Here is a 72,089-nt window from a genome sequence, read left to right on the forward strand (position 1 = left end):
GTAAACTAATTTGATTAATTTAATTTAAAAACACAAGATGTTTTGAGAAAACACATATTCTAAAATAGTGAGTGGGAGAATGGGTAGTAATAATAACTCCTATGGTCTCCATTATTAGTTAACATCGATGTTTCATGGAATGGGTATCGAGGTGCCTTTGTTTGCGTCCCCCTAAGGTTTTTTATTGTGTTATTATTCAAGGTTAACTTCTATATAGAATAGGATTGATGATGTATTTCAAGTTTGACTGGCCCTAAGGCACACTCTTAGTAAAGTCATTAATCTAAAATAGGGGGTTACACTCACAAAATTTAACTAGGCTTTTGAGCTGACTTATTAATCTTGACCAAACTAATTGTTGTTCATAATTCAAAAGAGAAAATAGTTGATTTTAAGTATTCACTTATGAATTTGAGAAGTGTCTCAAAATTAATTTAAGATTAGTCTGACCTACCCTAAGGCCGGTCCATTCATTTTTAAATTAATTTATCGTGGAATTAGTAATAATTGTTTTGATGTATTATTTAAATTAGTTGCATTCATGCATCATATTTACTATTCTAAAAACTTGTTGATATTCATAATATATGCTAAACTCATTTTGTGATATTATTTATTTATTTTCAGCAATCATGTCATCTCCCAAATATACCCTTGATATCTTCCTCAAAACTCTCACATTTGATCTAAATGACATGCATTGTTTGTTTTCAGAAATGATGATCATTCTCAAAACTAAAATGTTAAAGAATGCAGTTATTGAGAAGCCCCCCATCAGTTCCATCTTTTTTCACATGGCTATGAAGAGCACAAAAAATATAGTGATTGGAGTAAGTCCAATCATTTGGCTCGTTATTGCTTGCTTTATAGCTTGCCTAATGAAATGATAGGAAAATATATACATATTGAGAACGCCTATGACATATGACACTCGATTATAGACGAAGCTGAAGAAGGAGAAGAAACTTCTATGTCTAATCGTTTGAAAGAAACATAGGTAAATATGATTTAAATATATTTTTTCTAGTGATTATTGTACTCACACATGCCACTGACTATATTTTTGTTCTTCATTGCAGGTTAAGAATCTATCCACAAAGAGGTTAACCGTGCGCCAAATGCTAGATAGAGATGGAGCATGATTTTAGTTTTATTTTGAATTTTAATTTTGTTATGAAAATTTTAAAATTTTAGTCTGTTCTTATTTTAGAAATTTTAGATTTCTATTTAGAATAAGAAAACTAATGTCTTAGAATTTTTTTTATGAATGATTACTAATGCGATTATTAATTGGGAACTTTATTATTTCTATGTTGCATGAACAAGGTTTCAATATTTCTTTCAATAATAATTCAATTGTTATCTCAAGATCTAGTATTGAATATGTCATGCAAAATCCAATGATAGGTTGTATAAATATAAGGCAAGAGAGCGATCTTTATACAACTCTGAAATGTTTAAAGTTTCAAACCCAAGATCTATTAAACGTCTAAAAAACAGATTCAGGCAGTGAAACATATCTATGTCATTTGAGATTGGGGCATATTGGTTTGGATAGAATTAATATACTTGCAAAGAAGGGACCTTTAATAGAATTAATTGTTGGTTCTCTTCCATTCCGTTAATCTTGTCTGGAAATCTGAAACTTTTGGAAAGTTAAAAGAATTCCAAGCTGAAGTTGAAAAGCAATTAGGTAAATGACTGAATGTTCTTCGATCTAATCGTGGAGGAGAGTACATGGATTTTGAATTCAATTACCACCTGAATGAGCATGGAATTCAATCCCAACTCACTGCACCAGGAACGCCACAGCAGAATGGTGTTTCTAAAAGAAGGAACAGGACATTATTAGACATGGTTAGTTCAATGATGAGTTACTCATCATTGCCATTGTCATTCTGGGGTTGTGCTATTCAATGTGCAACATAGATATTGAATATCGTTCCTTCCAAGTCTATCAAGAAGACACCATTGGAATTATGGAATGGTACTAAACCTAGTTTACACCATTTTTGTATTTGGGGGTGTCCAGTACACGTGCTGAAAGGAAAGATTGGAAAAGTGGAATCTCGCGTCGTACTGTGCATGTTTGTGGGATATTCGAAAGAGACTAGAGGTGGTATAGTTTATAGTCCTAAAGAAAACAAAACATTTGTATCAACAAATGCTACTTTTCTTGAATACGACCATATTAACAATCACAAATCTCGCAGTAAGGTTGTACTGGAGCAGATAGTATCAAATCAAGTAATAAGATCACCAAATGTTTCCAATTAACAACAATAAGAGGAAACCACAAGTTATAGTCAGAATGATGGAGGGCTTCCTCGTAGTGGGAGGGTTGTTAGGTAGCCAACTCACTATGAACATGAAGTTTAGATGCTTGTCTCTAACACAAACAAAGATGATCCATTGACATACAAAAATGCAATGGAAGATTCTGACAAAGAAAAATGGCAAGATGCCATGAACTTGGAATTGAATCGATGTATTCCAATTGTGTCTGGACTCTTGAAGATCTTCCTGAAAATGTTAAACCTATTGGTTGCAAATAGATATTCAAGAGAAAAAGAAGAGCAGATGGGAAAGTGGAAACTTTCAAAGCTAGGCATGTAGCCAAGACTTACACTAAGAGAGAAGGAGTAGATTATGAAGAAAGTTTTTCTCCTGTAGCCATGCTTAAATCCATTTGCATACTTTTGTCCATAGCTACTTTTATGGATTATGAGAGATGGCAAATGGATGTTAAGACAGCTTTTCTGAATGGCTATATTGATAAAACAATTTATAAGAAGGGTTCATAGTAAAAGGTCCAGAGTAAAAAGTTTGCAAGTTTCATAGGTCCATTTATGGACTCAAACAAGCTTCGAGATCTTGGAATCTAAGATTTGATGACACAATCAAAACGTATGGTTTTGAACAAAACATTGACGAGTCTTGTGTCTACAAGAAAATCAAAGATGGCATCGTAGTATTCCTGCTTCTTTATGTTGATGACATCCTACTGATTGGGAATGGCATGGGAACATTAACAAAAGTAAAGAAATGGCTAGCCGAGCAATTCCAAATGAAAGATTTGGGAGATGCAAACTTTGTTCGAGGCATAAAGATCTTTCAAGATTGTCAGAACAAAGTTTTAGCTCTATCTCAAACTACTTGTATAAATGAGGTACTGGAGAGATAGGGTGATACACCAACTTGTCATGGAATTATCCTTTCTAAAGAGTAGTGTCCTAAAACACCTCAAGAAGAAGAGCATATGAGATAGTATCCCTACGCCTCTATGGTAGGCAGTCTCATGTACTCCATACTATGTACAAGACCTTACATTTGTTATGCAGTAGGGATAGTCATTCATTATCATCCCAATCCTTGATTGAGTCATTGGATTGAAGTAGAGAAAACTAGATAATATATGCTTGTATATCAAGTGGTGACCTGAACCCCACTGGGTACATTGATTTTTATTTTCAATCAGATAGAGATAGTAAGAACTCAACTTCTGGATCAATGTTCACACTTGGTGAAGGAGCTATGGTCTGGCGTAGTATTAAAAAAACTGGTATCGCAAATTCTACCATGGAAGTCGAGTACATAGCGGAATGTGAAGCAACTAAGGAGGCTGTGTAGCTAAAGAAGTTCTATTTCGATCTGGAAATTGTTCCAAATATGAATAAGTCACTTGTCCTATACTGTGAAAACAGTGGGGCAGTAGCTAACTCATGTGAACTGAGAAGTCACAAGAGGGGAAAGCATATTGAAAGGAAATATCACTTGATCAGGGATATTTCAAGTGATATTTTTCAGAGAGGTAATGTAGCAGTTATGATGATAGCTTCGCAACATAACCTTGCTGATCCTTTTACTAAGACTTTTTCTACCAAGTCTTTTAAACATCATGTTACCAATATGGGTTTGAGAGAGATACCTCATTTTCTTTAGGAAAAGTGGGAGATTGTTGAGATTAGTGCCCTTTAAAGCATATTTTTTTAACAATGTTTTATGAAATAAATAATTGAAATGAATTTTACATATATTGTTTGTTTATTATTGTTATTAGAATAATATTATACAAATATCATAAAATTATCAAATTTGTTATTGTGACTACAATCTTATATTGGTACGAGAGAATCAAGATTGTAGGGAACAAATTTAAATAGTTCGCAGTAAAACAAAATTATGTGCAATCTTTCAATTAAATACTATAAGTACGGTTCACTAGTATTATGAATATATGTAATCTAGATCTGGATTATTGATGTAGTAGGACATCTTAGAGGAGGTACTTTGTATAAAGTGGTTATACCTAAACAGGACCCGATATGTTATTAAAACTTAATAATATCGTTTACTTTATAAGTATTGTTGACCCTGATTTTGGTCAACTGACACGGAGTCATAAATGCTTGATGTGGACAGATATGTTGAAATGAGAATGATGACGAAAACAACAAAACACACAGGAAATTATAGTGGTTTGGCCCCAAAATCTGGTAATAACCTACGTCCGCTTAAGCTGTTATTGATATAAGATTCAAAGGAGTGATCAAAGAACTAAGGTTCAATGAGTTTTACAAACCTCTGAAGAACGAAAGAATATATCGAATGTGATAGCTCTAATACACTTGTCAAACTCTAATCTCAAATAATTAGAAAGCAAAAAGTCCCCTTCCTTGAGCTATCTTTCTCTATTTATAGGCTCAAGGAAGATTACATTAATTTGTTACAGATATTATTTCCTAAATAATCGGATACTCAAGAAATCATGGGAGATAATTTCGGGTATGATTATAACTGCCTAAGATTTTCTCCAGATATAGCGAGTATACGACCAAGTTGGTCGTATATAACCATTGAGCGTTGCACCATAGACATCTTTCTGGTCGATGGTCGAGCAAGACTCCTGCCAGATGTCAGCCACGTGTACTAATCGTTTTCCATGTCATCCATGCCTGTTTTTTGGATAACATTTTCCCCCCAAGTTTGTTTAGTGCGACCAGCAATAAAGAAACTTTAGGGAAACAACCGTTCATATGCCCCACGAATCTTGTCAGAATCCTCGTGCGTTTTTTAAAACCGTGACATAATTATGTCTAATCAAGCCTTTTTGGTTTTCAAGAAATCAATTCGACGGCTTATACACTCCCCCACGTTTCGAAAATGGGAAAGTCATGATTGCCACTTTTTGCCATACTTCAACCTCTATAAGTAACCTTTTTATTTTTCTTACAATTTTTTACTCACCATTCCAGTCAAGAACATCAAGAACTTTGCCCCGGAGCCCAGAATTTCGACACCATTCAAACGTCCTGCCGAAGGCCTTTCTGACTCGAAATTTCTACCTTTTCCGAATCTCCACCCTTTGCCCAGGTAATCACTTCGTCTTTGAAACTCTTCATTATGCCATGCATGCTGTTTACTGTGCTCTGCGATTTCCTGCGTTCTTGAGTAGAAATTATGCGAATTTTTGTATAAACCATCTGATGCTTGATAGGAGACTGTATTTCTGCTTTACATAAGTTAGGAACTAGTTCGATAGAAAGGGTCATAGGTTTACAGCGTAAGATCGACGTAAAAATTCAATCTTTAAGCTAGTTGAAAAAGTTCCTTTTTAGAAAACATTTTATTTCCTTTTTGATCCATTTTTCGAACTGTTAGCACCAAACTTAGTGTATGGGTAGGATGCTGCTGGTCAATAGACGCGAGCAACGTTATCCCAATCTCCCACGTAACTCCGCAAGCTATGTGTCTTATCTCCTCCTTTGTCTGTTTGCAATTCATATGCAAGACCCTTGGGGAGGAGAAAGACCCATCGAAGACGACCTCCTAGCTCAGCTGCTTGAAGGTGAAGAAAACCCCTCTACTCTGATACCAGATATCCCTTTTTCTCGCCCTAGCCCAAACCCTTCTCCAGTCCCAACCCAGAGAATGGCTCGAACAAAAACAAAAGCTCAAAAAAGGAAAACCCCTAACTCCTTAGGCCAGCCTACTGCTGATGCCCCCTCGACCAGTGGTCGAGGTGAAAATGCTCCTGATGCCAATGTACAAAGGCATGCCCGTCCTCGACACGCTGCCCAGCCGGATGTCGAGTGGCATGTTGTTCCCCAGAGTAGAATGACGATACGGATGATCGCCAACTACTTAAATAAGTACAAACTGATAGGGGTGACCCTGGTCAGACCTTCTATCAACCAGAGGGCCAATCTGACAGGTGGGGCCTACAGCGCCTGGTCGCGGTTTCACATTAAGGCAGGGGCCACCTTGCCTCTTCACTCATTCTTTCAGGGGGTGGCAAATTATTTTGGAGTTGCCCCCTTTCAAATCACCCCAAATGGATATAGAATGCTGGCCACACTCTATATCCTTTACAAACTCAAAAAATGGCCAGAGCCCACTCCCCAGGAGGTCAACTTTCTCTTTGACCTTAAGTCCAACCCCAACCAAGAAGGCACGAGGTTTGTCCATCTTTGTCATCAAGAAACCAGGCGCACTTTCTTGTCCGACACTACTCACATCTCCAACGTGGGGAGGTATCATCAGGAATACTTCCTCACTCCTGACTTAGCCGCAGACAACCTGGCGTTCACCCGAGGAGGAAAAAATTCTTATGCCACTAGCTTCTTCGCTTAGTGTTTTTCTGCCACAATGTCTTGACATTCCACTGTGTTCCAGGCCCATGGTTACGTCCAACCCCAAATCCAGGGATGGATTCAAGGGCGGCACTCTTAGCCAGCATGCCGAATGCTGATAAGAGTGTCAAAAATTTAGTTACTGAGGCTAACCTTAGGCTGGTCGGCCTTTGGAATCCTCAACCAGCGACGAGCGAACCATCGGCGGAGAACGCCCAAGCCGAAGTGGAACCCGAGCAGCAACCCCAAGCGTCTCCTCCGCGGAGGAGACCAACTGGGGTTACGATCAGGGAACCTGCCATCCCTCATCGTGCGAAGAAACCCTTGGCCCCTGAGGGCAAAGGAAAACAAAAGCCTGCTGAGCCTACAGATCTTTCTGATGACTCGTCGGATGAAAACGGTACAATAATCTCGCTTTTAGATCATTTACCAATTCCCTCTCATCTATTTGATGGGGATGGCAACTTTAGGAATGTTCCCTCCTTAAATTCAGATTTCTTCTAGGAACTAAGTAGTTCAGTAAATAATGTTACGACCAGTAGTTGTAGTGTGGGTACTTTACTTATAATCCTTTTACTTCTATTCTTTTATTCTACATGACCATTTATTCTTACTGCTTGTGTTGCTTCCTTTTGTGCAGGTATGGACTCCGAGGATGTCTTTGAGCACTATCAGGCTGCCACTGCCTCTTCTGTCCCGAAGAAGGATAGCAAGAGGGCTCGAGGGGAAAGCAGCAAGACCCCCTCGAAGAAGGCTCGAATAGACGATGCTCCAGCCACCGCCCCTTCCAAGGAGAACTCACCACCTCCGCCCCCCTCCGAGCAGACGACTCCTACTCCTGTCAACCCATAGCCTTCTTCTAAGGCTGCTGACAAGGAGGCATTGAACAACTTGCCCGAAGGCTCCCTGCCCAGCTTCGTGGTTGGCTCTGCCAGGGAGAGGATATACAAGCTCTCGAAGCACAAACGCAGTCAGGCTGCCATCACTGAAACTACTTCAATGGAGGCTGATCAGGTCGTCAACAGAGGGTTGAACGAGATAGTTAGCGTAAGTAGTCTCCTGCTACTTTATCAATTGTGTCTAATTTATTTTCCTTATTTTATCTCATTCCTTGTCTTCAAGGGCTGCTAACTTTAACTGCTGGCTGGCACCGTGTCGGGGCGTTGGTTTCTCAGGGAAAGAACTTCGACTCCAGGCTTTCCCAGACTAAGCAAGCATTTGAGGCTGACCACAACAAGCTGCTCGAGGAGAATAAGGAGTTGTCCAAACAAGCCAAACAACTATGCGAGGACCAAGCTACTCTCACCCAGGAGCTTCTTGACGCCCAAGATGCCTTGAAGAAAGCCAACGACTCCCGGGAAAAATTCAGGGAAATTGCCAAGCTCGTCACCCAAGAATGTAAGCAGCTTGAGCTTGATCTGACCGCCATCAGGCGGAAGACGAGGGAGCTTGAGAAGCGAGTGCAGGAGCTCGAGGAGGACGAGGCCAAGAATTTGAAGAAGTATAAGGAGGCCACTCACCTCTGCTTCTACGAATTCTGGAAGCACAACCGGGAGGCCAACTTTAACTACCTGTCTGAGCGGTTGAAGAGGACTCTGATGGCGCAGTGCGCCATCCGGCTGGAAGAAGAAGAGAAGGCCAAAGTGCATGTCATTGATGCTAAAGCTAGTCCCTCGGCTGACCAAGGCACTCCTCCCAATCCTCAGGACCCTCCTGCTCCTCAATAATATTTTTTTTTCTTTTATTTTGTTTTCATGGCCCACGGGTCGTATTGTACAGACAATTTGTTTTTATTGCTGCGAGGGCAGCTTTACTTTTAATTAAACAATTACATCCGAGCAGTATTGCTCGCAATGTAAAAGAATGCTTTTTGATATTATAATATTTTTGTCTATTATAACATCTGTTCGCATGACTGAACTTAGCATAGTACTTTAGCTTGATTTAACAAAATATAGATTTTGAAAAATACTCTTAGTACCGTAGCATGCTTTCACTCATTTTGTTCGTGTGTTTACATACCTCTTGGTATGCTTTGCTATCGATGTACCTTATATGCCCCCCAAGTGATCGAGGAGCTTTAAGTCCTTGGTCACTTGCCTTGACCATGACCTGTGCGAACATTACTGCTCGATAGGAAACATAACACTTATAATATAGCAAAACAACACACGTAATGAACAAATACTTGTAAAACTAAATTTACAAAGGTTGGCAAGAATGACTGGCTGCGCACAGTCCCTTATAATCTCGTATTAAAAATGGACTAAACATGTCTTTACGAGTGATCTTAAAAAGATCTTACACTTATAAGCAATTAGCCATACAACGTGCCTAACCCTTTTTAAAAACTTGTTAAAAGTAAAAATTAATACAAGCCAGTCCTTTAAAAAGGACTGTTTATTGGTAATACTTGCGCAGGGGTTCTCCGTTCCAATAGCGTGGAACGAGATCTCCGTTTAAGCGTGCAAGGTTGTATGTGCCTGGATGAAGGACTTCCTCAATCTGGTAAGGTCCTTCCCAGTTTGGACCGAGTACTCCAGCAGTTGGGTCGCGGGTGTTTAGGAAAACTCATCGTAGTACTAGGTCTCCGACGTTGAATTTTCTATCTTTCACCTTTGAGTTAAAATACCGGGCGACATTTTGCTGGTACGCAGCTACTCGAAGTAGGGCTTTTCCCTTTTCTCTTCAAGTGAGTCTAGGGACTCCATCATCAGTTGGCTATTCTGGTCCTGGTCGTATGTAGTTCGTCAGTGTGAGGGGGGATCTAACTCGACAAGCAACATAGCTTCATACCTGTATGCTAAGGAAAACGGGGTATGATCTATTGTTGTTCGATGGGACGTTCTATACGACCAGAAGACTTCGGGCAACTGTTCTGGCCACGCTCCTTTAGCATCTTCGAGTTTTTCTTCAGGGTGTCCTTAAGCGTTTAATTTACTGCTTCAACTTGCCCATTTTCTTGTGGATGCGCGACTAAAGAAAAGCTTTTGACTATGCCATGTCTTTTGCAGAAGTCTGTGAATAAGTCACTGTCAAATTGGGTGCCATTGTCTGAGACAATTTTTTGAGGCAAACCATATCGGCAAACAATGTTGTTGATGACGAAGTCAAGAACTTTCTTGGTCGTTATGGTAGTGAGCGGCTCAGCTTCGGCCCATTTGGTGAAGTAGTCGACTGCTACGACTACATACTTCACTCCACCCTTTCCCGTTGGCAGGGATCCAATCAAGTCTATTCCCCATACTGCGAAAGGCCAAGGACTCTGCATTTGTTTTAACTCGTTGGGAGCTACGCGTGGGATCTTGGAAAATCTTTGACACTTATTGCATTTTCGCACAAACTCCATTGAGTCTTCGTTCATAGTCGGCCAAAAGTAACCCTGCCTTAGAATCTTTTTTGCCAAACTTTGCCCCCTAGCGTGATCCCCGCAAAAGCCTTCATGTACCTCCTTCATCAGCTCTTTAGCCTTTTCCGGTGTAATACATCTAAGCAGTGGCGTGGAATATCCTCTTCGGTACAGAACACCATCGACCAGTATATACCTAGCAACCTGCCTTTGAAGAGTTCTGGCTTTGTTTCTATCTGTTGGTAGTACTCCATTTTGAAGATACTCCAAGTAAGGTTCCATCCAAGTATCCTCCATCCAGATTTCCATATTAGTCTCATCCGCTCGTATACTCGGCTCGCATATTCTTTCTACTGGCACAATATTCAAAGTGTCAGCGTCTTTCGCGCTCGCGAGTTTGGCTAAGGCATCTGCGTTCGAATTCTGATCCCGAGGTATTTGCTGGAGGGTATACTTCTCGAACTGAGCCAACAGATCTCTAGTTTTGTTTAAGTAGGCCACCATTTTAAGGCCTCATGCTTGATATTCCCCTAGAACCTGATTCACTACCAGCTGTGAATCACTGTAAATATCCAGCACCTTTATACCCATGTCTTTTGCCAATCTTAACCCAGCGAGGAGTGCTTCATATTTCGCTTCATTATTTGACGCAGTGAAGTCGAGCCTAATAGCGCAGTGAAATCGATGCCCTTCTGGCGTTATCAATATCACTCCCGCTCCTGCGTGAGATTCGTTGGATGATCCATCCGTGAATAACTTCCACGAGGGAGCTTTATCCTGGGGCTCAGGAGCACTAGACTTTTCGCACTGTTCGTTGTCTGGGAGCTCAGTGAACTCAGCAATAAGATTAGCCAAGACTTGTCCTTTTACTGCTGCTCGCGGTGAATATGTAATATCGAATTGCCCGAGTTCGACTGCCCATTTTAATAAGTGTCCAGCTGCCTCAGGCTTTTGCAGAACTTGCCGAAGGGGCTAGTCGGTTAAGACTGTAATTGGATGGGCTTGGAAGTAAGGACGTAACTTCCTCGAGGCCAAGATTAACCAATAGGCTAATCTTTCGATGGGAGGATACCTCAACTCTGCTCCGATTAGCCTCTTTCTTACATAGTAAACCGCCTTTTGTACGCCTTCTTCTTACCGCACTAGCAGAAACTTCGGTGATCGCCAGGTAGATGAACAGAGTTTCTCTTTCGATAGGCTTTGATAAAATAGGAGGCTATGCCATATGGGATTTTAGGGCTTGGAAAGCCTACTCGCAGTCTCCTGTCCATTCAAACTTCTTGTTTCCTCTAAGTAGATTAAAGAAAGGGATGCATTTATCCATCGACTTGGAAATGAATCTACTTAGTGCGGCAATTCTTCCAGTTAAACTTTGTACATCCTTGATCTTCTCTGGCGATTTCATGTCGATCAGGGCTTTTATCATGTCGGGGTTGGCCTCGATTCCTCTTGAATTGACAATAAACCCCAAGAATTTCCCTGATCCGACTCTGAAGGAACATTTGAGAGGATTTAATTTCATTTGGTACTTGTTCAATACATCGAAACATTCTTGCAAATCCTTCACATGTCCTTCTTCTTTTTTCAACTTTATCAGCATGTCGTCCACATATACCTCCATGTTTACTCCTATCAACTCCTTAAACATGTGGTTAACCAATAGTTGGTAGGTCACACCTGCGTTTTTCAGTCTAAAGGGCATTACTTTATAACAATATAACCCTGTATCGGTCCGAAAGCTGGTGTGATCCTCGTCAGGGGGATGCATACTAATCTGATTGTACCCTGAGTATGCATCCATGAAGGAGAGGATCTCATGTCCTGCAGTTGCATTGACCAGCTGGTCGATCCTTGGGAGTGGGAAGCAATCCTTTGGGCAGGCTTTATTAAGGTTTGTGAAATCCACACAGGTTCGCCATTTGCCGTTAGGCTTGGGAACCAGTACTGGATTAGAGACCCACGATGGATAAAACGCCACCCGGATGAATCCATTCTCCTTAAGTCTTTCGACTTCTTCTTTTAAGGCTTTCGATCTATCCTTATCGAGCAGTCTTCTTTTTTGTTGCACGGGTGGAAAACTCTTGTCTACGTTTAGGACATGGCTGATAACTGCAGGATCTATCCCAGTCATGTCTTTGTGCGACCAGGCAAAGACTTCCTGGTTCTTCCGCAAAAATTCCACCAGTGCCTTCTTCGTGGTTGCTTCTAAATTTTTCTCGACCTTCACAACTCTGGTCGGGTCTTTTTCGTCATGTTGGACCTCTTCCAGGTCCTCGACGGGTCCAACATTTTCTTCAAAATCCCCAAAGCGAGGATCTAAATCCCTATCCTCACTTTGGGCAACACCCTATTTGGTGACTCCATCATCGAATTGGGCTTGAGTATCAATAGCCATTTGCAACCTATCTGTGGGAGTGCTTTTTGACGTTCCCCTCTTCGCCTTTGTGACTGAGGTGTTGTAGCACTCCCTTGCTTCTCTCTGATTACCCAACACGCGTCCTACCCCTACGTCTGTCGAGAATTTCATGGCCAAGTGCCACACTGAGGTGACGGCCCGAAGATCAACCAGTATGGGCCTTCCAATGACGGCATTGTACGCCGAAGGACAATCGACTACTATAAAAGTAGCGAGTAATGTCCTGGTAGCGGGTGTCGTACCTGCTGTCACTAGAAGTCTGATTGACCCTGCTGGGGTGAATCCATCACCAGAGAAGCCGTAAATTGTTTGGTTGCAGGGCTCCAAGTCCTTAACGGACAACTTCATGCGTTCCAGCGAAGATTTGTACAGGATGTTCACTGAACTTCCTGTATCAACTAGTACGCTTTTCACCATCATGTTGGCGATTTGAACGTCCATAACCAGCGGATTGGAATGTGGGAACCGGACATGCTGGGCGTCGCTATCAGAGAAGGTTATCTCACCATCCTCTGATCGAGCCTTCTTTGATGCCTTGTCCTCCAAAGTCATCATCTCAATGTCCTGGTCGTGACGTAGGGTCCGAGCATATCGTTCCCTCACCTTTCCACTACTTCTCGCGAGGTGTGGGCCTCCACAGATGGTGAGTAAAGTGCCGGCTACGGGGTCAGGCTACAAAGGTGGCGAGCGTTGGCGTGTGGGCGCATGCTCATTTCCACCTGGAGCCTCTCCTTGGGAATTTCCCGAGGCCCGTATATATCTTCTCAAGTGTCTTTGTCTAATAAGGAACTCGATTCCATCCTTCAGCTGGTTGCATTCATTGGTATCATGTCCGTAGTCATTATGATAACGACAGAACTTGGTAGTGTCTCTTCTCGAAATATCCTTTCGAATGGGGGCAAGTTTCTTATAAGGTACACTGGAACTCATGGCATGATACACCTCTCCCCGAGACTCAATAAGGTCATTGTAGTTAGTGAATCGAGGTTCATAACGATTTCCCTTGGCTCGTTTATTGTCAGAGGTGGAAGGCTCATTGTGCGGCTATTTCCCCCTATTCTTTCCATTGCCATTGCCGTTCTCGTTGCCTTTGCCGTTGCTATTGGGTTTGGACCCATTGGCGGGCTCGGCAGTCCCCTTATGTTTTCCTGGGGGCTTTCCTTCATTGGCAATGGCATCCTCAAGCTTGATATATCGATCAGCTCGATCCAAAAATTCCTGGGTAGTCCTGACCCCATGCTTTCTGAGGCTGTCCCAGAGGGGCGTGCGGCGCTTAACCCCTGCTGTTATGGCCATCATCTTGCCTTCGTCCCCCACTGTTTTCGCTCCAGCAGCTGCTCGCATGAAACGCTGGACGTAATCTTTCAGTGATTCTCCATCTTGCTGGCGTATTTTGACCAGCTGATTTGCCTCAGTTGGGTGCACACGACCCGCATAGAATTGTTTGTAAAATTCCTTCACGAACATTTCCCAGGAAACTATACTTGCAGGAGGGAATTTGAAAAACCACTCATGTGCAGCATAAGAAAGTGTTGCAGGGAAGATCCTGCACCGAGCATCTTCGGACACTTTCTGAATGTCCATTTGTATTTCAAATTTGTTGACGTGAGATACCGGGTTACCATACCCGTCAAAGTTCGGAAGCATAGGCATCTTAAACCTGCTAGGAGTTTCCGCCATAGCTATCCTCTGGACAAAAGGAGTGCCCTTTCTCGTGATCGATATAAGATGTTCTTCCCCCGACCAGCTGTTGCACTGCCTGGTTGAGGGCATCTATCTGGGCCTGCACGGCGCTAGGAATCACCAGGGCTTCTGGTGCTGGGGGTACGTACTCGTCGTGTCGTTCCCGGCGATCGTTGAGTACGTCTCTTAAATCTTCGTCTCTTCTCCGCTGCTCACTAGCTCCAAGTCGGTTAAAGATATTATTTTGTCTGGGCTTCCCCCCAGTGTCACGTCTTTCGAGTTGGTCATCCCTAGGTGGTAGGCTTCTGCCCCCACCTCTTTCCTCATTTCTCCGACCGGCATTTCCTCTGCCTGAGTCGACCTCATTATAATCATGTCCATCTTTGAATCTTGATTGGCTTTGATAAGATTGACTGTTCCCTTAGTTGCCTTCCCGGACTGGAACCTCCCGAGCGTTAGAGGGTGGCCTGCGTTGGTCGGTAGGTCCTCGTGCAAAATCATTTCGTGGGGGGCCTCGGACCGCAGAGCCTGTCTCTGAGTTCCTTCTGTTTCCAGAAGGACGCTGTCCTCTGCTCGGAGGGTTTGGCCCGTCGCCCCTATGGCGTCTAGGACTGCGGGGCGGCTGCCCAGCCCTATTCTGCCTTGGTTGCGGGGGATTGCCGCGACCACCCTGGGATGGAGGCTGTGCCTCAGGGTCCCTTAGCGGGACATCGTTCTGAGGCATCGGTGGCTACTCGGGCCTTTGGGGGCTCGAGGGTTGGATAGGCGGGCTAGGATTAGGACACCTTTGGGGCGGCCCATTTGTAGGTTGATCAGGTTGCGATACAGGTACAACCTGATTCCTATCCAACTGTAGGGCTGCTTCGAGGGCTGCCATGGCCTCCCTCTGGTGATGGTCCATCTCTGCCTGCCTTTCACTCAGTTCCAAGAACTGTCGTTCAATCTCTTGTTGCTGCCGTGCCATAATCTCGGCAGCACTTTCTTGGCTGGCCCTCAGACTGGCCAGTTCATCCTGCAATACCCCCAGGGTATTCCTCAGCGCCTCAGAATCTAACTCTTCCTCATCAAATTCCAGATGAGGCTCATCTTCAGTCACACTTGGAGGAGGAGGAGGTGGGTGAGATGGTGCAGCGCTAGCCGCTTGTCCAGTCTTCTTGGTAGTTTTCACCATTGATATTTTAAACAATATTGTATCAAGCTCTCAATGAAAGCACCAGAATGTTGACCCTGATTTTGGTCAACTAACACGGAGTCAAAAATGCTTGATGTGGACAGATATGTTGAAATGAGAATGATGACGAAAACAATAAAACACACAGGAAATTATAGTAGTTCGGCCCTAGAATCTAGTAATAACCTACGTCCACTTGAGCTGTTATTGATATAAGATTCAGAGGAGTGATCAAAGAACTAGGGTTCAATGAGTTTCACAAACCTCTGAAGAACAAAAGAATATATCGAATGTGATAGCTCTAAACACTTGTCAAACTCTAATCTCATATAATTAGAAAGCAAAAAGCCCCCTTCCTTGAGCTATCTTTCTCTATTTATAGGCTCAAGGAAGATTACGTTAATTTGTTACAGATATTATTTCCTAGATAATCGGATACTCAAGAAATCATGGGAGATAATTTCGGGTATGATTTTAACCAAGCTGGTCGTATATAACCATTGAGCGTTGCGCCATAGACATCTTTCTGGTCGATGGTCGAGCAAGACTCCTGCCAGATGTCAGCCACGTGTACTAATCGTATGCCATGTCATCCATGCCTGTTGTTTTGGATAACAAGTATTAATTAAACATATCAATAAGATGATCATATACAAATTGATCTTAATCCTAAATTTATTATGAACTCCTATTTATGTCATATGAGTTCTTTGATTCACTCGTTATGGTTTGTAAGAATGATCAGCCTGAAAACGTTTGCTTTGGGAACTCATTGATGGAAATGGCTGGGGACATAATATATAGATATGGAATCTATACCTTTATGAGAGAAATTAAATAATGGTTCTCTTAAGGGTTGGCTTTTGGAGCTGAAAGGTTATTAAGCTCCAATTCATAAATTAGTTTATGAAATAACCTTCACTAATAAAGTTAATGGTACTTAAGAAAACAAGTTATAATTGAAGAGGTTAAATGGTAATTAATTCCTACTTTAATTATGAATCATTGATAGAGGATTGGCTTGTGTGCAGTGATTAAATCGATTGACACTTTTATGGTTTAAAAATACTCAATAAATAAATGTCTATAATTACAAGAGTGCAAGTCAAATTTTTAGTGGAATAATATTGAGATTAATAAATTAAGGTCATTATATTAAAGATTTTTCATTAATATTGTAAATTTATTGGAGCTTGAAATTATAGGTCCATAGGTCCTCGAGATGGCTCTATCCACATTATTCAAGGTAAGAGTTGAAATTGGGAAAATCAGGAAAGTGACTTATTTGGAAGAAATTTGTTCTTTAGGGTCAAATAAGTAATTGAGACAAATTGATTAATTAATATATTAATTTTTGAAATTAATAAATTATATTTTCAAAAAAAAAAAATTAATTAAATTGCCTTTTTGAAATAATTAATTTTATTTACTTAAATAATGTGAAAAATATATTTATGATAATTCAAATTGGATTTGAATTTGAAATGAAATTTATTCTTTAATTATTCTAATAAATAAGTTATGAAGTTTAGATATTTTTTAATAAATAATAATTAAATGAAAATAATTGGAACACATCCCTGAAATCAGGGATGTGTTACACGACAACTACAATGCTTGCACTGTAGTTGGCGTGTTACACAGTCCAAGAATGGGTCTTAGATATTTCTTTTATTTATTTACTTATTTAATAATTGATTTATAATTTGAATTTTGAATTTTTGAATTTCGAATTTCAAATTTTCAATTAATTCTTTTATTAATTGATCAGATGGAAATAGCTTTTAGAAAAACATAAGAGTTTGACAAAAAAAAAAAAAATAGGTTGTAGTATTTTCCCTATCCATGAAAACTGTCTCACACCTAATATTCCAAGATCTCATCTGTTGAGAATATATTGTGAATCATATATTTTTCCCTGCCATTACTCTACGTGCCCACACACGTCTTAAGGTGTAAAGATACATCTTGGAAGATCTTGGTCTAGTATTTTTGAAGAACTGCTTTGGATTGGATGTCCATTGGAGATACAAAAAGATAGCGAGTATTCTTGATAGTTCTTCAACTGGTAAATCCTCAACTTTTATTTCTCTATGATTAATGTATTGCATGTTAATGGATCAGTTTATTTAAAATTTCTTTAAATAAATTTTTTTGAAATCTCTGGGCTCAACACCCCGTGCTTTCTGCTGAGCACACGATAAACCTGTTTTATCAACATCTATTGTCTCATATGGGTTTATACACAATAGCGCAAACAAGTGCTTATACTCTAAGATCCTGATCACTATGTCATTCTAGTGTGTATATAAGTTGATGATAGGTTGATATTAAGTAATGACATGAAAGGCGTAATAGAAACAAAGAGGTTTTTATCTTCTACTTTCAAGATGGAAAACCTTGGAGAAGTTGATACCATACTAGGTATCAAAGTTAGAAGAAATGAGTATGAATATGCCTTAGGTCAAGCTCACTGTGCTAATAAGATGTTTGACAAATTCGGCCATCTGAATATCAAAGAGGCAAACAAACCTTTTGATTAAAGTCAAAAGTTTGAAAAGAATGAAGGGAGAGTAGTAGCTCTATTAGAGTATGCAATTGAAATAGGGAGTTTAATGTATGTCGCACATTATACAAGAGCGGATATTTCATTTACGGCTAGTAAACAGAGCAGGTTTACTAGTATTCCAAGTATCAAATATTGGAAGGTCGCAGTGTTGGTGTTAATTTGAATAAAATCATGACGCAATAGAAGGGGGTGGTGGTTTAAAAAATTATTAATACTGAGTCATGATCAATACCTATATCCATACATTAAATCAACACACAAAAAGAAAATTAAAATTCCTCTTGTATCCTATAAAAATTCCTTGAGTCTTGTTGTATAATCAAACGATCCTTTTATCCTACGAAGACTCACACTTTAGTCTTCCAAGTCATTCTTCAAACACACAAGGACGTGTGGGCACATAGGATTCACAGGTTTGACTATTTAGGCTCTCTAGATATTCTCAACACATGAGTTCTAAAGAGTTTGGAGAAGAGAGAATATTGTAGAGAGTTCTAGAATTTTTTCAAGCTTAGAAAAAATTCTATCGATTCTTTTGATAGGTCTGAATCAACTGCCTTAAAAAGAATCACATATTTTTAGACTTGTCAAGATAATAAAACAATTTTATTTTATTTTAATTAAATTAATTCTAAGTGATTTGTTATATCTTTTATTTAATTATTTATTTTAATCAGATTAAAATAATAATTAAATAAACAAATAATATTTAAAATTCAAAATTTAAATCACAGGGACACATGGCACTATAAGTGGCGTCACTTAGATGTGTCCTTAATTTTTCTTATTTGATTATTTAATTAACTATAAGAAAGTATATTTATTCCAAATATAATATAAATATTATTTCAAAAAAATATGAGTTAACTCAAAATTAACCTTATCTTAATTGATTAGTTTGAATAATTATCTTATACTAAGATAATATTTTACTCTCTTTAATACTAATCAAAATAGTGATTAATATTCATTTTAATGAATATAAAGTTTTTCAAATAAAAATTAGTTAGTCAAATAATTAATTAATTGCACATAATTATCACTTAGCCCGAGAAAAATAATTCATTTGCTATTTAGTCCTTTTCTCCATTGATCTTGCCTGTGATATATTTACCCTTGACAGTGTAGGACAAATGGGACTCGAGGACCATGGACCTATAATACTAAGATCCAATAAACCAGACTATAAACTTATTTATTAATTCTATTATTACTCCACTATAAATATGAAATTGAACTCTTAGTAATAATATAATTATATTTACAGAGTATTCTCTTATAGTCCATTGATATAATCAACATATGTAGTTTTGTCATCCATTTATTGGTTCGCTAATTAGAGCTGGTCAAGAATTACCATTTTACCCTTCTTATTACCTCTTGTTCCTTAAGTACCTTTAATTCACTATACAAGTTTCTAGAGAATCCAAGAATGAAATAAATATTATTCAAAAAAAGAAAATGGTTCCCAAAATATAAATAGATTGTTCTCAATGCTATAGCTGAAACGAGTGCTCCACTTCCAACTCGCATAGTCACCTCGCCATTAGCAAGTTCCCTTTATGACTAAAGTATCTACATAAAAGAACAAATGTGGTTAGTCGCTCCCGAATCAATGATCCAGGATGACATGTGGTATTCCACTATACAAGCTTCAAGTGCAAGTAAATCACATTTACCTTTCTTTTTCAGATTAATGAGATACTTTTTACAATTTTTCTTCTGGTGACCTTCAACTCCACAATGGAAACATATTCCCTTTTGCTCCTTCCTTTTGGATGTATTGTCATTCTTGTTCTCCCTGGATTTTGGTGGCTTCATGCCTTTCTTGGATATCTTGCCCTTACTCTTGTTCATGTAGTTGTTCTTTGTCCTCTTCTTGGTTTTATCCTCAAAGGATGAAGGTTTCTCTTCAGTGACATTTGCCTCTACCACTTTAGTTATAATTTTGTTAAGAGACTCAAATGTCTGCAGTTCATTCAACAGCTGGGTCATGTTGAACTCCAACTTATTCATAATGTAGTTGGTAGTGCACTACAAGAATAAAAACTATTTATTACGTTTGATTGATAGCACTTAGCCACCTAAGCTACAAATAATTCCCCCCAATAAAAAAATTAGTACAGGCGCAAAATGAAATAAAAGTCGCGGGTCATTTTCAGTTTCCCACTCGCTAACAAATAATACAACACTCCCATTTTCTCTTTTCATCTAGGTTTAGTTATTCTTTTCTCCATCTGACATTGCTCTCTCTCTTTCAAGCTAGGCAGTTGATTCTAACATTGCACCACCCCCTTCTTCTTCTCCACCCCCATCGCTTCTTCTCCTCCTCCTTGGTCTGCACCTCTCTGCCTTTCTTCGTCCTTCTTTTTTTCTTTCGTCCATGAGTCGGAGCTGTGAATGGGTACCCTCAATGACTTTGGCCTCATGGCTGTGACGAGGAGGACTTCATCTAGGTGCTTGGGGTGTCGCGGGGAAGGACAACTCTAGTTTGCTCTTGGGTTCGGTGAGGGGTTCGACTCGTCTTCACAGAAAAGTGCAGCTGGTGTGAGGCAGAGGTTATTTCTTCTACCCTCTCTTTTTGTTTTCTTTGTTTAGAGTCATGCATTTCTATTTTTCTTTGTCCGATGGGAATTATTTTTTTGAATTCATAGTTTATGGGATTTGCAACACAATTTCAGTAAGATTTTTCTACGAGTTTTATTTTTTTGCTTCAGATTTACGATTATATTTCATAGCCATGAGTTTGTTCTATGATAGATTTTATTATATGTTTTGATTTGCAAGTATCATATTTGTGAAGTTGTTTTATCTTTTGTTTAAGATTTGTGTATCAAAACTGGTTTTAGATTTCAATTTCATATCAGATCATCAATGTATATGTATATATATGTGTGTGTATTTGTGTTGTTTGGCCTTGTTATTCTATTTTACTGTTTCAACTCATGACTTGTTGTCTTCTCAGTATTCTTATGAGCTTCTTCTGCAATTTCTGCATAAGTCTCAATCTACCATTGTACTTGGTATTATCAATGAGCATATCAACTTTCAAGGTACACGTTTCTTCTTTTACCGCTATGTAAAAATGCTTCCTTTATTTTTATATGATGTGTAATGTATGCATGTGTACTGGTTTGCAGTTTCTCCTGGACAGCCCAACTCAATTTCTGATGATGCGGAGGCTATTACATTGACTAGAAGCAGCCAGGATGCAGTTAGTCAGATTAATCAGAAGGAAATACATTGGGGGGTGAGTCAACAAAGTTATCTTGTTTCAATCGGGTTTGCTTTTTTCTGTTACCCCCTCTTTGTGCTCTGAGTATTACACTTATGATCCATTGATTCATGTTGGTATGTTGAAGTTAAAATGGAATCTAAATGTCTTTTATTCATTCCTTTTTCATTTGTCTTCTGATCTCAGTATTTATCACATGTTTTTCCCTTTTTCATTTTCATTCAAAATTATTTAGGAATGATAAGCATCATTCTTCTTTTCTAAATTAATTATTTAAAACTTGGTCAACCTACAGAGAGTTATTTAGTAGCCTAAAAGAGGTTTTTTTTTTCTTTCTATACAACAGTTTCCCATATATGTTTGTTATTAATAGGAAATTTAAGTAGTTGCCATATTTTTATAGTTGCTGGAAGACTCTTTGGAAGAACGCTTGGAAAAGACTAGGGGTTTGCTTTCTGATTCTGAAAAGGCAGAAGGAGAAACTAAAGAGTCGGAGTGGGAGGAAAATAAGGTACAAAAATGTTTGGTTATTTCTTTTACTATCCATATCTGTGTAACCTCTGTTTAGACTATGTTTGTGACTGTCTAGTTATAGGATATTTATCTGGCATCAGCTCTTGTGATGCTTAATATTAACTCGTGTGTTCAGAAAAGATCAGCAGAAGGAGGAAAGCAGGGCTCATCAGTTAAAAAGCTGAAAAAAAGACAAGGCAACAGGAGCAACAGGGAAAGCCACTCATCCTGAGACAAACATTGTAACTATGGCACCAAGAGTCAAACCAGAGCTTCCTTTTCCTACAATGTATTGTCTCACTTTCTCCCTCTTTCTCTTATGTAATTTATACATCTTTCGATCTATGTATTTTTGACCTAGGATGTGCCTATTATTCGAAATTCCACATATTTAATTGGGGGTAATGTAGCATAGAATCCATGCAGGGATTCAAATTATTTTGATGAGTAAATGTTTGGAGAAACTGAGATAAATTAAACATGTGATGTTGACATAATGATGTGGACACTAAATTACTTTTTGGTACAACAGGATTCTGATGTTTGAGTGTAATTTTTTCAACCTGTAAGATATGAGGACGCATATTTTTAGTTTTTGTATAGCTTGAGGAACATAGTTTATGTATATTGGTCTTGTGTGGATGTGACTATTCTCGATAGTTTAAATAGATCTTTTTATGATGGAATATGTTGTTTCCAATTTTAATTCTCTCTGTCAATCGAAGTCTTTCAGAGGGATTTAGTCTTAGTGTTTGCATACCTATGATGTTTATTCTAGCAAAAAAAGGGAAATCTACCACTGTTTTTGTAATGTTAACTTTAGATATAGGTTATTTGATTAATCTTTTATTTTGTTGCTTCAATTCAGTCGAGGTTGAGCAGTCTATACTTGATGACTTGAGAAACCATGTACAGCTAAGTAGTGTTGCTCTGCCATCCGTTAGTTTTTAAACATTTATCAATGCACATAGTGGGTATTGTCTTCGATTTTTTTTCGGTTCAACATTATCTTTCTGTTTTAGCAAAAAAAAAATTCTCAATTTCTTATCTTCCGGTTTTTCTTTTTCTAGTTTAAACTGTTCAACTATATCCCCTGACGGGTCATTGGTTGTTGCTAGATTTTCATATTCATCGCTGAAGGTTTGTTCTTGATTACATTTTCGTTGCATGTGACATGTCAATTGTTTGTGTTTTCTACTAAATTTGGTACACATTGTGCAGATTTGCGATATGGCAAAGCTTGGGCAACAGGCTATTGGTTGTAAGTCAATCCTCTGTTTCTACTGTGTTGAGATATTCTTGTACATAAATCAAAGTTAAAAAAAAGATATGCACGTGTTTTACAGTGTATAAATTAGTCTAGGATATATAGGCACACAATTTATGCCTTCATAAATTTCGCTTTCTGAAAAAGCACTGAGGCCACTGAGAGGTTCATTTTACACAGATATTTTGGATTCATATGTAGAATACTTTGAAAAAGAAGGTGCCTCAAAGAGTGGACTTGAATTTGAACAAGAGAAAGAAGTGTTTCGTGTATGCGTAAGTCTTTGCTCAGCATAAACTTATGAATCGAAGGCTTCAACAAAAATATACTAGTTTTGTATCAGCAGAGCTATATGTATGTTGTTTGTGCGTGTTTAGTTTATTTGGTTTGTGGGATCCTTCAAAAGTACTTATCAAATTTCTAACATGTTTCCATTTTTTTAGTTTCCTGATGCATCACAACCAAATGTAAATATGTGGTGCAAATGCAGGGTATTAGAAGATGGAAAGTTTGATATATACAAGGTAAGTAGAATTTTAGTTATATAGCGACATTCATGACAGTAGATTTTGTAACAAGAAAACAGGTTGATGATATTTAACTTTCATCATCAAGTTCTGAGGTTTGTGTTTTTCTCCAATTAATTATTCTTTTAGATTGAACATGTCTATACTCGTCACATGCTCAGAGACATATCTTGCCATGAATAGAATCTGGGCTTGAGGCTGGATCTGTGCACCAATAGAACTGTAACTACTTTTACTGTAAGTTTTCTTTGTTTAATTACAGATGCACCTATATCTATAGAATTTATAACATTTAAATTCTTTTCTTTCTTTGTTTAAGATATATTTATTGTTAAATCTTATTTGTGTATATCCTAAAACTAAAAAGTAAACAAAGGAACAAAATAGATCTAAACTTGTCTAGAAATATCTGGTTTATCACTTCATAATGATGCTGATTTTGGCTAAATTCTTCATGCTATTACAGGATGATGACTTGGAAAGCCTCAAATTTTTGATAAATTCTGCTGTTACAAAAGTTAAGGGTGAACTAATATGCTCCTGGGGAAGTTCATTTTTGGAGAAAAAATTCATGTGGTTGCAGCATGGCTAATAAGTAGTAAAACATACAAAAATCAAACACTATGGCTTAAAATCAAAGATGTTGACCAGTCTCCGAGCGGGGAAGCTACAAGGGAAGTTGTTGTAATGCTGAAAGGAGTAGCTACAAAATTAGTGGTATATTTTCTGTTTCAACTCTTTTGTGAAACATAGTTCAAAGCCTCTAGAACATGTTATTCATGCTTCAAAAAACAGAACATAGAACATAGAACATGTTATTCATACATTAATATGCATGTATTAATGTATTGTTGATTATGTATATAACTGCATGCTTTGGAGGCCTTTGTCTACACTTATAGTTCCATTTTCTTTATGTTACTTGTTCTAATATACATGACTAAGCCTGGTTTTTATATTCTCTTTTGTATTATTTATATTCACACACACATGTATATATATTTCTAAAAACACTAGTTACTTTTTCTTTCTCTTCCCCCGCCCCTCTTATATTCCCCTGTAATTTAATAAATGCTCCAGGGTTTAAACTATTTTCAAAAGCATATGCTTAGTTATTCAATATTTTATGTCTTTTTAGTTTTATAGTAATTGTTGCTGTCTAGTTGGAATGTTGGATAATGTTAGATGGTACAATGTAAGGTTCTTGTTTACACTTTATTTTAAGACTGGTGAAGACAATTATAGTCTCTTTCTACATTCCATATTTAAATGGAATGTTTCCATGTTTTGAAAAAACTTTATAATTAATAATATAAACATAGGGTATATGCATAATAGGCAGTTTTTGTTAGTTGAATCATTCTTAATTTCTTGTTGCTGAAGAGAGGAATCCTCTAAGTGTAAAGCCTTGTCTTAGGGTTCATAATTTTTTTATTAACTTAAGAATATATGGATTTTGCATTATTTACCACAATTTGCTACTTAGTAATTGGTTGTAATTTTTAGCTAGATGTTAGGCACCCAATAAAAGGTAAAAAAAATGAATAAATGAAGTTGTGGGTAGTGTAAAAGATTTTCTTGAAGGTGAGTTATATTTTGTGGTTAAAGAGTGTCAGTGGTCTCTTGAATACACCTTTAATCTGTTCGTGGGTCTTTTTATTGCTGATGCACACTAGTATGTTGAATAACTAGAATGAATCTTTATTGATACCAAAACCAGATTACAAGGGGTTCCAAGACTTATTGAGCTTGGATTTCTCCACAGAGAATTCACTTTATAAAACAATACAAATAATCAGATAGATCCCCCCAGACCTGCGTACCACCAATGTATAGGTATTCTCTTTGGTCACTCAGGCTTACAACAATAAACTATAGAACAATACAAATAATCTTAGGTCATGAGGTTTGGCCCTGCTAAGCTAAGGAGCCAAATTAAACATTGCAAAAGAATAGGTGCACAAGGCCCTCACATAATGAGGTCTGGAGTGCCCGAGCGAGGTTGACATGCTCATAGGTCGAGATGTACTCACATATGTGAGAGTTGACAAAGGCAACTAAGGCATGTGCCTACCTACGTGCAAAGGACACCCGAGCCATGTATGGTGAAGGCACCCAAGTTATATGCCTCACCATAGCCCCGCGCACGTCTCGCAAGGTACGACCTCGCGACGGAGCCAACATTCTTTCATCACTTCCAACAAAAAAAGATGCTAAGGCGTTCAAAACGCCTACGACAACTACAAGGTGATGAGGTTGGCCGGGACAGAGTAGAGCGGATGGCTTCCAAGAAAGAGCCCCCTATGCCTAAGCATAGAGGTAGGCCGGAGGAACCTCTTCCCCTAAAGGAGGAGAAGGAAGCATCATCCCTAGCTATCCGACCTGATGGAGGTCATTTAGAGCCACCAATGAATCCACTTCACTGGCCCCCAGTGGCACCACGCTCAGGCCACCAAGACCCAGGTCCATCGACGCACGGGTCAGGCAAGGGTCCCAGGGTACGCTCGGTAAGTTATAGCTCAAGGACTCACTTCTACAAGGATGAGATATGCAAGTTACATAAAAAGACTCGAAGGCTAGAAACCACGATAGAGAACATGCAGGAGGTCTTAAACAACCTACTGCAAGGAAATTCAATCATACCCCTTCCTAAGCATAAAGAGAATGAGCATGAAAAAGGGGAAAAAATTGTCCCTGTAGATGATGGGAGACCTCGACTTTCCACCAGTAAAACTCCCCCGAAAAAATCCCATAGGGGTCCTAAGCCGTTGAAATTCCCCCAAGAGCAAATGCAGAGGGAAGACAATGGTCGTAAGAACGAAGCAGAAGTCACCTCAAAATAAGCGCCCCCTATCCTAAAAGAAAATCTCCATGGGAAGAGGTATGAAGTAAAAAACACGCCCCTTGCGGTTCCCCCGAGGAACACAACCAAAGCAAGGGTTCAGTCTGAGGACCCGCGAGACTCCTCAAGCAAAAAAAGGAGGGGATTAGACACCAAAATGAAAAGCCCTCGAGGCAGGATTACCATTTCACTTGGGGGGCACAAAGATGACAGAATATGACCGTGATTCGCCCTTCACAAGGGAGATCCAGACTGAGCAAATGCCCACCGGCTGCAGAGAGCCTTGCATGACTCCGTACGGGAGTACTAAAAAGCCCTAAGTATCACTTAGACTCCTTCAATAACTTGATGAGGTTAAGAGGGATCAACAACAGGGAAAAGTGCCATTTCTTTGTCGTTACGCTTAAAGTTGGTGCGTACAAGTGGTTCAAGAGGTTAAGGCCAAGAACAATCATGTCATGGCAGCAATTCTTTTTTTTTTTTTCTATCATTGTAATTATGCTTTCACAAACTGAAACAATATACTTCGGGCTTAGCTCGAGGTTATTTCTTCTCATGATAATCATATAGTTATTAGTACATGTTCATTATTTTGTGATCTATTTTTTATCCCCTTAATCTATTATCTTGTCATGTTTATGAATTTCAAAATCTTGCACACTCGCAATCATATGGGTTATCTTTAGATCGAGATAGGTTTCTGATGGCTTGACCAAATAATTCTTATCGATATCCTGGTTATACCCAGAAATTTTCCCGCCTAATAGCGTTATACCTGTTAGGAATTACGTATGAGACCTGGTTATGTCCAGGATTTTTTCCACCTAACAGCGCCATACCTGTTAGGAATCAGGCCCTGGATCTAGTTTTGTGCAAGAGTTTGTCCCCTTAATATCATTATACTTGTTAGGAATCAGGCCTCAGAACTGGTTATATCCAAGAGTTTGTCCACTTAATATCATTATACCTGTTAGGAATCAGGCATTGGACCTCGTTATATCCAGGAGTTTGTCCGCCTAATAGCAGTATACCTGTTAGGAATCAGGCCTCGGACATGGTTATATCCAGGATTCCCTAGTTGACTTCTAGTTTTTTATTTGTTTTTTAATTTTCCTAACTTAGTTCGTGATTTGAATTGCTTTGAAAATCTGAGCTTTAAAAAGCCGTTGAATAATCAACTTTCCAAATTCTAAGTTTTGAATTTTATCTAAATATGCTAATTCCTTTTAAGGCTCTTCGAGAGTTATATGCCCCCCAAATGATCAGAATTTACTGATATTCTAGGTCGCTTTTACAAAATGAGCACGTGATACATCACAAGAATAAAATAAATATATTGTTCTATGTTTCAATTATGTAGCAATCCAGTGTTATTTAAATAGAATGAATTTTATAAATAAGCCTTACATGGAAAAGTATTGAAAACATCAATAAAAATAACCAAGTCATCCTATTACTGATAGTATTTTTTAAGAAGTAAGGCGTTCCAGGTCCGTGGGACCAACCTCTCTACTTAATCGACCTAGTTTCAAGGTTCCCTTTCATAGGATTTCCACGATTTGGTATGGTCCTTCTCAATTCAATCACAATACACCTTCTTTGGGATCTTTACTTGCCAAAAACACCCTTCGAAGTACTAAATCACCGAGTCTGAGTCTGCGGCCTTTTACCTTTGAGTTAAAGTAATGAGTGATTCTTTGCTGATAATGGAAAGAGGCAACATCTCACGCGAAGCCCCGGGTGTAAGTTGAGGTGCCTCGCATAGCGAGTTCAGCCTCGCAAAATGAAGCCTAGTCATTCTTGCGAGTTTGATGAGTTTAGTCTCACTTAGCCCCTTCGGTGCAAGACAAGAGGCCTCACTATGTTAGGCCCTTGTGAGAGGCGTTCATGCACCGTGTCTTCACATACGGAACATTTGGGCATATTAGGGCTCACTATACGAGGCCCTCTTCTCTAGGTGCAGAGCTTGTGTGGAGGCCTTATGCATAAGGCTAGTTGGGCGTATGGGCTACATAGGCATATAGAGAGGTCCTCTTCTCTAGATGTGAACCTTATGTCAAGGCCTTATGCCTAAGGCAAGTTAGGCCTCACTATCAAGATTCTTGCCTTTACAGACCTTGCGCAACTAGATATTTTGAGAATTCAGATATGCGGGCCTCGCTATGCAAGACCCTTTTCTTCTATGGCCTTGTGCCTTCATTGATAAATGCTTTAAGGGATAATTTCCCATATTCACACTTGCCCCTGACTCCATAATTATACTTTTAAGTGTTCTTGTAGACTCCTTCTTACATTCCTCATTTGATATTTATGGAATTCTTGCTTTATTTCACCTTATGAGGAAGCTCAACATTGGTGTTTTATCTTGTGGTGTATGAAGAAACACAATATTCATTTGGGTGGTGTGTTTCTTTGTAGTGTATAAAGAAATACAAAAATCAAAAAGCTAGGGTGGTGATACAAGTACATCCTTGTGTTTGAATGAGGGCCAATCGCTTACGGGTACAAATCTCGAAGTTGCCAAGGCTCTTGATCTCCACCATTTACCCTGGATTTGATCCAAGGACTAGGAAGTCTTGGCTCTCCTTATAAATACCTTAAGGCTTAGATTCATTTTTTCACACCAAAACTTACTTAGCTTAGTGGTATCTCTTTGAAGTTATTTCGAAGGGCTCTAAGGTTCTATCCTCCATAGAAGCACTCTTGAGGTAATTTTGGCCCCTTTTAAATTTCCTCTCTTTTTTAATTTATTTTTCCTTATCCCATGCTTATATTGCAGGTTGAATAAAGTGTTTTCACTTAAGAGTTCATCTTTGCAACTCCAAGGGGCTCATCTCATGCATGCACAGGGGCATGTCTCTGTGAATTCTAAGGCTTTCCTTCGCATACCCAAGGTCTCGCTTACGCATGTCTAGGTATGCTTCCCTTCACTGATTATACATGCATTTATTTCTTATCGTTTATATGAGGGTAGGGGTCATAGGACTGCATGTATCTTTTCCTTAAAGAATTCTTCATTTCTCTGGTGTGTTAGGTATGTATACATAGGATCTTATCTTACCTTAATTGCATCCCTTACATGTTGTAGATATAGGGTTGTTTTCACGTGCACACATCTGTCAAGTCTTAGCTTGCCCATGGCATCTGGACGGTCCTTTAAAGTCTCTCCTATCAAGTGGTCATCGTCTGACAAAAAATCCGATACCCATAAACCCTCCGCAAATGCAGGTGTGTGAATGCTCTACTTGCAGCAGTTATCCTTAGGCAAAAGGTATGGGGCCTTGAGAGTGAACTCGAATTTGTCAGTAGCAGCGAGGGTGCAGGTTTCTCCCCATGGCATGAGGCATACATGGCTCAAATAAAATCAACCCTTTAGGACTGTATAGTTGAGATTGCTTGCCTAGAAGAAAATTTTCCTCATGAACCTCCAACCCCCTACGACGCTGGACCACCAGACGTTGGGGGTCCCACCCATGGGGGTGATGATAGTGATCCAACCTGAGTTTCTTTCCATGGTCTTTCCCTAGTTTCTTCCCCCGTCAATGACTGTAAAATATAGAGTTATGCAGTATGCGGGTAGACATAGGACACACAGGGAGACTTCTAGGAGGTTGATGAAGTCAGTCGCTCACAAAATGCATCTTGTTTCTATTTAGGTATCAAACATGCCAAGGTGGATCACTGGTAATTTTTAAATTATGGACATCGAGTCTACCATGACTCGGACAAAGCTTTCCAACATGGTGAAGGCCCATCAACTTTCGTCAGACATTAATTACACTATTCTGACCCACGATGACCATGCATACAGCCCACCAGAGGGGCTTGTAGCTTTTAGCAATTCTTTGATCAGGTCTAGTGGGTTGTAACGACCCAAATTTGCTAATAAGGCTTAAGGCCGTGATTAATGCACCTGGAGGGCAATAAGTGAATTATTGTTATAATATGTTAATTTATGTGAATATGTGATAGAGATGCATGTTTAGTTGAATTAAATATGCATGTGGGCCCCGTTTGGATATCAGCGGTATGTCTGTGATTTAAGCCTGTTGAGGGCATAAATGTGATATATCTGTGTAGCACGATCTGAGACAGCCCTAGTGAGCCGTTAGTCAAAAGTCACAACGGGGTTGAGAATCCAACCCGGGGCGGGTCGAGGGGTGTTACGGGTATCAGATGTTTATGGGGTTACCGGGTTATGGAAATAAATATTTGGAGATGTATTTGAGGTTAGAATGTCTAGGAGGAAATATGGGGGAAATTTACCATTTTTCCCTCGGGGGACGTTTTTGGTACCCTGAGCTTTGAGATAACCTTATAGTCTTAAATTGAATAAAAAATACTGGGAATCATTTATAACTCTCTAAACAGACCCACTCTCTCTTCCCTCACTCTGTTTTCTCTTCCACACTTGAAAGCATAGTGGTATTTTGGAGGAAAACCAGTCAAGAACTAACGAATTAAAGCTAAGTTTGGGAGACTCTAACCAGAAATCTAACGCTTGGAGCTTAGGGAACTGAGTTGGGGATTCAATTCTGTATAAGGTAAGCTTTCTATTATGTTGAGTTGTGTTGATTGCAGCTGAATTCTGTTGATATTGGGTGTTAGGACTTAGACATGCATGGTTTGGATTCTAAGACTAGTTTTGATTGCTTGATGGGTGTGGAAATTGGCTCTTGAGTTTGTTGGTATGTTTAGGTTGCATGAGTAATAAATCTTGGTTTAATTATGAGGTTGGGGGTGATTTTGGTTGAGATATATGGGGTTTGGCTCGAAGGAAATGCAAGGAAAGTGGTGTTTTTCTATGTTTGAAGACGAGGGCCACGGCCCGTGTGCACGCGAGACCTTTGGAGGCCATGGAGATCGAGGCACGGCGCGGCGCTTGGCCAAGCATGCCGCAGCCCGTGTGTGCTTCCAGGGAGGTGTCTAGCCTCTGTTTTGAAGCTATCCGCGGCGCTTGTGGGGTGGGCCGCAGCCCTAGTTCAAGGTGCAAGGATTTTAGTGGGATTTGACTTGGGAACCTAATTATTAGGGATCGAGATGGATTTTATCACCCGAATTGATAGAATTCAAGATTTTGGAGACTAGAACAATGACTCAAAGCCATTTAATGGATTAGAACTTGATGGATGAATATTGTTAATGCGTTGTGTTTAGGGCTTCGGTGAGGCTCGGACTAGGGAATTGTGCTCGGGATATCGGTGCTTAGAAAGCTCAGGACACAGGTAAGGAAACTACCGTTCCCATAGAGCTTGTGTTGCAGAGCTCGGCCCTATGTGATTGTGTTGCAGGGCTCGACCCTATATGATTGTGTTGCGGGGCATGGCCCTTTGACTGGATTTATGTGTGTTTTAATATCTGTTTAGTATATAATGTGTATGTATTAATGATGGAACGGCGATGGCCGGGAACGGCGAAGGTCAGGAATGGGGAAGATCGAGAACGGCAAGGGGCCGGGAGCAGCGTTTAGCACACGGAGTGTGAGTTGCCAGGGTGAGACCCCAAGGGATACTTGGGATATCCTTAGGGTTTAGACCGCGAACCCAGGGCCTGGTAAAGTGCCTAGGACGGCATGGTCGTACTTGTATGACCTGGTGTTGGCTTGATTTTATCTTTAAGTGTTTGATATGCGTTTATCATCTATTTATGAGAGTTTTCTCACTGGCCTTCGGCTCACGGGTGGTCTATGGTGCAGGTAAAGGCAAAGGGAGGGTCAATAAACCTTGAGTATGGCGAGCGAGATGAGCGGAACGTAAATGTCCAGTCTATTTGGCTGCCACGGCCAGAGGTGTTTTTGGTAGATGTTTTGTACAAAACTTTAATTTTGTCGTTTTGTCAGATTTAATTATATTTTGAGTTGTAAATATTTCTAAGCAATGTTTTTGGGATCCCAAATGTTAAATGTTTTATAATTTTTCAATAAAAGTTTTATTCTCAAGTTTATGACTCTGATTATGATTTATTTACACTTTTGTCCTAAAACCTCAATTAGCGAGTTAGTTTCACATTTTAAACTCACTTAGTAACGACTCTAAGGTAGTAGGGCGTTACAACTTGGTATCAGAGTGTGCCAAGGTTTATGGTTTCTGGAGAATGACCAAACATGTACGCTCGATGTCAGTTGCAAGCTTGAATTAAGGTTGGTTGGTATGATTGACCATTATGTTGAAATATGTGCTTAAATGCCCTGTTTGCCTGCTTATTTGATATAGAGCATGATGAATGATTTAATGTATGCATGATTTCAGGGCATGGCCCGTTGTGTGTTATATGTTATTTGAGTGTTATGTGGATTGTTGCTTATGGTTGACTGATGTGATTGGGAGGTGGTTTTTGATGCTGTTATCATGCATGATGAGCGGCGTCATTGGTTTCAGGTATATTTGTTGAGATGCCTCATCAATCATCTAGAATCCGCGGCAATCGGGCTGAGGATGATAATAAGGGTCAAGACACTCCACCTGCCCCACAGAATTGGCAGCAGATGTTTGCCAAAATGGAAGCAAGGCTGCAACGAACAGAGGAACAACTTCGCCAGCTAAGGTAGCAGGCCCCTCCATAGGTTACAGGGTTGCCGATTCAACAGGTTATGGCACCAACGCCAGTTCAACCTGTTTTGGAGAATAAATGGGAGCCTTTGTATGAGAGGTTCAAGAAACAGCATCCTCCCACCTTTGAGGGTGGACCAGACCCACTGCGGGCAGATCAGTGGATGAATATGATCTCCTCCATTCTTGATTTCATGAGGTTTGAGGGGAGTGAAAGGGTAGCTTGTGCAGGCTACATGTTCAGAGAAGACGCCCGCATCTGGTGGGATGTAGTGGTTCAGAGGAGAAATGTGGCAGTTATGACCTGGGAAGAATTTAGAAATATCTTTAATGAGAAATATTACAGTGTGGCAGTCCGAGTTGCGAAGGTTGATGAGTTTATCAACCTGACTCAGAACTGGATGACTGTGACGAAGTATGCTCTGAAGTTTGACCGTTTGGCGAAGTTTGCGCCAGATCTAGTGCCGACAGATGCCGCAAGAAGGGACAGGTTTGTATGGGGATTGAATGTTATCATCGCTCGTGATGTGAAGATCACTTTGGATCCAAAGACTACTACCTACGCTTAGGTGGTAGACAAGGCCCTTACAACCGAGGACCAGATTTGGAGAGAGAGCGTTGTTAGGCGCGATGCCAGGAGGACAGTGTCTCCTTTTATTAGATCCAGCCGGGGTGATGGCTCCAGTGAGCAGAAGAGAAAGGCCCCAGATTCCTTTGTTCCTCCCAGTTCTGATAGGAGGGCATGGGGTGGTCTTAGTGGCCATCAGGGCGGAAGTGACAACTGGAGAAGTTTCCCAGTGTGTCCTTAGTGCAGACGACGACATCAGGGTGAGTGCAGGATTAGGGCCTGCTTTGTCTGTGGGAGTGCCAATCGTCTGAAGAAAGACTGCCCACAAGCCAAGAAGGAGGAGTCGAAGCAGGGCGACAGTCTTGCTCCTGCCAGGGTGTTCACCTTGACTCAGACTGAGGCGGAGGCTAGGCCCTCAGTTGTGACAGGTCAGATCTCTAGTACTGGTTCTTCTTATACTGCATTGTTTGATTCGGGGGCTACCCACTCGTTTGTGTCTGCTAGAGTGATTGATCAGCTGTGTAGACCTAGTGTTCTGTATGCTAGGGGTTTTCAGACCTTATTGCCGACTGGGGAACTGGTAGTCTCTAGGAGGTGGATTAGAGCTTTACGAGTAGTGGTAGATGGTGGGGAATTGTTTGCTGATTTGATTGAGCTTGTGATGGATGACTTCGATAAGATCCTAGGGATGGATTGGTTATCAAAGTATGGGGCGACAATTGACTGTAAGCGTAGGATGGTGACTTTTGAACCAGAAGGGGAGGTACCCTTTGTATTTGTGGGAACAGCGGGTGGACCGCGGGTACCTGTGATTTCAACATTTAAGGCTAGGAACCTAATGCAGGGAGGTGGCATAGGATTCCTAGCGAGTGTTGTGGACACCTCAAAGGTTGTGTCAGTTAGACCGGGGGAGACTAGATTGGTATGCGAGTTCCCAGATTTATTTCCCGCAGATCTGCCAGGGTTGCTGCCGCAGCGGGAAATTTATTTTATTATAGAGTTGGTACCAGGAGTGGAGCCAGTATCTAGGACATCTTACAGAATTTCTCCAACTGAGCTGAAGGAGTTGAAGATTCAGTTGCAGGAGTTACTGGATTTGGGGTTCATCAGACCGAGTTTCTCGCCATGGGGTGCTCCAGTGTTGTTTGTTAAGAAGAAGGATGGATCTCTCAAGATGTGTATTGACTATAGGGAGCTAAACAAGTTGACCATCAAGAATAAGTACCCATTGCCTAGGATTGATGATATGTTTGACCAGTTGCAGGGAATGACAGTGTTTTCTAAGATAGATCTCTGGTCAGGTTACCATCAGTTAAGGATCAAAGAGGAGGACATACCAAAGACCGCTTTCCGCACAAGGTATGGACACTATGAATTCCTGGTTATGTCCTTTGGATTAACCAATGCCCCAACAACCTTTTATGGACATGATGAATAGGGTTTTCAAGGATTATTTAGACAAGTTTGTGATTGTGTTCATCGATGATATTCTGGTGTACTCACAGTCAGAGACAGAGCACGAGCAGCATCTACGTTTGGTATTGCAGCGGTTAAGAGAGCATAAGTTATACGCTAAGTTTAGCAAGTGTGAGTTCTGGTTACCACAAGTTACATTTCTGGGCCATATCGTCAGTAAGGAGGGGATTCTGGTTGACCCAAATAAGATTGAAGCAGTCAGGGACTGGCCTAGACCGAGCAGTGCTCCTGAAGTGAGGAGCTTTCTAGGATTGGCAGGGTATTACCGGCAATTTTTTGAGGGGTTCTCCAGAATAACTATGCCGTTGACAGAATTGATGAAGAAGAAGACAAAGTATGTTTGGACAGACCAATGTTAGAACAGTTTTAAAGAATTGAAGCAGCGATTGATCACCGCACCAGTGTTGACTCTACTGACGGACAATGAGAAGTTTGTGGTTTATTGTGATGCCTCCAGAAAAGGTTTGGGGTGTGTGTTGATGCAAGCTGGGAAGGTGATAGCCCACGCATCGAGACAGTTAAAGGAGTATGAGTAGAGATATCCCACGCATGATCTAGAATTGGCAGCGGTGGTATTCGCACTTAAGATTTGGAGACATTACCTATATGGTGAAAAATGTGAAATATACACTAACCATAAGAGTTTGAAGTATTTTTTCACTCAGAAGGATCTGAATATGCGCCAGAGATGGTGGTTGGAGCTTGTTAAGGATTACGATTGTGATATCCTGTACCATCCTGGAAAGGCCAACGTAGTTGCTGATGCCTTGAGCCAGAAGGGCCCAGGACAGTTGTTTAGTTCGAGACAGATATTCGATAAGCTAGTAGAGGATATGACTAGAGTGGGTATAGAGCTGGTGGTTGGTCGGTTAGCCAACATCACTCTTTAGTCTACTCTCCTTGAGAGGATCAAGGAGGCGCATGGGAATGATTCCCAGTTTACGGGTTATAGGGAGAACATTTTGGCCGGAGTGGCTAAAGACTTTTCTATTTCAGAGATGGGGTTACTGAAGTACAAGGGTCGGATCTGTGTTCCGATGGATGCAGATATCTGGCGAGAGATTCTAGATGAACTGCATACCACTCTCTATTCCTTACATCCGGGTATGACAACGATGTACCAGGATCTGAGAGCTTTGTACTTGTGGTCGGGCATGAAGAGGGATGTGGTGGATTATGTGGTCAAGTGCTTAACTTGTCAGCAGGTCAAGGCTGAACATCAGAGGCCAGCAAGGTTGCTGCAGCCTCTAGGGATTCCGGAGTGGAAATGGGAAGATGTCGCCGTGGACTTCGTAGTTGGGTTGCCAAAGACCGTAGGACAGCATGATTCAGTGTGGGTAATTGTGGATAGGTATACCAAGTCCGCCCACTTTTTACCAGTCAGGATGACTTATACTGTGGAGAAGTATGTTGAGCTATATGTGAAGGAGATTGTTCGACTGTATGGGGCACCAAGGTCGATAGTATCCGACAGGGACCCCACCTTCACTTCCAAGTTCTGGGAAAGTCTGCAGAAAGCTATAGTCACAGTTACGGTTTAGTACCGCTTATCATCCTCAGACAGATTTATAAATTGAGAGGGCGATTCAGATACTAGAATACATGCTACGAGCATGTGTGCTTGATTTTGGGGGATCTTGGAGTAGGTATCTTCCTTTGATTGAGTTCTCATACAACAACCGCTATCAGGCGACTATTGGAGTGGCTCTATATGAGATGCTTTATGGGAGAAAGTGCAGATCACCTATTCATTGGGATGAAACAGGTGAGAGGAGGTTTTTAGGTCCTGAGATGGTTCAGAGGACCAATGAGGCAGTTGAGAAGATTAGAGCTCGAATGCTCGCCTCCCAGAGTCGTCAGAAGAGTTATTCAGACCTGAAACGCAGGAGTGTGGAGTTCCAAGGTTGTGACCATGTGTTTCTTAGGGTTTCACCCTTGAAGGGAGTGAGACGGTTTGGTGTTCGGGGCCAGCAGAGCCCTAGGTTTGTTGGCCCATTTGAGACTCTGGAACAAGTTGGAGAGGTAGCTTATAGATTGGAAATGCCTCCAGCCTTATCAGGGGTCCATAACGTGCTTCACGTGTCCATGCTCCGGAGGCATGTGTCAGACTCGACGCACGTTCTGAGTAATGAAAACTTGGAGCTGGATCAAGATTTATCATATGAGGAGAAACCAGTTCAAATTCTCGACCGAAAGGACAAAGTCTTGCAAAGCAAGACCATCGCAAGGAAAGTGGTGTTTTCTGGGTTTGGAGGCGAGGGCTGCGGCCCTAGGAGGGGCATGCCACAGCCCGTGTGCACGCAAGGCCTTGGGAGGCCATGGAGTTCGAGGCACGCCGCAGCGCTTGGCCAAGCATGACGCGGCCCGTGTGTGCTTTCAGGGAGGTGTCTAGCCTCTGTTTTGAGGCTAGCCGCGGCGCTTGTGGGGTGGGTCGCGGCCCTAGTTCAAGGTGCAGGGATGTTAGTGGGATTTTACTTGGGAACCTAATTGTTAGGGCTCAGGATGGATTTTATCACCCGGATTGATAGAATTCAAGATTCTGCAAACTAGAACTATGACTCAAAGCCATTTAATGGATTAGAACTTGATGGATGAATATTGTTAATGTGTTGTGATTAGGGCTTCGGTGAGGCTCGGACTAGGGAACTGTGCTCAAGATATCGGTGCTTAGAAAGCTCGGGACACAGGTAAGAAAACTACTGTTCCCAAAGAGCTTGTGTTACAAGGCTCGGCCCTTTATGATTGTGTTGCGGGGCATGGCCCTTTGACTGGATTTATGTGTGTTTTAATCTCTGCTTTGTATATAATGTGTATGTATTGATGATGGAATGGCGATGGCCGGGAATGGCTAAGGCCGAGAACGACAAGGGGTCGGGAGCAGCGTTTAGCACGCGGAGTGCGAGTTGCCAGGGTGAGACCTCAAGGGATACCTGGGATATCCTTAGGTGTTAGACCATGAACCCAGGGCCTGGTAAAGCACCTGGGACGGCATGGCCATACTTGTATGACCCTGTGTTGGCTTGATTTTTTCTTAAGTGTTTGATATGCATTTATCATCTATTTGTGAGAGTTTTCTTGCTGGGCTTCGGCTCACAGGTGCTCTATGGTGCTGGTAAAGGCAAAGGGAGGGTCGATCAACCCTGAGTATGGCGAGCGGGACGAACGTCGCATACATGTCTGGTTTATATGGCTGCCACAGCCAGAGGTGTTTTTGCGAGATGTTTTGTACAAAACCTTAATTTTGTCGTTTAGTCAGCTTTAATTATATTTTGAGTTGTAAATATTTCTAAGCAATGTTTTTGGGATCCCAAATGTTAAATGTTTTATAACTTTTCAATCAAAGGTTTATTCTCAAGTTTATGACTCTGATTATGATTTATTTACACTTTTGTCCTAAAACCTCGATTAGCGAGTTAGTTGCACATTTTAAACTCACTTAGTAACTGCTCTAAGGTAGTAGGGCGTTACATGGGTCCTTCATGAAAATATATAATTAAAATGTAATTCATTTGGATACTTTTTCTTGCAAAAGTGCATTTTCATGCACTAATTACAACCCCCAACTATCTTATTACTAGTCCCAAGCAATTCAAGCGGAGAAGAAAATTATCAAGCTGAATAATCAAGTCAAACCAATCAAAACTAGCCAAGCACTTTAAAATATCATCAAGAAGTCAGAAATTTCTATGCAAACTATTTAGTAGTAACCCTAGAGTTGTGTATGTGTGCACCAAACCATATCCATTTCTTACCACAAGCCATAACACAAATAGTACCGAAAAATCTCAAAAGCATAAAGGACTCAAATCCAAATTCCTCACAGGCATTGAAAGTATTTTTTTTTTTAATGGGAGAGATGACACTCTTGGAGTTAGAATTGTAACACTTAACGCTCAAATGAGAGAGGGCAAAACTTTTTAGGACAAACAATTTGAACAAATATTGATCACAAGATAGACAAATCAAATAATTAGAATTCAAATGACAAACAACCTTTGGGATTTACACAAGAAACTCGAAAAGAACACTTTTTTTAAGAAACATATGAAGTGATGTTTCTTTCATTCATTTTTTTTATTATGGAAGAATTTTTTTTTTGACAATAATATAAAAAGAAAACACAATAACGAAATGTTTCTCCTGTTCTATTTTTTTTATTTTTTTATTTTTTATTTTTTATTTTTGACAAGAGGCAACACATTAATACATGAACAAAAAGAAACATGAAAATAATATTACAACAAAGGCTCTTTTAAACATGAAATTATCCCCCCAGTGCATGTCATGTTTTAAATTCCAAAAATCTAATTTCACGAACTCAAATGATCAATAAAAGTTCAAAAAGTCGTTTCCTCAACTCTCACAACTCACCAAAAAAATGGAAAACTTTAAACTTGAAATATTTCTCAATTATTTGTTTTAACAACCATCTTACCACATGTTTGGAATGTGCATTAAAGAACTCTGAAAATCACTTCTTAATAGCTAAACATAGAAAAAACCAACTCAAATCAAAGATTTTCTAATCATGCTCAGAAAATTTTGAGAAAAGTTGACTTAAAAATTCAACACAACAATGAAATTCTCCAAATGAATGCTCACATGAGCTCACCACCCGCAACCAAAAATTATACAATGTCCCCAATGTCAAAACAAATACACAATGAAAAGGATAGGGAAAGAGAATACCTGGTAGATGATAATATCCATGGGGCGATAGTTGAAACAACCTGAAAAAAAAAACAACTCAAAACAACAAAAAGAAAACGAAAACACACAAAAATAAAAGAAAAACAAAATAAAATAAGTAAACGAAACAAACCACTCAGAGTGTATAAATAGGGTCCTCTAGAAGGACCTCTTCAACATGACTCACACTCTCGATGTAATGCTTCAATCTCTGGCCATTGACTCTAAAAGTTCTCCCATCGGTTGGGTCCTTGACGTCAACAGAACAATTGGGAAAAACGTGTTTGACCACAAATGGGCCAGTCCACCGCGATCTCAACTTGCCAGGGTGGAAATGCAACCGATAATCATAAAGATGCACCTTTTGATTCACCTCAAAATGCTTTCGCAGGATTTGTTTATCATGAGCAGTTTTCATTTTTGCCTTGTAGATCCTGGAATTGTCATATGCCTCATTTCTCTACTCCTCAATTTCACACAGTTGGAGTTTATGATTAATGCCTGCAACACTAAGATCAAAATTAAAGGCCTTGACAGCCCAATATAACTTATGCTCAAGTTAAATAGGCAAAAGACAGGCTTTCCCATAAACAAGTTGATAGGGAGACATCCCAAGAGGGGATTTAAAAGTAGTATGGTATGCCCAGAGTGCATCAAGAAGACGAGAAGACCAATCTTTTCAGTCGGGATTTACCATTTTTTCTAGAATTTGTTTAATCTCCCTATTGGCGAACTCCGCTTGCCCATTGGTTTGCGAATGATAGGAATTAGCCACCTTATGGAGTACACCATACTTCCGCATGAGAGCCTCAAAATACTTATTGCAAAAATGGGTGTCTTGATCACTAATGATAGCACGAGGCGTACCAAACCTTGACAAAATATTCTCTTTCAAGAACTTGACAACTATTGCATTATCATTGGTTCGGTAGGATACAGCCTTGACCGATTTGGAAACATAATCCACAACAAGGAGAATGTAAATGTAACCAGAAGAATAAGGAAATGGTCCCATAAAATCTATCCCCCACCAATCGAATATCTCAATCACAAGAATTGGGTTCAAGGGCATCATATGACGGCGGGACAAAGAACCTAACTTCTGGCACCTCACACATGAACGACAGAATTCATTGATATCTTTGAAAAAAGTTGGCCAATAAAGACCACATTGTAAGATTTTTGCAGCAATTTTCTTCACAGAGAAGTGACCACCACAAGCATCATTGTGACAAAAGTTCAGAACCACTAGACACCTCATCATCAGGGATGCATCTTCACATGATCTGGTCGGGGCAATACTTGAACTAGTATGGATCGTCCCAATAGAAATTGCGCTCTTGGACCAGAAACTTACGTCTCTCTTGTGAACTCCACTCAGACGGAAGTTCACTTGTTACTAAGTAGTTAACAATGTGTGCATACCACGGTAACTTAGTAATAGCAAGCAGTTGTTCATCAGGGAAATCATCACAAATAGGTGGACCATCAGCAGAATCGCTGAATTCAAGTCGGGACAAGTGATCCGCGACTACATTTTCAACACCTTTCTTGTATTTGATCGTGATGTGAAGGCATAGGTGAGCCAATCAAATATGCTCGAAATTTGTCAAGAGCAAAGACGACGGCAAGCAACTCTTTTTTAGTAGTGGAATAGTTCATTTGAGCACTATTAAGAGTTTGACTTGCATAATAGACAACAAAAGGTCTCCCCTCCCTTCGTTGTCCCAAAACAGCTCCTATAGCAAAATGGCTTACGTCACACATGATTTCAAAAGGCAAATCTGAATCAGGTGACTGCATAATAGGAGCGGAGGTCAATTTTGCAACAAGTGTTTGGAAGGCATCCTCACACTTACGCGTCCACTCAAAAGTAGCATCTTTGGCTAAGAGGTTACATAGCGAACGAGAAATCGCTGAAAAGTTTTGAATGAACCTCCTATAAAAACCAGCATGCCCAAGAAAAGATCTAACATCTTTGATAGTCTTTCGAGTGGGAAAATTAGAAATGAGATCAATATTAGACTGATCAACCTCAATTCCTCTTTCAGAGACAATGTGTCCCAAGACTATGCCTGAAGATGCCATGAAATGGCATTGTTCCCAGTTGAGCACAAGTCCTTTCTCAATACAGCGTGTCAAAACAACTTCTAAATTAAGAAGGCATGTGTCAAAAGAGTTCGCAAAGACTGTTAAATCATCCATGAATACCTCCACACATTTTTCAACCATGTCACTGAAAATACTCATCATGCACCTTTGGAAGGTGGCTGGTGCATTACACATTCCAAATGGCATACGCTGAAAAGCATAAGTACCAAATGGACATGTGAAAGTGGTCTTATCTTGATCCTCCATTGCAATCTCAATTTGATAATAGCCTGAATAGCCATCAAGAAAGCAATAAAAAGGATGACCAGCCACACGTTCAAGGATTTGGTCGATGAATGGAAGTGGGAAATGATCTTTGCGGTTGGCAGAATTCAACCCTTTGATAGTCAATGCACATGCGCCAACCCGTCACAGTTCTTGTGGGAACAAGGGCTCCTTTCTCGTTTTCAACAACAGTTACACCAGAATTTTTGGGCACTACTTGAGTTGGACTAACCCATTTGCTATCAGCCACTGGATAAATGATGTCAGCATCCAAAAGTTTCAGCACTTCATTTTTCACAACTTCTTTCATTGTGGGGTTCAGTCTTCTTTGAGGATCTCTTCGAGGGATTGCCCCATCTTCCAAATTGATTCGATGGGAGAAAATTAAAGGGCTAATACCTTTAATATCAACGATCGTCCAACCTAATGCAGATTTAAGCTTTTGCAGTAGCTTAATTTCTTGTGAAGGATCAAGTTTGGATGAAATGATACCAGGAAAGATTTCTACCTTTTCCCAAAAAGACAATGAAACCCTCTATCAAGTCTGGGAAAGGTTAAAAGAACTGCTGACTCTCTGTCCCCACCATGGCTATGAAAAATGGCGCCTAGTCAGCTATTTCTATGAAGGCCTCACAATTCGTGAACGACATTTTGTCGAAATGATGTGCAATGGTGAATTCCTCCAGAAAGATCATGAAGAAGCCTTGGAATATCTCAATGATCTTGCAGAAAAATCTCATACCTGGACTAGTCCAAGTGCTACTGAAAGCACTAGCAAACATCGACCAACAAGAATTTACCAATTGAGGGAGGAGGATAGTCTCAAGGCCCAAGTTGAGTCCTTAACAAAATAACTTGAGGCATTTAAGATAAAAGGTGGGCAAGGAATTCATATGATTGGCCGAGTAGAAACACATGAGCCATGTTTTGTGTGTGGAGGAACAGATCATTTAGCTAAGGACTGCTTAGCTTTTAGTGAAATGAGGGGATTTATGAAGAGAAATGTAATGCTCTATGGGCCTATAATAAGCCATTCTCTCATACGTACAACCCTGGTTGGAGAAACCACCGAAATTTCAGTTGGCGAGATCCCAAACAAGCATAATCTTCTGGAGGGCAATGGAGAAATGAGCACCAATCTCAACCATCAAAAGCTCAATTTGCTCCTCAATACAATGATCCCCCTCAAAGGAGTTCTCTTGAGAACACCCTTCATTCATTCATGGAGAAGCAAGCCAAACTAAATCGTCAAATGATGGAAGAAATCAAGGAAATGAAAAGTCAATTTTCAAAACTGACTGGATCCTTGGTTAATTCTCAAAGAGGCAAACTTCCTTCTCAGCCTCAATTCAATACACAAGGGCAACATATGGCTCAAACCTCCAACTCTAACGATCAAAATGTTAAGGAGGCTAATGCCATCACAACTAGAAGTGGTAAAGCTTTAGAAGATCCACCAATACCAACTACTACTTCAAAATCTCCAAATGTTGTCTCTGAAAGTGTGTCATCCAATGCTTCTGCAAAAGTTCCATTTCCCCAGGCTCTAAGACCTGCTGGGAAAATTCCTGAAAATCGAGGAGAAATCCTTGAGCACTTGACACAAGTGAAGATAAATATTCCTTTGCTTCACATCATCAAATAAGTGCCAGCCTATGATAAAATCATCAAGGATATTTGCATTGTAAAAAAGGAAGCATCAAGTCAAGAAGACTGCCTTCTTGACTGAGCAAGTTAGTGCGGTAATTGAACAAAAGACACCGCCAAAATACAAAGATCCTAGTTGTCCCACCCTTTCCTGTCAAATTGGGACTCATGAATTCAGCCAAGCCTTGCTAGACTTAGGAGCGAGTGTCAATCTCATGCCTTATTCTGTCTACTCGCAACTTGGTCTTGGTGAAATCAAGCCTACTTCTTTAGTCTTACAGCTGGTTGATCATTCTATTAAGAAGCCTCGGGGTATTGTTGAGGATGTTCTTGTTCAAGTTGACAAATTCTATTACCCCGTTGACTTTCTCATTCTGGATACTCAATCTGTGGTTAACATGGAGTCAAAAATCCCTATCATACTTGGAAGACCTTTCCTTGCTACAGCTAATGCCCTTATTAACTATAGGAATGGTCTCATGAAAATATCTTTTGGGAATATGACTCTCAATGTCAATATTTTTCATGTTGCAAAGCAACCACTTGATGATGATGAGTGTTATCAGACATTTCTGATTGACACGCTCATTCTTGAGGAGATTCAATTGCAAAGCAATTCTGATGATCTTGATGAACTCCTCTCTTTTTCTGAAAGTTCTAGTTTTGATGAGTCAATTAGTGAAATTTCTTGTTACAAAGACTCACAAAACGGAAGAACAAAGTTTTGGCAACCTCGCTTTGAAGAGCTACCTAGTGAAAGGGAAAAGCCAAAACCTTCTGCTGAAGAGGTTCCCATTGTTAAGTTAGCCCAATTACCTGAGGGTTTAAAACATGTCTTCTTGGGAGATGGTGAATTTGATTATGCCCAAACTTGTCTTCACAAAGCGATTGTTGTAGTATAGTATGCGCGGTCGTGTCCACAGGGAGATATCTTAATCAAAAAGTGATTAGTAGAACTTTAAGCACAAAAAATAAATAAATCATTGGTGGTTTTTGAGAAAAAATTGATAATAAAATTAAAGCAAATAAAATTTGTAGAAAAATTCAATAACAAAAGTGATACAGTTTCAAGAATCACCTATATGCTTGGCTCATTTATTTGGGTTTCGATTCACACATAAAACACAATTAAATTGTTCACTTCCCAAAATTTTAATTGGAAGATAAAAATTGAAGAGCATATATTAATAAAATTTATTTGAGTAATAAAAATTCTCACCTTAAGAGCATAGAGAATAATCTTATGAAAAAACTAAGAATGACAATATACCTCATTGGCAATAATGCATAAAAGACTAATTCTTAAAATTATAATATCAATATATTTGTACTATTGTATTCACATAAAAGAAGCATGACTATTTCTATATAATACTACATTGATAAATATATTGATATAGAGATGGAGAAAATAGAAGAAAAATATATTACTCACATGTATGAGTTTAAAGCATTTGGTGAATCAAAACACAAATAATATTTTACCTCACATATAGGATCATCTTTTACCCTACCTAGGAAATTAGCCTAGAATGCTAGTCATTCTCACAATATTCTAAAGAGAAAATATGAGAAGAAATAGACAATATTGAGACTAAATTTTACTATAGTTTTTGCTAATGAAAAATTACACACCCAAATATGTACAAGAGGTCCTCCTTATATAGAGTTTTGAAGACTCAATTGTAACATAAAATAATAAAAAGAAAAGGCTAAAAACGTGTGATACAATTAACTAAAATATGAAATGGTGGGATTGATTTAGAAAGCTAGCAACTCCTTTCCAAAATTAAAGCACAAATTGGTCAACTTTGCTCCATGTAACAATATTGTGAATATAATATCTATTAGTGGCTAATTCATTCTATGCATGGGCTTCCTTTCTTCCAATAGATTTGGACTTCCTCATGGTATTTGGGCCTTGACTAAGAGAATAAATCATCTTCGAATGGATTTGGACATCCGTTCTATCATCATTTATGTATTATCTTTGCAAAATTACCATATTTTTCTACAAAATCAAATAAATCAAATTAAAATCACATATTTTCATGTCAAATAAATATTGTATATTAATTTCATGAAAATATATAATTAAAATGTAATTCATCTAGATACTTTTTCTTGCAAAAGTGCATTTTCATGCACTAATCAGTCCTTGCCACTCCATCCTTTTTTTGTGAATGTACATAACTATTTTAAACTAGCGCCCCTCTAGTTGTCACCCAACTCATGGGTTGTGTTGAGTGTCCATATGTGTTGTATAAGCAAGTGCATCTGTGTGGGCCCTTGATGAAGGAGGTCCATCATTTGTTCACCTTGAGGGAAAACTCGTCGACTCTTGGATTCTATCAGCTTCAAAAGGTTGTGGTCCTCACAGGGTACCCTCTCGCGGAAGGTTCCATCTCTAACCGGGGTTCGTGGAAGAGTGACTTTTTCTTCACCAATAGTGTGTCTACACCGCATACTCATTTTAACCAGTCACGTAAGCTCTTTATCCTCTACTTTTTTCCTTCTTTTTATTTATCCTTATTCTTTTCCTTAGAATCGCCTTACTATGTTCTTTTCCATTTTCTTGGTTTTAGGTCTTGAGCGGTAATTGGCCCTGACTTGCGTCCTGCAACATTCGACTGCGTGGCGAAGGTCTTGGCTGTGCCATTCATATGCAAGTAGGCTAGAAGTATCTTTACTGAGGGTAACCTCTATTCATCCAAGTCTTTGTCTTCCAATCGAGAACTTTCCTTATGCTTCGTCTCATTCAAATCTTCTGACCCAAAGGATGTAGATGATGATGATGACGATGAAGACTACTGCTACTTCGAGGATGATGTGATGGACACAGAGGAGGAGGTTGAGGTGGAATACGAGAATTACTCATGTTTAAGGTCCTTGTCTAATAGAGACGGGGAGGTTGTAGATGATGGATGTACCGATGATGTCACTTCACGAATCCTGTCGTCGGCAACAGGAGGCGAGTTTGTCTTCGTCACTCCTCCTCTTGATTCTTCTATTACAAGGAGGAACTTCATCCTGCCTTCCTTTGACGATGCTCTTCCGCCCTTGGGGGCGCACTTGGGACAGATGTCCTCGGGTACTTCACTTCCAAAAGAGGTGATTACACACCCTTCTGGTCCCTATGCTTCTATTGATGAATTAGGACCCTCCCAGTCCCCTTCTTTATCTAGGCATGCGTCAACAGGTGTGCATGCTTCACCCCATCGAGTTTATACCTCCATTCCTTAGGGGCATCCTTTGGCAGCCCAGTATGAAGAGGCCATGAACCATCATATGAGGAAGATCCGCAAAGGCGAATGGGGGTCTATGTATCACATTCTGGACACTGAGCTGGGCGACGCTTATATGCAAGCCTCTATGTAGGTATGTGTCAAGACACTTATTATATGTCTTCTAGTTTTAATAGCACCTAATCATTAACATTTTGTTTCATTTTATTGTTTTTAATTAGGCTTCAATCTTAGGTCACCATTTTGTCGCATCAAGTTCTTCATCAATGCAACGATTGCAGTCTGAGGTGGCGATGAAGGACCTTTCCTTGTCCAGGGCAGAGAAAGATGAGCTAACCACTTGGGTTAGAAATTTGGAGGGCCATTTCCCTGAGGCATTTCATCAGAGGGATGCTACAATAGCCAAGGTTGGTTCAACTACTCGTTCTAATACTATTCTGGAAGCCACCATCCAGACACTCAATGAGAATATTAGTGCTCTTAAAGTTGAGTTGGTGAATGCCAAGAATAGCATAGTTGAGAAAACGTTGCATGCTGTGTGGAGGACTAATCCTGATGTCAACTTGTCCCCCTATGGTGACAATGTCGCTCAAAAGATTGCTGAGTGGAAAGGTTTGGGTGGGAACCCATAGAGCCATCTTTGTGGTTTATCTTTAATTTTTTGAAGATGGGTGTTGTGTAACCCTCTACCATTTTTCTTTTTCATGGAACTTTTTAAGTCCTTTATTATATGTATAACTTTTATGTCTGAGGTCCTTTTATGTTCAATTTTGTGTGTGAAACTTCTCTATCTAGGATCCTTTTTTATTTTTGTAGTGACTGCGATGATGTATTGGTCTCCTGGGCCTTCATCATCTTCTATTGGTCATCGTGCATAAGGGTCTTTGATAAGTCCCTCTTTTATGATGAAATCCTTATGTATTAATTCTTCAGTCTGATGATGATAGTTTTTTTGGTGCAGCTTGACTATATTTTCTATTGTAAGGACATATTAACCCTTTGGCTTTTCAGCATCCTTTTATAATATTTGTGCATGATTGTTATTTTATGCGAGAAACGTCCTTCTCATCATTATGCATAGTATTATTTTGACAAGGATCTCATTTAGGATCCTTTTTGGCTAGACAGCTTAATGACCACTCTAGACTTATTGGTAGATCCTCTCCTTGAAGCCTTACCCCTCGTAGGGGGCATTAGCCTTTGTTAGGAGGTTATCCTTGTCGAACATTTTGACTCCCTTGATATCCATAAGTGTAGTTAATTCACATGAATCCAAGAAAGGGTTCTAGGCTTTTCGGTGGATGTCCTCACTGTGGTCATACCCCTCATGGAGGTATCAGCCTTTATCATGAGGTTATCCTTGCAGAACATTTTGGCTCCATTGATATCCATAACGGTAGCTAATCCTCAAGAGTTGCCTTGCAATGTTTTTTTTCTGTATACCCTGCCCCCCAAGTGGTTGGCGAGATTTATTCCATCGACACTTTGGTCATTCTATTCTCAACATACACTTTGACAATTTCGTTTGACAATGGGAGTATATGAGTTATATAAGCACTTGAATGAGGAAGGAATATAATATGCAAGATATGAAATACATTCACTGATAATGAGTATAATACAAGAGCACGTATGGCGATATTGCAGCTACTACATTTTGAGGTTAATTAGGTGACCTCTTTGATTCATGATATTACACATACAGCCTTACCAAATTTTACTCCCAGGTGCGAACTGCTTAGGTTACCTTATAGTTTTCTTTGCCCCCGCAATGATCAGCGTCAAAACTTCCAGAATTTGGTGGGTCTATTATGTAGAATGTTGCACTGTTTTTTGGTTTCTTAGAGCATTCCCGGGCATTTGTAGGGGTGACTTGAAGCACAGCCCTGACCTACCAGTCCCCAGGTGGTCACGGTTACCTTCCACCCGGATGCACTTTACGGCTCTTTTGTAGAATTCGCCCATGTCTTTTATTTTCCTTTTGAGCATACTTTCCCATCATTTTTATGTGCGATGGTGGCCATTTTAAGCTCGTCCTTTGACAACCTTCCCACTTTAGCCACCTCTACGTTGAAGCGTTGAATATACTTCTTCCAACTTTCATCTTTGCCTTGCTTTACATACACAAGGTTCCCAGTGGGTGCCACGTAGCCATGGGGGGCACGGTGTTTCCAGTAGGATTTATTTTCAAAAGGCATCGTGTATGGTTCCTTCGAGTGTGTTTCCTTGAGGTGGGATGGGAAAGGCCCGGCTGATTTCTCCCTTGGGATTTGAAAATTTTTCTTAGACTCCTTGGCTCTCATCCTTCATCTTTGTGCAACTGTTATCTTGCTTCAAAGATCTTGTATAGTCGTATCCTTCAAAGATCTTGTATAGTCGTATCCAACCCCTTCCTCCTCACACTTAACAAACTCAAAAGGTCGATGGTGGGTACGTCTTGTGCTCTAATCTCCATCATGGGAGGAGTTGGGAGGACTTTCTTTCCCTTCACTCCTTCTTCCTTGCATTGGGATATGCTTTCTTCATTGACTGACATCCTTCTAGAGGTACTGGTGTTCGCACCATGCATTGGCTCCCACTTTCTTGGCCGCATTTTTGACATGAAATTCCCGTAGTGATCTAAGCATGGGGAGTGGTTTCTTAAAGGTTGGATCCCTCCATTGCCAGTGGGAGTGGTCATTTTCTCTCCTCCCTATTCTTCCCTCACATACTTGGCGAAAGGTACATCAGACTTTGCTTTTGGCATGCAATTGAGCACCTCTAACATTTTTTGCACCTCTATCTCTCTCTCTCATTGGCTCCAGTTCTGATTTCCTTAGTGACTTTGTGGTCTAATTTTTGAGGGTGTAGTTCCCCATGGAACATCATTGCCATAGGTTCCTATGATTTGGCAGCTTTCCTGATGGGGTGGTGTAACACTCCCTGGCTTCTCCTTGTTCTCCTTTCAAGCATGCCACTCCTCCTGGTGTGGGGAACTTAACAGACAAGTGATATATCGATGTCACCGCTTTCAATTCTCTCAAGGAGGGTCTCCTTAATATTGCATTGAAAGCCAAAGCACAATCTGCTACAACAAAATTTTCCATGACAGTGGTTTTTCTGGGTTGCTCCCCCAAGGTGAGGGCTAACTCGATTATTCCTAAGGGTTGTATCAAGTCCCCAGTGAATTCGTACAAGGTGGTATGGCAAGTTTTAAAGTTCCTGACGCCCAAGCCCATCTTCTCCAATGCGAGGAGATATAAGATATCTACGAAACTACCATTGTCCACGAGGACCTGATGCACTCTCATATTGTTAGTTGGACAGTTAGCACCAGGGGGTCATTGTTGGAGAAATGCACCCCTCGTGCATCTTCCTCTATGAATGTTATCGAATCATTTTCGACCTTAAAGCTCTTTGTGGGTCGTTGCTCGAGGCTCATGGTGCATGAGGGTGGAATTCGTCTAGCTTCCCTGACATATCTATCTTTTTCCATCCTTGACTCTCCTCCGAATCCTGGACTTCCAAAGACCATTCTTACCTCTCCCTGCACCTCTGAGGCTCGTTCTCGGGTTCACGGTGAGGGGCTCCTATCCTTTGGTCTTGGGTTCTCCCTTCTGACATACCTGCCTAGGTGCCCCCTGAGTATGAGTTTCTTGATTTCCACTTTCAAATGGGTACACTCTGCCGTGGTGTGGCCAATATCCTTGTGGTATTGGCAATACTTACTGGGGTCCCTTTTGAATTAGTCTATCTTCTATTATGGGGGTCTCTTGAAGAGGACCTAATTTTCACTGGTGAGGAAGATATGTTCCTTGGTATATGTCAGGTCTGTATAAAAGGTGTAATGTGTTTGCCTAGGTTCACCTCAATGTTTACGTTTTCTCTGTTGGTTGTCCCTTGGCCCTTCGTACGCTCTCTTCTTCTTTGCACCATTCGAGCCCTCATGGGATAAAGGCTTTGGTAGGAGTTCACTTCTTCCCACCTTAAGGTTCTCATGGCCATCTTCTACGTGAATGTACTTTTGTTCTCTTTCATAGAAGTCATCTAAGTCGGTGACCTCTCTTTTGAGCATATTATCCCATAGTTTGCTGCCTGGGTGCACTTCGTCCGTGATCGCCATCTTGAGTTCTCCTCGACTCAAGCTTCCTACCCTAGCCACTTCCATGTTGAACCTCTAGATATAGCTTTTTAGGCTCTCACCTTCACCTTGCTTTATGGTAGCAAGGTTGGTGTCGAGCATGGCATAATCGCGCACGACATGGTGCTGCTAGAGAAATTCGTCAGAAAAGTATTGCCATGACCTGATGGTTCCTGCCTGAGCCTCTTGAACCACTTGTACGCAACTACCTTTAGTGTGATAGCGAAACAATGACACCTTGCTCTATTATTGACCCCTCTCAGTTTCACACTACAAGAAAAAGCTTCATTAATAGCATTGCATTTGGACATTATTAAAAAAACGCTATTAAAAAGTTACATAATCTATACAGCATGCACTGTTCATTGGCGGGAGTATATTATTTCATTGGCGCTTAATTTTTTTCTTTTTTTTTGTCAAACCCGCTTAATTGAAAAAGGAAAAGACAAAGAAAAACCCATTTCCCCTCCCTCATTCCCGTCTCTCTCTCTCTTCCCACGTTACCCGTCTCTCCCATTTTCTCCATTTTCACTCCATAGCAGAATCCATCTCTCTCTCAGAGGAACCCAAACGAACCCGCCTCTCCCACCCACTCACTGTGAATCTCTCTCTAAGAGGAACCCAGACGAACCCAGTGCCTCTCCCACCCGCTCACTGTGAATCTCTCTCTCAGAGGAACCCAGACGAACCCAGCGCCTCTCCCACCCGCATCTCGGTTCTCTCAGTCAGCACCGACCAAGGGTCTCTCTCGGTTCTCTCAGTCAGTGCCTCTCCCGTCCGATCACTCTCTCTCAGTTAGTCAAGCAGCTCCGAAGTACACCTCTACCAAGCAAGTAAGTGCATGCATTTTTGTTTCTTCTAATTGTATACATTAAACTCATTGTGCCCTGTATTTCAATGTATTGATTAGATTAAGCTCATTTTTCCAATTGTGCCCTAATGATTTGTCTCCCAAGCATCATTTGAGTTGGCTTTGCTCAAAAAAAGAAGAAAAATTGGCCTCTTTTACTTGTCGATCTTCAACCCAAATACAGTGCTTGCTCTTCATACTCTTTTTTTTTCCCCCCGAATTCTCAGGAAAAAAGGAAAGGAAAAACGAAAAGGAAAGAAAGAAAGAAAACTTCACCCCCTAAATTCTCTTCGTTGGTTCTCTGCATTTCATCTCTATCAGGTATCTAATGTTACTCTTTAATTTCCATATCTATGTTTTGATTAATCTAATTTATGTATATCAGCATTTGGGTTTTCAAGAAATTTTAATAATGTGCTGAGCTGAGATTCTCGTAGGTGAAATGAAATTAAGTCAATTTTTGGTGGAGTTGGTTTCTTAGAGGTTTCTCTCGTGATGAAATGATGGGATTATTTATTTCTTCTCAATTATTTTTTATCAAATAGACAATTTCTGGGCTGTTGAAAAATATTTTACTTGTTTTTTGTTCTTTTGATTTTGATTTATACATTTATAAGCCAATACTTTGTATGTAATATCATCAAGTCGATTAATGCAATTTCGAACAAATCAAATGGGTGCTCGCTGGACCTTCATAGCTCTACCCTTATATGTATAAATGCATGTTGTTAGATGGGTATTCGTATAATTTGATTTGAGATGATTTTGAAAGGAGTAACTAGTTTTTTTTTGTTTTTTTTTTTGTTCTCTCTTCAAATTGTGCTTACTAGTTTTGATTATGCCTTTTTTTTTATGACAGGTAAAAGATTTCCCATAATGTCTTGGTGCACAATTGAATCTGATCCAGGTATGATGTTGGGGTAGATTTACATAATTTTTTTTTAAAAAAAATTTATGCTGGGTCATAATGAATCTTTTATGTTATAATGGAGTGAAATTTAATATAATTATTATCATAAATTACTGGTATCTTGCTCATTTTGATTATATTTATTGCGATATGTCATTAAATTTCATGATCTCCCTCTACAATTTTTTCAAATGGCCAGTCAACATCACAAATCAAAGTGCCATAACCGTTGAGAAAAGCCTTTCTCTTTTTTTTTTTCTAAGTTAGTATAACAACCGGGGACCATAAATAGATATGAAAATTATGGAATATTGTACTGAGAACCAACCAATATGCCTTGAATGCGTTCGATTATTCTATATTGTTTCTTTGCTTTTTTTCTTCTGGGTGTTATTAGGTATAGGCCCTATCTCTGAATAAGGACACTTGTTGTTCTTTAGCTCAGAAATGCAGCGATTGATTTGAATCCATCCTGCTAGTACAGTTCCATAATTTTGCAGATATTATATCTTATAATGCCTGCTGGTGAATTCTCTGATATGGTAGAAAGAGTAGACATATACCAACTGTGGTGAGTTGAGAAGGCTTTGGGCATAGCTGATCGGTCCATGTGTACAATGTAGGTTTGAGACTTTGCGGAAGCTAAGTAAACGAAGTAGCTTGTGGCCAATAAGATTATACTCAATGCATCCATATTGAGTTTAGTAGCCGCTGAACTATGACTAGTTGATGAAAAAACTCTGGCCAGTTATGGCCAATATCTCACACAGCAGAGCAGAGGGTTGGAGTTAATGAATACAGAGGTGTTTTGGACCAGTTATATCCCTTATGTCAAAGCATAAGGAATATGGGAACACAAAATTATGAATACTTTTTCAGCATAAACTATTCCACTTCCCCACATTATAGAAAGTATGTGCTGTAAAGTTAATCAACCAACTTTTTGGTTCTAGTTCTTCCTTTATAATTATGCGGAGTTCACTTTAATCTTTGTTTTGTCATAATAAAGTGGGAAGTATACAGTGGACCTTGGTTGTTCAAGTATGTTCTGCCTATTATATCTCATTTTCTGCATGTCAAATTTTATATCAATATGATCTGGGGCTTAGTCAGTAGCACAACGGAATAAAGGGACCACTAATTATGAAGATTAAAGGGAGACTGACCAATACACATGCACTCCTTTAGTGTTTTTTTGTTGGTAAAGTGGATTAGCCACGTCACCACTGATATATTTTGGAAGGTTTCTATGACACCACAAATTATTGATCACTTGCTCTAGTTAAACCTATGCTTAAACTAACTAAAACAATATTTGCATATTATCTACTTTCTTATATGAGTTTGCTCTATTTTTGTCATATACTCTATGATGAGTTCTATTTAATATCCAAATATAAAGGTAAAGTGAGCTATTTCATTCTACTTGGAGTGAATTATATGGTACTAATTAAAGAAAACAAATCAAAACTATGATTGGATTCAGAAAACTTAAAGTTGTACTTCCATCTTAAAGTTATCTACCAACTTTGATACAAGAACACTTGATGGGCACTAAATTGTTTCTCTCTCTCTTTACTGTTTTCTGGCTGGAATTGAATTCTGGGTTGATTGGTCTGGATATTATTGCTGTTTTTTTCTCTGAATTACTAGGTTAGCAATTGTTTGAAGCAGGAAGATCTTATCAGTTTTGCCTAATGATAAAAGCATTTTATATGAGTTCTGTTTCAATCAATTCAGGACCACAAGAGTACAATAAAAGCAATTTACACGGGTTCTGAATTTCTGGAGAGTGTTTTTGCTGGTGTTGAAGTTGGTATAGTGTTTCTGTACTTGGCGTTTTTTGTTCATACTAGTTCGTAACTGTCCTTTATGCCTTAACAAGCTTAAATGATCATTTATTCTGCTGGACTAATCCTGAATATTGATGCACAGGCTCGATGCTTATTTGTTTCGTCAATTTCAGTTATTCAGGATTCACTCCACGAACATAAACAACGGGTGGACTTGCCAAAAAGTAAGTGTTATATTTCTGGATAGTTTCACTTGATATCAATGTACAAAATGTGTCTATGCATGCATGTTTTCATGTCACTCAAACTACATCAACATCAAGAACAAGAATATTCACAAGCTTATTCCCTCCCTCCCAATACTATTACAATTTTTTTTTTGTCACTGTTGTATATGCAAAAACAATCAATAGAATATTCTTTAGATATTTTAATTAATTTCTTCTTTTTGTAGAGAAAGAAAGAAAGATAAAACTTGTTCTAATTGTAGCTTAAATATTAGGATATTAATGTTTATGCATTTTTATTGAGTGTTCTACAATTCTAACATCTACTAGTCTTCCTAAAAAAATTGGTTTTGGTAAAGTCCCATCTTGAACTCATGACCCTCACTTTTAAAGGTTTTTATGTACCAAACTATCTTAGCTAAATAAAGTTTATAACTCGATCTATAATCATAGATATATATATTTTACATTATTATATATATATATATGATAATGTAAATATTTCGTTTTTTTTTAATAACTACGAAAACAATTGAAACATTATTTATCAAAACAATAATATAATAGAAAGTTATATAACGTTTATATAAGTGCATTGCATGATGTTAAGGACCAAGTATGATTTGATGAGTAAAACTCATAATAGAGTGAAAGAAAGAAGGGGCAGAAATTGATCATAATATTTGAATAATAATGCATCCGATCCGATGTGTTTTTCCTCTTTGGTGTGCTGAATTTGGAGTGTCGAGGCATGGCGTAGGTTCCTGGTAAGTTGACAAAGGGGTTTCACTCCACCAATTTATACTCTCCCCAAACCCAATTATATTCTAATTAATTAATTAATTAATTAGTATATTTATTTATCTATTTTCAAATAAATAATGGTACACCAAATCAAATTGATTTGCAATTGGCAATTTGAATTGGAGACTATTGTGGAAGAGATATCGGAAGAATTTGATGAGGACGAGAACGAGGACGTCAAGTACTACGTCTACGTGGGCGACCATAATAATAATAATCACATCAACACTTGTTATTACCAATATAACTTAACTTAAATTGTTCTCTTTTTAGGGAAAGTTTGGTATCTACACCTAGATTAGTCATGCTGTTGTTTAGTATGAACTAGGAAAATCCTAAAACGTAGAAAATGCACCAAGTTTTAGTGGAAATTGAGTGCTGTAATTAGTGTTACTTGTGGTTGTGGTTGTAATCGACAGTACTTCATGGGCTTTTGTTCACGTTTGTAGTTTGTACACAGTATTTTCAAGAATGTGTATGAAGAAAATAATTACATGGAGCCGTATATAGCTTTAATCGATCTTACGTGTACGTATGGGTTTATTATATCTGTGTATTTATATGTATTGAAAGAATGTTAGCTGTAACGACCCAAATTCGCTAATAAGGCTTAAGGGCCTTGATTAGCGTGCCAGGAGGGCACGATGGGATTTATGTGTGATTTTATGAGTTAAATGCATGGTTATGATTTAAAGCATGTTATATGACTAATTGAACATTGAGATGCATGACTACGTGGTTAGTATGCATGTTAGGTGAAATAATTACGCATGTGGACCCCGTTTGCATGATAGGGGTAAATTGGTAATTTTAGCCCGCTGAGGGCATATATGTGATAATTGTATTCTGTGAATTGTACCACGTGGGTGTGGTGTTATTATTGTGATGCACGTGCCGAGACGGTCCTAGAGAGCTAGTTAACTCAAGAGTCGCAACGGGATTTCTATACCCGGCTCGGGAGGAGCCTAGGGGTACCTCGGGAATTTTATGGTTAAGTTGAGATTTAGCGGGTAATGGTTATTGGAGATTTAGTAACCTGGGTAACCATTTGTTACTGCTGAGAGTAACAAGTTTTAGAAAGAAAATGGTAGATATGAAATAGAAATGAAAGGACTTAAGTGCCCTTGAGGTTTAGTTGGGAAAGGATAGGCAAGGAGGGGAAAAATGGTCATTTGGTTGAGAATTAGATAAATGGCAGCTGGGTTATATGGGGTACACGGTTTGGGGCTTAGTCATTTTGGTCATGGATTGGTTTTGTTAAAAATAAAGAGAAGAAAAACTAAAGAGAAGGAAAGTTAGGGCAATGAGAAGAAGAAGAAGAAGAAGAAGAAGAAGAAGAGAAGTGAAGGAGCTGAAATTTGGAGACTTAGGAGATGAATCAAGGGAGCTTAGGATGGGATTCTCTACTTAAGGTAAGGATTTATGCATATTTAAGTTTGATTATGTTTAGATTTGTGAAATTTAAAGCTTGAGTTAAGTTTTTAAAGTTTGAGTTTTGAAGTTGCTGATTTTTGCAATCTAAGGGTGGATTGTTGGATATGTTTGTGTTTTGAGCTTGAATCTAGTGTTTATGGGTTGTTAGATGGTCCATTTGAAGTCTTAAATTGATTTTGGGGTTTGGGTATTGGTTTGGTATGATTTTGGAAGGTTTTAGCTCGGAGATAATGCAGGGAAAAACCCAGAATTCTGGGTCTGCGAAGGCGTGCCGCGGCACAGGTTTTTCGTGCCGCGGCGAGGGAGCCCCTGACTGATGGGTGCCGCGGCACAAGAAATTTGTGCCGCGGCACAAGGCCAATTTCAGGTGGACATTTTTGGCAACTTTAGGCCTTTGCTCCGGGGGTTCGGGGGAGTCTCCGGGGTGTTGTTTTTAAGGTTTTAGAGGTCCCGAGAGTGCGGGATTGGTCCCGGGAAGTGGTTTTGGGTTGATTAGTATTGAGGGATGTTTCTTGTGTGTTGTGACTAGGTTGTTGGTGAGGCTCGTGCTAGAGGACCGTGCTCGCGGCTTTAGTGCATCAGGAGGCTCGGAATACAGGTAAGAAAACCGTAACACCCGAGAATAGGGCATGGCCCCACTGTGTGATTGCAGGGCATGGCCCCAGATTGTATTATGTGCAAATGTTTAACCTTAAATGAATCATGATGTGTGTGAATGATTATTTCGAATGTACTATATGTGTGATTATAATGAAATGAACGGCAAGGGCCGAGTGCGGCGTAGGCCGGGTACGGCCGTGGGGCCGAAAGTAACACACAGCACATGGGATGCTTATATTCAGGGTTGGACCCAAGGGATACATGAGTTATCCTCGCGGTGAGAATCGAAACCCCAGGCTTTGGTAAGGCCTCTGGGGCGGCATGGCCGTACTTGTTTATTATGATGGTTTCCCTATTTATCAGTGAATTATGCCAGCTATATGATTTGCATATGTTATGTTCTGCATGAGTTTTCTTGCTGAGCTTCGGCTCACGGGTGCTCCGTGTTGCAGGTAAGGGCAATGGCTGCGTCAACCAACCATGAGTACGGAGAGCGTGAAGCGACGCGTACATGTTCGGCCTGCCCGACTGCTTTGGTTGGGGGCATTTTGTAAATGGCTGTATTAATCCATTCTTTTGAAAGATAACCTGGTGTAAATCTATTTTTGAGTTGTAAACATTTTGTAAACCTTATTTTGGGATCCCAGATGTTCTATACTTAACGCTTTTAATGAAGTTAAACATTTTTTTAAAAGAGTACAGCCTTAAACTCTGGTTTAATCACACTTTTGGTTTTAGAAACCACTTTGAGTCAATTAAATGCACAATTTTTGTTTTAAACTCACTTAGTAACGGCTCTAAGGTAGTAGGGTGTTACATTAGCTACTTGTTGTCTTTGGTTGATTTGTGTTGAATTTCATTTTCTTATCTATAGTATTTACAAGTTATATTAAATATAAGAAAGTGAAACTAATTTTCATTTCCATTCAAGATATTTGGTTTCGTTTGTCTATTAATTGTTTTAATGTTTGCACAATAACTCTCTCCTTTGCTCATTATTGTATTCTCTCAAACTTGTTCCTCATATTTTTTTTAAGGTGGCATAACATACAGGCAGTAACTTATATATCTTCTCTGTTATTTTTTTATTATTATTATTTGTTATCATTTTATTGATTACACCCTAGAAACTTCATATTGTGCATTGTTGCTGGTACTTTTCCTTCGGTTAAAGAGAGAAGACATTTCTACCTTAGGTTAAAGAGAGAGAGAGAAGACATTTCTGTAGAGCATCAGGTTTAATCCTTAATGGGCTTATATGCTTATAGAGATTGAATGATCTTATTTGTTTGTTATTTTGTTTAAATCAAACTTGAACTAAATTTATTGTTTGTATTGGTATTATCTCTTGTTGTAAATGTTATACTCATGATCAAATAACAAAGTCAGTAGTTAAAAGGAAACTCTTTCTCAAAACTAGAACAACATATTCAATGGCACATTTAAATAAATGTGTAGAGTGCAGAATGTAATGTTAGTAAAAACAGAAGTGAACCAAAATGAATATAGCCCAGAAAACTAAATAGAGAAGAAGAAAAGAAATAATGAAACCAACACAAGAATTATATTGGTTGAAGAACAAAGATCACTGTGATCTTTGTCTCTACTCCAGTTTCGAACTTGATCTCATATTCTTTATTGAACAATTGATAAAGTATGAATCCTATAAGGCAAAGTATCTTTGCCTATATATGTCACACTCCTCACATATAAATAAATTTATAAACAACTTTAATCTTTGTAGGTTTTGTTAGTTCGTCATAATTTGGATGTTATGCATATAGAAAAAAATGTGTGTGATAGTATTATTAGCACATTGTTGGACTTGAATGGAAAATCCAAAGATCATCTTAATGCTCGATTGGATTTAAAGGATTTGGGTATCAAGAAGGCCTTGCATCTGGTGGAGAAAGATGGGATTATACGACTTCCAGCAGCATCTTACACACTTTCTAGATCAGAGAAGAAAATGTTTTGCCAAAGGTTATTTGATTTAAAGTTACCTGATGGTTATAGCTCAAACATTAGTAACTGTGTAGTAGTTGAGGAACGTAAGTTGATGGGGCTTAAGTCTCATGATTTCCATGTCTTAATGCAACAATTGCTGGTAGTGGCCATTCGAGGATTGATGGAGGATGGTCCAAGAGAGGCAATTATAAGACTTAGCAAATTTTTTAATGGAATATGCCAACATGTGGTTGACGTAAAAGAAATCATAGAATTGGAAGCAGAAGTAGTTGAAACAATTTGTATGTTTGAAAGATATTTTCCTCCTTCATTCTTCGACCCTATGGTACATTTAGTTGTTCACCTTGGACGAGAAGTGTTATTATGTGGTCCTGTTCAATTTCGATGGATGTATCACTTTGAAAGGAAAATATTCTTAGTAACCTTTCAATAGTATAACATGAATTTCCCTTAACTAATGAGGAAGGTTCCTTCTTTATTTGTAGATATATGAAGTTACTTAAAGGGTATGTGATGCAACCTACACATCCCGAAGCATCTATTGTTGAACGTTACATTGCAGATGAGTCAATGCGCTTTTGTGCATCATTTTTGAAACAATCTAATGACGAAGGTTCCTTCATTGGACGTAACGAATATAATGATAGTGATGTGATACTTGAAGGTCGTCCACTTCATCGTGGTGTAACTGTTACACTAAATGATAAGGATCTAGCTAGTGCACATCGCTATGTATTATTCAATTTAGCTGTCACAGAGCAATATTTAGAGTGAGTGGATAAACTTATTATCTTCTAATTTCACTGTCGCTTAATTATTGATGGTGATTAATTTTTTTTAAAAATATAGGATGCATCTACAACAACTAAAAAAGAAAACAATACTTTAAGAACCAATCACACTCTACTTTGGAAACAACATACTGAGCTTTTTCCCTTGTGGTTAGAAGAAAAGGTATGGGCCAATACACTATTTAATTTGTATTAATCTGAAATTATGATGAAATTATGTGATAAAAATGTTTCCTTCTGTAGTTTTCTACTGCAGAATTTGATGCTATGGTATCAAGATTAGCACATGGTCCTCGTAAAGCAGTCATATCCTATAAGGGATATGTTATTAATGGGCAGCAATTTCATACTAAGGATGCAGAGAGAACGACACAAAATAGTGGTGTTTATATGGAAGCAACAACAATGTGTAGATCTAGTGCTAAAGATGATGCACAATTGGCTGATGTTGTAGGATATTATGGGTTAATTAATCAGATTATACTCTTGGACTATTACAGTTTTCATATCCCTTTATTTAGGTGCAATTGGGCACATGTTGGCAAGGGTGTAAAGAAGGTTGATTGGTATACTCTTGTAAACCTACACCAAGGACAAAAAGAGTTTGTTAGAGAACCATTTATACTTGCTTCACAAGCTAAACAGATATTTTACGCAAGGGAGAATGAAAATTCAAATTGGTATATTGTGTTAAAGGCTCCACCAAGAGGACACTACGAATCAGAAATATATGATGACCAACATGATGAGAATCCGATTGCTCAAAGTTAAAAAGTACAACATTTTCTTATTAATCATAAAATGTATAGTCATTACTTTTTTATGATTTTTTTTTTGTGCGTTTAGTATGATTTTTTTTTATTATTGTACTTATTAAGTTTCTTGAACTGCTTTAAAAATTGTTTCCTTAACTTGAGCATTGTGATTGTCATATTTAAAATACATGTTTTTGTATGATGCAAATTTAGTGCATATTTCAAATTACTTTTAACTAAATCTCTTAATCTCTTAATCTTATACAGGTACAATATGGAGACTAGAAAAAAGAAGCAGGATGGAAGTTTAGTCAATGAAAAGGATGGAGGTTTAGTCAATGAAAAGGAGGTTGGATCACCTTCAACTCAAGTTCACTTGCAACCTGGTGCTTTGAAAGCAATTGTGGCAGAAAAGAGGAGGCAATTAGCAGCTAAGTTTGGAAATTTGACAGAGAAGAAGAAATCCAAGCTTCGTTTTGCATCCTCTACTAAAGTTGTAATGGATTCACCACCTGCATCTAAAAGATCTTATGAAGCAGCGTTTGGTATAAATCCAACAAATGAGGATGACAACGAAGATGAAAACATGTCCCCACAACGAGCAACTGCGTTAGGTAGAACCCAAGCAACATCTCCACTCCACAACTTGAACAAAACAAGAAGATCTCTGCGCCATTTTGTTGACAATGATTTTGAAGATGATTTTAACACTCCACAAAAGAATTCAGAAACTATGATGAACGAGTCACCCAAGTCTAGGTTGATTAGGCCATCAACCAAAGGTTCTCCTGCTGCTAATACAAGGTCCTCCCATCGCCAATCTATTGCTCATGTAGAAGATGTGCCTCTCAATAATAATCAGGAAGAATTTCTAGTTAACTCTACAGAGCATGTCACTCTAAACAAAAGAAAAAGAGGCCCAACAAAGCTGAAAGGTATTGCTCTCCAACCTGATGGTCGTATTACTGTAAGGTTTAATGCAAGAGGGCAAGCTGTAGGGGAAGGCTCGGTTAGTCTTTCATCATTTATAGGTCCTCTTGTAAGGGAACTTGTACCATACACAATAGCTGATTGGCGAAAGGTTCCAAAATCAATGAAAGATATTTTGTGGTCAACAATCCAGGTTCTAAACTTATATTTATTCATGTGTTAAAATCTTTTATTTTTAGGTGAATACTCATAAATTAATATTTAATGTGAATGCAGACAAGGTATAAGGTGGACAAAGATTGGGAACGAGACTGGTGTATGAAAGTAATGGGAGACCTGTGGAGATCTTCCAAGTCCAGGCTAGTTACTAAGCTGAACGAGCTACCAAATGAACAAGAACGACTAAAATTAAAGCCTGATAATATCAAATCAGAAACTGAATGGAGAGTATTTGTGCGTGAAAAAACCAGTAAACAATTTCAGGTAACCAAAATTTCGATATATGTATTATATAGATTCTGCTTATTACAAATAAATTGGGTACCATACTTATTTCAGTTTGGTTTATTATCAGGAGAAAGATTGAGAAGAAAAAAAACACTCATTGCTTACTTAGCTGTTACATCTCTGATATTGATGAATTATAGTTTTAAGGCTTTTGGTATCTATAATCATGGTGTTCACTATAAACAGTAGCAGGTTTAATTTTCATTAAATTTGAATTTAGCAAAAGAAGTTCATTATTCTTTTGCACTTGCTCCTAAGGTTGTTTATAGTACACATTAAGTTATGCTTTCCCTTGTATTTAAAAATTGAATTGAGTATATATATAAATGTATACATTTGAGCAATAGTTACACTGTCATTTAAAACTTGAACTGAATATATATATATATATTCTATTTAAAAACTTGAACTGAACTATTTTCTTTGCTGCCATAGTTACTATTTTATTGCTGAAATATTTTTTTGTGTACTGTGTTTACTATTTCATTGCTAGAATACTGGTTCTGTATGTTTCTTTTACTGCTGGAGTGTTTACTGTTGGAGTGTTTATTACATACTCTTTTCTTTGCTGCCATAGTTACTGTTTTATTGTTGAAAAACTATTATGTGTACTGTGTTTACTGTTTTATTGCTAGAATACTGGTTTAGTTTTTTTGTTTTACCGCTGGAGTGTTTGGTATTCTGTATGTTCAATCGCTGGTTCATTTCTTATTTATTTTAGGCGATTAGCAATAAGTTAAGTTTAAAGAGATGAGGAAGAAACAACTCCCACATACATGCAGCAGGAGAGGATATGCTCGAACAATGGATGACATGGTAAAAATTTAATAAATATTTTTGGTAGCTAAACATAAGAAAATATATGTTCTCTTTCCGAAAAATGTACTTGGATACAGAGTAGAGAAAGCTCAAAACCTGCAACAAGAGTTCAAGCTTTCTTAAAGACACACACAAAGAAGAATGGTGAACCTGTGAATGCACAAGCTGCTAAAGTTATTGTAAGTAATTTACCCTTTGTTTGTAGAAACATATGTATTTGTATGCACATAGACTTATTTAACAGTCAACTTGAAATGATTTATAGGAGAAGCTACAAGTTCTTGCAAATGAAAAACCAGATTCATGCATAACACAGAATACTGTACAAGATGCTCTCACTATTATATTTGGTCCTGACAAGAATGGTAGATCATTAGCTAATGGGAGGGGAGTAACTAATACAAAGTTAGCTATTCTAAGAACAAGAGATGACCATATTTCATAATTGGAATCAAATCAATGTGAGATGAAGAATAAAATGTCTGAGATGATGAATCTTATTAATACTATTGCAAAAAGTGTAAACATTCAGGTAAATTAAATTAATTGACTTCTGTTTATTTTACTTTATTCATTGAAAATTATAAATGACTAAATTATTCTCAAACTTGTAGGGGTTTACTCAACCAAGTGAAGCAGAGTCACACATGCCTTCTCCTATGGTAACTACAATTTTAATTACTACCTATCATTTCACTTTTAATTTTTTAAGTATCAATATTATCTATAAATAAATATATATTTTATCATGTAACAGAGTGTTAATAATTTGAAGTTCACTCCTGAAAACAATGCTTGCAATTTACTTGATTGGAATGGAAGTGGAGAAATTGTTGCAGAAGGTCGATGGTCTTCTAGTGATCCTTTATGTGAGGTGCATCATCTTCGTCTTGGGCCTAATGCAATGAGAGTTTGGGTTGATGTTGCTAAGAAACCTACTGCATATTTATGGAGACCAACATCACATATGAGTACAATTGAAGAAGCGGTTGGTTGCACTGTTGCTTGGCCTTCTAACAAAGTTACAATGAGGTAAAATTTCATGCAACTTAAAAATGATTTATAAATAGTACAACAAATCAGCTGTAGTAACTAATTATATCATCAAAATATATAGGAAATGAACATAATGGATGAAATTCAATTGTTTCTTGGTAGATATCTTTGGTACGTATCTTTGCATAAAATTAGCTAATGAATGAACATGTGTTTTCAACTATTTTGGCTACATTTGTTTTCTTAATTTTATATATTTTTCACTCTTACAGGTGCACAACTAATGAATGAAGTGTAATATTTTGGAGGGACGCCCATGATCAACAAATTATGAATCAGTTTGTTTTAAAACTTTTGCTTATGTATTTTGTCTTGCACTATACTCGTACTTTTGGGATATTGATATTTTAGCTTTATGTAGCGAACATATTAAGAATATTTGAATTTATGTTAAGGTATAATTTTTAATGTGTTATATGTTTATCATTTGTTGCAATTATTCATATGTTAAAAGATAAAAAAATTTAAAAGTTTTTGTTATGCCATGAAATTGTTCATATGACAATTAATAAATGTTAGGAAAATGATTAATGATAACAATAAAGAAACGCTATTAAAATTAAGGATGATTACAAACAAAAAACGCTATGTATGATTACTAATTACATTTTCAAAACGCTATTACATATCTTTACATAACGTTTGAAAAATGCTATTAAAAGTAAGGATAATTACAAACATAAAACGCTACGACTGATAACTAATTACATTCTTAAAACGCTATTGTATATCTTTACATAACGATTTAAAAACGCTATTCACAGTAAGTACGACTACAAACATAAAATGCTACGACTTATAATTAATTGCATTTTCAAAATGTTATTGTATATCTTTACATAACGTTTTAAAAATGCTATTAAAAGTAAATATTACTACAAACATAAAACACTATGGTTGATAACTAATTACATTTTAAAAACGCTATTGTATATCTTTCAACATCATTTCTGCATAACGTTTGAAAAACGCTATTAAAAGTAAGTATTTTCAATTTAACATAATCAATGACTACATACATAAAACGCTATGACTGACATCTAATTATATTTTTAAAACGCTATTATATATCTTTCAATAGCATTTTTACATCACAATTTAAAAACGCTATGAAAAGGTCCAGACTTTTAATAACATGGGATAATATAGCGTTTGTAATAGCGCTATCGTTTGTTAAAGATAGTGTTTTAAAAACGCTATGGAATGCAGTTTTTCTTGTAGTGTCATTAAATCATTGAAGACATCAAGGTGGTATTTAGCATCCGTAGTGCCCTCATAAAGGGTCATATGAGGCTCTTTGAAGTTGGTTGGGAGTCGTTCAACTTGAATATCTCTTGTCAAAGGTGACTCGTAGTTGAACTCATCGTTTACAATGTGCCCCCAGACACAATGACTATTTTGCTCCGAAGGCTTCTCATCTCGGTGTCCAGCTCTTGTCTCCTTCTATTCAAGGAATCCCTTAAGTCAGAAGGGTTGCCCTTCCCTTTCCCCATGTCCTTTGGAGGATCCATAGGGGGTGTTGTCCTTACATCTGACCTTCTCCTATTGAGCCTTTCTCTTAGGTGAGGCAGTTCTTCCTTAGAGGTGACTTTAGCTTCATTTCTATGACCAGCGTCGTCCCTCCATCTTTGCTCTTGGAGATACCTTGTTGGTCCAGGGCATTCATGATGTTTAGGTCGAGAATTATTGCTAGTAGAAAGTCGGGTCCTCCCGTCATCCATGGGGACGGTGGTCTCCCCTCTCCCATGCTCCTTCTCCCTATGATTGGGAAGGGGCATGCTTGACTTCCCTTGCAGCAGGCCGTTCGAAACCTCCTGCATGTGTTTCTAGTGTGGTCTCCAGCCTTTGATTCTTCTTGTGCAACTCGAGTATCTCATCCTCATAAAGAAAGTTTGGGAGCTAGAGCTCACAGAATGTACCAGAGGACTCTTGTCAGGCCTGTGTGTAGAGGGACCTGGATCCTGGTGGCCGGAACACAGTGTTTTTGATGGTTGAGAATGAGGGTGCGTACCCAGGCCACCCACGAGGGCGACTGATGGTACTTGAGTATCTCCATTGTACTGGACATTCAGGGATGATGCTTCCCTTTCCTGGCTAGGGTCTGGATGTTCCTCCGGCATACCTCCACTCTCAATGGTGGAGGGTTCCTCCTAGAGGCTCTTAGTTGGTCTCCGTCCAGGTGGATCTCAACATCTTGTGATTCCCGTAGGTGTCTTGAGTGCCTTGGCATTTTCCCTTGTTGGAATCGATGGTAGAACAGTGGCTTGATACTTGTCCTTCTCACAAACAGTGCCAAATTGTTGACGGTGAGAACTGAGCAATGATATAAGGTCAGAAAATTCAAAGGTCGTTATGAAAATAACATAGAAAGAACTTAGGGAAAACTTGAAGAAGAAAACTGCAGAACAATAAACATGGAGAAAAACTCGTATCTTGCTTAATATCCTGTGTATACAATGAATTTACCAACTGCTTAGTCTGAGGGGTGAAGGTCTATTTATAGCTAGGCTTTAATGGCCCCTAGTACAGGGTGGTCCCTAGGGACAAAATTGTACAATGGTACATTGTTTGAGTAGTGGCACTGGTCATGGTGGAGCACAAGGTTGTGGTGTCAATTTTGGTACATGGTCAAAGGCATGCAGGTCATGCCTCCACGCTTGTACTAATTCGTGCCCCCACCACTTGTCGGACACAGATGTCAGATTCATTCCTTTGTCTTTCTCAGGGTCGTAATCCCATACCTGTACGTGTGCCTTGTACCTGATGCTCCTCCTTACATTTCCAAGATACATCTTTTCTCCAAGATTCCTTGTATTTTACTAAGTGTGGGAAAGCTTGCAAGTCATCATGAGTAACATACTCAGTAGCCTTCACCAGTTGGACCTCACTATCGAGGTTCTCGCTCATACGAACCTTGCGCACTTGGCTATTTTGATGGTTCGGACATGCGGGCCTCGCTATGTGAGACCCTTTTCTTCTATGGCCTTTCACCTTCATTGATAGATGCTTTAAGGGATAATTTCCCATATTCACATTATCTTACCCAAACATTGTTTTATGTTACTCTATTGTGTTTTTCATTGTCAGTATTGATGATTAAATGTTTATAAGTTCATATTATCATCATTTAATCAATTAGTTTCTTATATTCAAGATTGACATTCATATTATGAACATGTTTCTTTACTTATCAAGATTAGTATTCATACTTTGAATAAGGTTCTTGCTTAGCATTTAGGGTTTCAAATACTGAACTATCCCCATCATTAATTGTTGATTTTTAAAGTGTAAAGGCATATATTCTCAACAATCAAAATCTTTATTTCTCATTGCTTTAAATTTTGTGTTTTGCATAATCAATAATGAGGGAAATCAGTTCATCTTCTACAACCTTCAAATCCTTGCTTTAAGATTTAGTTTGTGTTGAACACATAACCATGATAGATCAAAGAAAGTTCTATTTGGATATGCTCTACATGAATGTGGGTGGGTATGGATTCAAAGTCTTCATCAACAAAGGATGAGACAACATAATGGGATTACATACTTAAGGAGATTGGTATCATCAAATTCCTTATTTCTAAATGTGTAGATTTCATGAATTCAAATGAAAATGTGTTTCGTGTCATATTTTTGTGAGTTTGAGTTTATTGTTTATGTTAAGAGTACAATAGTGAATGTTAATAAATAATTCAAGGGTTATTGTTATACTTGTTTTGTTTGTAAAGTTATTGATCATCATGGGAGATGTGGTAATTGTAAAGTTAACCATAATGAGATTAGGGTTAATACAATTGATGATGAGATCTTTGTGACCTTAATTGAATTTAATGCATTCGATGGGGAATGTATGATAACCCTAAAGAGAATTGACATAGTTCATGTGTGTATTCATGAGACTAATACAACCTTAAGAGAAGGTGAACATGTCAATGCAGTTGATGATGCGATCATTCCAAAAGAAAATGAAAATACTAAGGTCAGTGCATTTGATGTTAAGATCATTGCAATCTTGAGTGAAGTTAATGCAACCCAAGGAAATGTGCAAGGATGGTGGTATGATACTTGTGCCACCATTCATGCAACCTATGATAAAAATCTTTTTAAAACCTTTGAAAGTGCAAAGGTAGGATGTGAAGTCCAAATGGGAAATGAAAAGAGATCCATGGTACTTGGAAGGGTCTGCATTGATGTGTTCTTCATTATTGGAAAGAAAGTGACCCTAACTAATGTTTTCTATGTTCCCAATTTGACTAGAAACATTATGAGTGGAAGTCTATTGAGCAATCCGGTATCAAAATTGAGTTTGAATTCGGTAAACTTACTTTGACTAAATTGGACACTTTTATTGGAAAAGGTTATACATGTGATGAAATGATCAAATTTTGTGCTCTTGATAATGACAATGATGATATGGCATCTAAATCTTGCAATGTGGTTAATTCCAATTCTATTACTTTGTGGCATAATAGACTTGTTCATATAGGTTATAGCATAATTAAAATAGTTGTTAAATGTGGATTGATTAATTGTGATATGAATGAGCATGACAAATATGAATTATGTGTTAAATATAAAATGGTAAAGAAACATTTTCCAAGTGTTGATAGATTTTCAAACTTTCTAGATTTAATACATAGTTATTTATGCGAATTGAATTGCATGTTGACTAGAGGAGGAAATAGATACTTCATGACTTTTATAGAAGATTGCTCTAGGTATACTTATGTGCATTTACTTAAGAGTAAGGATGAGGCATTTAATGTATTTAAAATCTACAAAGTTGAAGTAGAAAATCCATTGGAAAAGAAAATAAATACTCTTAGATGTGATAAAGGTGGTGAATATTTTTCAAATGATTTCAATGAGTTTTGTGAAAAACATGGCATTATACATGAATGTACTGCACCATACACTCCACAACAAAATGGAATAACTGAAAGAAAGAATAGGGCTTATCTTGAGTTAATTACTCTATGCTTTTACATGATAAATTATTTTATAATTTGTGGTGTGAAGCTTTGCTTGCTGTGTGTCAAATATTGAATCGAATTCTTATGAAAAAGAAAAATATGTCTGCATATGAGTTATGGAGAGGAAGAAAGTCTAACCTAGGCTATCTTAAAGTGTGGGGATATCTTGCTTTTTGCAAGAGCACTGAGCCTAAGAGAACCAAGTTGGGTCCAAGGGTCGTAAAGTGTGCATTTTTTAGCTATGCCTCAAATAGCAAGGCCTATAGGCTATTAGACTTGGAGTCTAATGTGATAATTGAATCAAGGGAAGTGGAGTTCTTTGTGAATATGTTATATTGTGATAGCAACTCTTAAGAACCACAAGTGTTGGAGAATCTCTGAAAGAGGAAGATCCAAAGGTTGATGAGCAACTTATATTGCCTCAGAAGAGCCAAAGGCTTAAAGACGTGGGATCAAATTAGACATCTCAAGTGGAGACACTCTACCTAGTAGAGGGAAATCTTGAAGAAGTCACATGGAAATTTCCTATGGATTTTCAAGTTGACGATGATCCCAAAACATTCCAAGAAACAATGTCTTTGAGAGACCCCTCTTTGTGGAAGGAGGCAATAAATGATGAGATGGATTCAATTATTTCAAACCACACATGGGAATTGGTAGACATTCCACAAGGTTCAAAACCAATTGGGTGCAAGTGTATATTTCGAAGGAAATAACACACCGATGACACATTACAAACCTTCAAGGAAAGACTAGTAGCCTAAGTGTTTAAACAAAAGGAAGGAATCGATTACTTTTACACGAGTGCACCGGTTGCTTGGACAACCACAATAAGAGTACTATTTTCCTTATCATCAATATATAACATTTATGTTCATCAAATGGATGTCAAAACAACATTCCTAAATAGAGATCTCGATGATGAGATTTATGTGGAACTACTAGAGGGTTTTGTTCTAAAGGGAAATGAACATAAAGTGTGTAAGCTTGTTAAATCATTATATGGTTTAAAGAAAGCACCGAAAAAATGGCATAAGAAATTTGATAAAGCTATAATTTCGAACGGGTTTAGACACAATAATGCGAAGAAGTTCTTATACTCTAAGACTTGTGATGACTATGTCATCTTGGTGTGTCTATATGTTGATGATATGTTGATTTTGAGTAATGAGATGAAAGACATAATAGAAATGAAGAGGTTTCTATCTTCCACTTTCAAGATGAAAGACATTGGAGAGGTTGATACCATCTTGGGTATAATAGTGCTTTAAGCATAAAGTTCTTTACTATGTTGAAAAAGTTCTTTACAAGTTTAGTCATCTCAAAATCGAAGAGGCAAATACACCATTTGATTTAAGCATAAAGCTTGAGAAGAATATGGGAGAGTGGTGGCTCAACTTGAGTATGCGAGTGCATTAGGGAGTCTAATGTACGTCGCTCATTGTACAAAACTGGATATTGCATATATGGTTAGTAAACTAAGTAGGTTGACTAGCAATCCAAATATGGAATATTGAAAAGCAATTGAGAGAGTTCTAGGGTACCTTAAAAGGACCAAGCAGCTAGGCCTCCAATATTCAAAGTTCCCAAAGATACTTGAAGGATAATCCAATGCAAGTTGGATATCGAGTGTGGGAGATAATCTCTCCACAAGTTATTGGGTGTTTATGCTCGGAGGAGGAGCGGTCTCTTGGGGTTTGAAAAAACAAACATGTATTTCACACTCACCAATGGAGGCCGATTTTATAGCTTTAGTGGAAACTAGCAAATAGGTCGAGTGGCTTAGAGATCTCTTGTTGGATATCTCAATCTCCACGGATGAGGTATCGACGATCTCAATACATTTTGATAGTCAAGCTACACTAGCTATAGCTTATAATGACATGTATAATGGGAAGTCTAGACATATAAGTATATGACATGAGTATGTGAGACAATTGATCGAGGAGGAATCATATTGATCTCATATGTTAAGATAAGTGAGAACTTAGTGGATCCATTTACAAAACCTCTTTCGAAGAGAAAAGTAAGATCCACTTCAAAAGAGATGGGACTAAAACTCCTACAATAATATATTCATCAATGATGGCAATCCAACTCCAAAATTTTGAACATAAAGGGCAAGAGTTCAATGAGCAAGAACAAGTTATTGGGGTAATAGTTTCAACACTAACAAAGTCATTAGTTCCATCCAAGGATTGTTAGTGTTGGCTGCTACCGAGTGAGGGCTAAGCCTAGGGTTTTTAATGAAGTTCAGCTTTGTGCAACAAGCATCTCTAAAGGTAGCAAAGATGTTGTAACAACTTCACCTATGTGAACATAGAGGTGGTGTCGCCTCTCATGGAAGTTGGAGTTTCTCCCCAGAAGGTTCATGAAAGGGATGAGCACATGGCCATATGAGAGTTGAGCAAGAAAAGTGGGAAAATGAATGGTCAAGTGGATTTGTGTGAGGTGTTACTAGTTTTATCATTAAGGACTACTTGATTCAATCTTTGAGACACCAATGAATTCGATAAGACTTTATAATACTTTCACTAAGGTAAAGTTAAAATCGTAATATACTTTATTTTATGCACCAATACTGTATGAGCTAAGAAGAGAGGATTATATTTTACCAAGTGGGGGAATGTTGATATTGGTTAAATATAATGGTTAAGATGTTTACACATTGAGGTGCAAAACACTTAATAGTTTTCACTTAAGGATAAGTGAAAACAAGAGATTGTGTAGAAGGCATCTGAAGGTGACTTTTTGGGTCTAAAGTGATACAATGAGGTATCCAAACATTCTCAAAAAGTT

At 38.7% G+C, this 72,089-nt stretch overlaps 1 long non-coding RNA gene and 1 other non-coding gene across 2 annotated transcripts; one reads left to right on the forward strand and one right to left on the reverse strand.

Annotated features, from left to right (window-relative positions):
* Positions 1 to 20,805: 20,805 nt before the first annotated feature.
* Positions 20,806 to 21,848, forward strand: LOC133821362 (uncharacterized). The gene is made up of 4 exons (XR_009887511.1): positions 20,806 to 20,873; positions 20,961 to 21,070; positions 21,459 to 21,566; positions 21,705 to 21,848. It is a non-coding gene; the product is annotated as an uncharacterized LOC133821362 (long non-coding RNA).
* Positions 21,849 to 42,349: 20,501 nt separating this feature from the next.
* On the reverse strand, positions 42,350 to 42,453 carry LOC133828001 (small nucleolar RNA R71). Its single transcript, XR_009890646.1, has one exon. It is a non-coding gene; the product is annotated as a small nucleolar RNA R71 (small nucleolar RNA).
* Between the last annotated feature and the right edge of the window lie 29,636 nt (positions 42,454 to 72,089).

The sequence above is a fragment of the Humulus lupulus genome, chromosome 3 (assembly GCF_963169125.1).
Source record: "Humulus lupulus chromosome 3, drHumLupu1.1, whole genome shotgun sequence".
NCBI classification, from domain to species: domain Eukaryota; kingdom Viridiplantae; phylum Streptophyta; class Magnoliopsida; order Rosales; family Cannabaceae; genus Humulus; species Humulus lupulus.